We start from the raw sequence: 72,089 nt of genomic DNA on the forward strand, positions 1-72,089 counted from the left end.
CGCATCACACCTTTCATAGGCGATACCTTCAGGAATACCCAATCGCCTACCTGAAACTCTAACGGTCGACGCCGTTTATCCGCGTATGATTTCTGTCGACTCTGGGCTGCCAACAGTCGCTCTCGAATAAGTTTCACCTTGTCCACGGACTGCTGGACCATATCTGGGCCAATCAACTCTGACTCGCCAATATCAAACCATCCAATCGGCGATCTGCATTTCCTGCCATATAGAGCCTCGTACGGAGCCATCTGGATGCTGGAATGGTAGCTGTTATTATATGCAAACTCAATCAACGGCAGGTGATCATCCCAGCTGCCTCTGAAATCAATAACGCAGGCCCGCAACATATCCCCCAGCGTCTGCAACAACATTAGCCTTGCCCGGATGATACAGAATATCTACATCATAATCTTTCAGAAGCTCCAGCCACCTCCGCTGCCGTAAATTAAGCTCTCTCTGTCTGAAAATATACTGGAGACTCTTATGATCAGTATAGATATCCACATGAACGCCATATAAATAGTGTCTCCATATCTTCAGAGCATGAATTACCGCTGCGAGCTCCAGATCGTGGGTAGGATAATTCTTCTCATGCTTTTTGAGCTGCCGGGAAGCATACGCTATAACTCTGCCGTGCTGCATCAATACACAGCCTAACCCCATGCCAGAAGCGTCATAATAAATAACATACCCGTCCGGTCCCTCTGGAAGAGTCAGAACTGGGGCTGTAGTCAGCTTCTCCTTCAGCAACTGGAAGCTCCGTTCACAAGCGTCAGACCACTGGAACTTAGCTCCCTTCTGAGTCAGCCTTGTCAAAGGCGCTGAAATCGAAGCAAACTTCTCCACAAACCTCCTGTAATAACCTGCTAACCCCAGGAAACTGCGTACCTCTGTGGGCGTCGTAGGTCTGGGCCAATTCTTCACGGCCTCAATCTTCTGTGTGTCCACCCGGACACCATCAGCTGCAATAACATGCCCCAAGAAAGCCACTGAAGACAGCCAGAACTCACACTTAGAAAATTTCGCATATAACTTCTGATGCCGGAGTACCCCTAATACCGATCTCAGATGATCTGCGTGCTCCGCCTCAGACCGAGAATAAACCAGGATATCATCAATGAATACAATTACAAACATATCCAAGAATGGCCTGAATACTCGGTTCATCAAATCCATGAATACTGCGGGAGCATTTGTCAGCCCAAAAGACATAGCCCTAAACTCATAATGCCCATATCGGGTCCGGAAAGCTGTCTTAGGGATATCGACCTCTCGTACTCGCACCTGGTGGTAACCGGATCAAAGATCTATCTTCGAAAAACACTTAGCGCCCTGCAGCTGATCAAACAAATCATCAATCCTGGGGAGGAGGTATTTATTCTTTATAGTTACCTTATTCAGCTGCCGATAATCAATACACATACGCAGCGACCCGTCCTTCTTACGCACAAATAATACCGGGGCTCCCCAAGGCGAAGTACTGGGTCTGATGAAGCCCTTATCCAGCAAATCTTTCAGCTGTTCCTTCAACTCCTTTAACTCTGCAGGCGCCATTCTATACGGAGGAATAGAGATAGGTTGAGTGTCTGGGAGTAAGTCAATAGAGAAGTCTATCTCCCGCTCTGGAGGAAGACGTGGAAGCTCGTCGGGAAAAACATCTGGAAACTCATTAATCACGGGGACTGACTGAAGTGTCGGCGTCTCTGCGTCCAAGTCTTGTACCCGTACCAGATGATAGATATAACCCTTTCTAATCATTTTCTTTGCCTTAAGGTATGAAATAAACTTAACTTTCGGCGATGCTGTATTACCAGCCCAATTTATAACTGGCTCCCCGGGAAACTGGAAGCGAACTACCTTATTCTGGCAGTCAACATTAGCGTAACAGGAAGCTAGCCAGTCCATACCCATAATAACATCAAATTCAGTCATATCTAACTCTACCAGATCTGCCTTAGTATCACGGCCACATACAATCACAGAACAGTCTTTATAAACCTGTTTCGCTACAATAAAGTCCCCTATAGGTGTGGCTACCTCAAATGGCTCTATAGGTTCAGACATAATACCAATTTTACCGGCAACAAGAGGTGAAATATATGATAAAGTTGAACCTGGATCAATTAATGCATACACAGACCGAGAGAAGACCAATAAAGTACCTGTAACGACATTAGGAGATGCCTCCTGATCCTGGCGACTGGCCAAAGCATAAATGCGGTTCGAAGGACCGCTAATACCAGAAGCTCCACCACGGCCTCTGCCGCGACCCGCTGGTGCCGAAATACCCTGCCCCGTAGGGCGCATAGCCACTGACGAAGATGAAGACCCAGCGGCTGATCCGGTAGGCTGCGCTGCACCACCCGAACTACCCTTATACGGGCAATCTCTCACAGAATGGCCCTGACGGCCACAAGAAAAGCATGCACCGGTGGCTCTGTAGCACTCTCTCGTATGGTATCTGCCGCAAAAAGAACACTGAACCCTGGGTGGCCTCATCTTACCAGAACCCCTATCTGTCCGTGAACCTGAAGCCCTGGAGCTCTGGCCTGCTCCTGAATACCCTGGGCTATCAAATCTGCGACCGGTAGGCTGGGGAGGCGCGCTCTGCGCTGGCTGAGATGAAAATCTGCTAGGCTGCTGCGGCTGTTGGGGCTGTCTGCCCCGAAAATCTCCAGATGACCTGGCCCTCTTGGGCTGTCTCCGATCCTGGCCCCTGTCAGGCTGGTGTCCTCCTCTGCCCCGATCCTCCATACCCTGGGCATGGGCCTGGATACGGGCAATGTCCATACCGGGCTGAGCAGCCAATACTAAGCAGCTATCAACAAAATACCGATCCAGCCCCATAATATATCTGTGCATCCGGTCCGCCATAGTAGCCACCACAGTAGGTGCATATCGGGCCAAGGAATCAAACTCCAAACTATAGTCCCGAATACTGCGGCCCTTCTGCCTCAATAATAAGAATCTATCAGATCTGGCTCGTCGCAACTCTGGGGGCAGAAAGTGTCCAAGAAATGCCTGAGAAAAATCGCCCCAAACTGCTGGAGGAGCGCCGTCCCCCCTGGATAGCCCCCATGACTCGTACCAGTTTGCCGCCACATCATATAACCGGTACGAAGCTAACGCGACTGACTCTGTCTCGGAAGCATTAATCAAATCTAGAGTGCGTCGCATCTTCCTGATAAACTCCTCAGGATCCTCCTCGGGCTTTGTCCCGAAGAACTCTGGAGGGTTACAAGTCAAAAACTCACGGGCTCTCGAACTATCACGCCTGACTGCCCGGTCACCTCCCAGTCCATGCCCCTGAACCTGCCCTGCCACAAGTCTCGTCAGCAACTGGACTGCCTCCCTCATAGACTGATCCTCAGTGCCTGGCCGTGGAGCTGGAGGCTCAGGTACTGGAACTGCGGGAGCTGGCGGTGGAGCCGCCCCCCGATCTGCGGCTGCGGCCGCCCCAATCTCCTCCACGAGTGGCGGTGTAGACGAACCCTCTGTCTGGGGCAAAGTCCCCGGAGCAATATGTGCCTGGGCCCTGGTAATCCTCTGGACCCGGCTAGTCTCTCCCAAGGCTACTGACTTGGCCTTTTGGGCCGCTGTTGCCTTTTTTGGAGGCATATCTGTAAACATAGCCACTCGTCAGGGAGGGGTCATCCTGATAACACAGCTCTATCGCACGATCTAAGACAGAAAGAAGGGTAGTATCCTAAATGCCCTGTAGCCTCCTGTTTATAGGTGTGGTGCACAACACACCGATAAACAAGACTCTACTAGACACGGTCTGTGGACATTCCGAGGACGAACTGCTCTGATACCACTTTTGTCACGACCCAACCCCGTGGGCCGCGACCAGTGCCCTAGCTGGGCACCTATACGTACCCGATACCCAAATTAGCATATTATCAGAATAATAATATAATAATATTAGTGGATGCTACAGAATTTATCAGAAAAAGCAGACTTGGCACACATAGGCCGATAAGGCCATCATAGAACAAAGTATCCCAAACATGTGTACAGAACCCACACAGATGTATCCACAGACCTCTACAGAACATATCATAATCATAAGACGGGACAGGGCCCCGTCATACCCTGAACAAAGTACATATCCAGATAGCAGTGACAGACTGTACCAAAAGATGGGCTCTGAAGAAGAGAGCGCCCCAAAATAGCAGAAGTGGGATCCTAAACAGATGGATCAGCGAACCTGTCGTCTGTACCTGCGCGGCATGAAAACGCAGCCCCCGAAGAAAGGGGGTCAGTACGAAATATGTACTGAATATGTAAAGCGGAATCACAGAAGTCAAATCATAATGGTTACAGAAAATGAGTACAGAATCCAGAGTGTCAAATGCATATTTCCAAAACAGACAGAATGCGTACAGAAACATATGTCATATCATATCATATCCGGTCCCTGCCACGGGACTCGGCAGACAGAATGTGGCCACCCTCCCGACGCTGGTGCCACTATACAGAGGAATCAGAAAAAGGGGCGTGGCCCCGTATCATATAATGTCATATCAAAATGGCCATAACAGATCAGATCAGAATAGGCGGACATGGCACATCATACTCCACAGACCCATGTACGCGTATACCTGCCCCCTCACATCGGGACGCGGCGAACAATGCAGAGAATTACGCTTGACAACATATCCTGGCCCGGGCTCAGTGTGGGAAACATTGGGACATCCACGAATGGAGTAGTGAGAGACTAATGCAATTTAAAAATATCATAAATGTTTTCAAAGACTCGATGAAGCGTATCAAAGACAAACCAATCCAATGGAGTCGGACGGAATCATAATAAATGTATTTCGGATATCATAATAAATTACAGAAGTATAACTTTCCCGAAGTCATTCCGAGTGTCAAAATAATTTATAATATTTAACAGAATATTTAAAATAATATTCGTTAAGCGATTAGTAGGGTAATTAAAACATTTCTTTCAAAAATCGCTTAAAAAGGAAGCTTTAACACATTAGGGGCAAAAACGTAAATAGTGGGCCCGCCTCAGAACAAATAAGGCGGCGGGCTCAAATTGTGCCCTCTAAACATATAATATCATCTACGAAGGTTATACAGACATTCTATGACTTTCTGAGTAACTTAGAGCACAATTGCATAATTTCAGAAAAAGCGTATCAAAATGGTTCAATTCTACTGAAGGAAAAACTGAAATTTTGTCTTGCGGATTCCGAGGGCCAAGAGGTCCTTCGAGGCCCGGATCCGACCCTAATACACTAAGGGCATGCCAAGGGAAGAATTGGGTTTGCTTTACATACCTTTCACGCACCTTAAGCCTTTCCAAACTCACTTCCCGTTTCGTCGAAAAACTGCAATTGGTCAAGTTTACCAATTGTGAGTTATTAATGCCATTATTACAACTTTAAGCATATTTGGCTACCGAAATTTCGGCAGCACTTCCCCTATACATATGGCACCCTGAGAATTCAACTCGGCTAGAAATCATCAACAACAACCCAAACGACAACATCAATATCAACAATGAACATTAAAAACACAAATATCCTTCAACTAGTCATTTTTCTCACAAGTTGACATAATCTTCAATTCAACCCAAACTTTCACTAATATCAATAATTTCACATTCATCAACAATCAAGATCATCACCATATAGTTCTAGAAACATTTCATATCGTTTTCCTCAAGTTATACACTCGATATACATAATATACAATTTTCCGCCAAAGTCATAACTTATGCAAAACATCAAATCTTTGGCATACAACTTCATAACATGTTTCCAACTTCCAAATTCATCAATGATCATCACAACCAACAACCAAACAACTTCATTTCCTTAATGTCGGAAAATCATACTAAAACGACATAAGTTTCTACATTCCAATTCAATACAAACTTATATCATTCTAACTCCATTTACATACCAAGCATTACAACAACACTCCAATACACTAAACAACTTAATTCATTTCTATTCCAAATGCAATATACCACACGGCCATATGCTTATTTTTCCATATCAACTAAATTCATCCAACTTTCAATTCCCATATGCATTTCATCACAATCACAACTAGAATATAACATAAATTCAACACATTGTGGCTATACAATTGTGCATACCCACGGCTACACACCTACAACACACACCCACTTTGCAAACTTCCATTTTTCCATACAATCAACACATTTCTATATACTACAACACAATCAAAACTTCATAACACAATAAAAAGGTAGAAATTCTTACCTTTTCTTCAAGTCTTCTTCACTTGGAGATGTGATCACTTTGGTGATTCTAATGCTCCCCACTCCAATCCAACTATACCAAGTTACAAAGGAACCTTAACTTAGTAGGAAAACCACAAAAGAAAAAATTTTAGGAGCAAGATTTTTGGTGGTGAATTTTCCACACCAAACCCGAAATGGTCTTCTTTTTTTGCTCTTGTTTTGCTCTTCTTTCTCTTCTAAGTCTCTTGAACCTTCTAAGGGATATTGATCCCTTTATAATTAATTAGCACATGGAAATACTCATTAAAGCCATGGGTTGGGCCTCACTTGGCCGGCCACCCCTTAAACATTGGGCCTAAATTTTTATTTTATTTTTTTGGGCCAACTCGGTTGGTCCCGAGTTGGGCCTAGCCCATTGACCTTTCGACCTTAAAACGTTCATAACTTCTTGTACCGACGTCACCTGGAACCCGCGACCTATGGATTGAAAGCTAATTCAATTATCTACAACCTCTATTTCAAGGTATTTTCGAAATTCCAAACTTATAATACAGTTTTTGCCCCCCAAAGTCAGGTCACCCGAAAACGTTTTCTTAAAATTATTCGTTTGGAGGGTTTCCACTTTGATTTGGTCCAAAGGTACTTCATGAGTTGTGTTTAACTTTACATATGTGATTCATATGACTTTTCAGATGTTCCAAAAAAAATCTCGGTATGTGGGCCCCACCCCAGCAGATGCTCCGAGGTTAAAAAATACGAGATATAACACTTCTGGCCCCTCACGGTTTTCAAACGCGTATACGAAGGAGGAGGGCCACCAGGCACCATAGCTCACTTGTATAAACTGTCCGCTTTGGGAACTTCTGGCCCCTCACGGTTTTCAAACGCGTATACGAAGGAGGAGGGCCACCAGGCACCATAACTCACTTGTATAAACTGTCCGCTTTGAGAACTTCTGGCCCCTCACGGTTTTCATAACGCGTATACAAGTGGAGGGTCTTCTGGCCCCAGTCCACAACAGAGGTTTCGAGCATCGTGCTGATAACGTGTTGTAAACTGCTTGTACATATTGTCCGCTCACGGGGCTGAGGCTCCAAAGCGGACAATATCTACAAGCTGTTTATAACAGTATTTCAAATATAATGACCATACTACTATTTACAAAAAACACTTAATATTTTAATGCCCCAAAAGCCCACAAATATATTATTAAAAAAACTTAGGAATAAAAGGATGGATAATTTTTTTTCTTTTTCTTTTTCTTTTCTAGACAAGATAGACAGATTCTCTGACCAAGCCAACAATGTATACCTCATTTCTCTCACCACAAAAGCACAATCCGCACACTATCACAAAACACTCACTCTTCACCGTTGATCTCCTCTTAATCAACGACTTACACACACTCTCCGCTTCTTACCCGGATCTCCCTTAATACCCATCCGATCTTCCCCTTCACCTCCAACACACCAACGGCCACGATTTAAACCACCAGCTTTATATACCCACATAACTCTCACAACACAAAACATCACCCAAAAAAACAAATCTAAATCATTTCTCTTCATTTAAATTTCAAAATCCCTAATCTTTTCTCTATTTTTCTTCAAAAATGTCTGGTAGGGGTAAAGGAGGCAAAGGATTGGGAAAAGGAGGAGCAAAGAGGCACAGAAAAGTATTGCGTGACAACATTCAAGGAATTACTAAGCCTGCAATTAGACGTTTGGCACGTAGGGGTGGTGTGAAGCGTATTTCTGGATTGATTTATGAGGAGACACGTGGTGTGTTGAAGATATTCTTGGAAAATGTGATTCGTGATGCTGTGACTTATACTGAGCATGCTAGGAGAAAGACTGTTACGGCTATGGATGTTGTTTATGCTTTGAAAAGACAAGGAAGGACACTTTATGGATTTGGGGGTTAGGTTTTGTAAATTAGGGGGTTGTTGGCTAATGAATGTAGATTTGTTGTTTTCTTTTTTTCTTTTTTGGGCGTGGATTAAGATTTTTAGTTTTCTTTTGTGCTTGATTATGTAATTCTCTGTTACGTATTCAAGAAATAGAAATTTGCTTAGTCCTTATTTCTGTTACACTCTTTGTTTTAAAAGCTTTTTAATTTCTTATTTGCTTGGAAAAACTAACATATCTCAGTGCTCCAAAATTATTTGCTGTTCAATTAAAATTAAGAAGTTATGTAGAATCAATATTGCAAATATTAATGGCCATAGTAATATTTTGGGGGTTAGATTTTGTGAAATCAGGGTTCTTATGGGTAATGATGGTAGGTTTTTATCTTCCGTTGCTTTGTGCTTTTAGATTTGTTAAGGTTTCTTTCGAAATTGATGGTGTAATTCTCTATTACATATTCATGGAATAGAAATTGGTTAGTAGTTATTTCTGATTGTCTATTGTCATATACTTTCTTTGCTTTAATTTTGATTTTCTATTCACATTCTTGTAAAGTATACTATTATGAAGGTTATATTAACTGGCAATTTTGTCTTTACAGTTAAAAAGTATAGCTAAAGTTAGATTTGTGAAATTAGTGATCTAGATGGGCTTTTTGAACATTACCTTGTTGCTGCATAAGAATTTGTTTGAGGGCTTAGTTTATGTGTCGATTGATTTGTTGAAAGAATGTTGAATTTGTGGAAAAATGAATTGTTTATGGTTCCCTTGCCAAATTTATTCAGTTTTCTCTCTCTCTCTCTCTTTTTTTTTTTTTTTTTGAGCTTGATGGTGTGATTCGGTATTACATATTCAAAGACTAGAAATTTTCTTACTCCTAGTAAGATTCTCTCCGTCATCTATACTCTTTGCTTTAATTTTGCTTTTGCAATTTCCTTTCTTAGAAAGTATAATCAGTGGCGTATGTTATAAAAGGATTTAATCTTTTCAATTCCGGATGTTTCATTATAAGGATTGTTTGCGTGGTGCGGCACACGAGTGTCAAATATAGCTTAAAAGATGATGACCCGATGACGCACTCAATCGGTTCAAAATTTTATGGGTTGGGCTCAAGATAATTTTGCATTGAGCTGATTTTAGCCTAACTTAACATAATTCATTTTGAAGTGATCTTCAACTTAGTTCAATTCTAGCCCATTATTAAGATTTATTTGAATTTGAGTTTATTGCTTGAGATTTAATTTATTTTTTTCTATAAATTTTCTTTTCTTGTATCATGTATTTTATGAATTTGTGGTGTGTTGGAAAATTACCTTGGTGCTGCATAACGATTCATTCGAGGGCTTAATTATTGTGTCAATTGATTTTGTTGAAATATTGTTAAACTGTGAAAAGAAGAACCATTATTGGTGTTCCACTGCTTTTTTTTAATGTTTCGTATCAGCTAATTTTGTTGGGTTGTTTTCTTGCAGTTTTATTCAGTTCTTGTTACTGAGATTAACATATCAACAATCTGTGTTGTTCCGAATCAGTATTTCAAATGGTGTAATAAGCTTTTTATTGCTGGAAAATAATTGCTTTTGCTTTCAACAAAATAGTGCTCATTCCGTCTCAAATTATTTGTCTTGATTTTTAAAATTATTCTTTCAAATTATTTATCCTTTTAGAAGTTTATGACAAAATTAATTACTTTTGCTTATTTCACCCTTAGTAGTAATTGTATTTGAAGACTATAAACACCTTAATTATGGGGATGATATTATGATTGTTCAAGTACGAATCAAGAGTAAAATACTTAAAAATCCCTCCTAATTAATACTCCCCCTGTCTCATATTAATTGTTCTGTTTTGCTTTTTGAGATTCAAATTAACTAATCTTTGAAGCTAAATTGGATTAGATCAATTCAATATTTTGAAATTATAATTTAATTATTCAAAAACTATACTAAAAGTTGTAAAATGTAGGTCAAAGTTTATATAGTTTGACGGACAAGTAATATAGGAGGGAGATAAGAAGTATTTCTTAAAGGGCGTGTATTGAGATTCACCTTAGCTTGAATTAAAGATTGCTTCGCTGAACAGATTGACCCTCTGAATAGAAAAAAATGGAAATTCAATCAGTGTACAAGGCATGTCGACTTTGTTCATATGCATTTACCTCAGTCCAGTACTTTAGTTTGTATGTTCATATACGTTTTGCTTCTCACCAAATTTTGGTCTAGAATGGTGATGGACACCAAAAAATATTCATTGGATAATACAACATAACATAGTTTAGGTCTGCAGTTCACAAATCTAGCCAATTTTAGGCTTCTTTATAGGTTGAATATACATGAGGCCCTTTAAATTATTTAGATACATGAATTGAGAATTGTAGCCATTGAACATAAAAACTCGAGCCAGAGCCAAAGCGCGTTAAAATGATTATTTCACCCTTTAAATACATAGATTTGAATGTTGAGTGATTATCTCATTCAAGGGGAGAAATAGGTACATGAGTGAGACAACCTTTTCACTCATGGTACCTCTTCAAATCCATGACAATAGTATTCAAACAAGCTTGCTATAGTGAAACATGGAACAACTCGAGGGTATGCTGGAAGTCAAAGCTTTGAGAAGTGAAAATCAAATATAATGTATTGGAGTTTGAAAAATTTCTAGGAGCTTCAAATGCATTTCAAACTCTCTGATTTTTGAATTTCATGAAAAGATTTGTGGAGTTGCCGCTTTTTAAGGGGAAATAGCATATGGACAAATATATTCCTACTTAAAATACGAAATAACTCTAACACTCGGTGCTATAGTTTGAAAGTTCATGAAGTTTAAATTTCAAGGAACGATTCAAGGAATTTGAACTTATAAAAGTTCTAACTCCAGAAACAATTCATGGGGTTTAAATTTGTAAAAGTTCCAACTCCAGAATTTTTTACTCGAGTTTGCAGTGGTTACTATAAGTGAAATAATAATAAAATATAATATTAATATTAAAAGAGATATGATGAAATAATGTGAAAATGATTCCATATACCCTTTTTGAACTCAACGATAATCTATACAAAATAATGTGGAAACTGTATAGTCTTCCATGAATAATTCATCGAGTTTGATCCGATAAATATTTAACTTCAGCAGTTATTATGGAGCTTTTTCGTATTTTAGCTAGGGATAACTTTATTCATTTTTTTTCTTGAATTGTTGTCTACAGAGTAGCTAAATAAATAACTGTTGAAATAGTGACTGGTGTTTAAATACCGATGTTAAAAGTGGGGCAGTTTGCAGTAATGCCCTTATTTGGGGTGATCTTTAATTTTTACCCATCAAAATAAAAGTATTTAGCTTTTGTCCTTTTTTTAAAAGGATTTCGGGTTTGAACTCCTGCTCAGGCGAAAATTAAAAAAAAAAAAATCGCTAGACAGAGGTTGCCTATAAATTCTACCCCGTTGGGCATAGTTTGCCTTTAAAACTTTGCCTCATCGGGCATAATTTACCTGCACACTATGTCTTAAGGTAGAGTTTTGCAGGAAAGCTATGCCTTAGCAAACTCTACTCAATAGCACTAATGATCTTGTTTTACCTTATATCATACAAGTTGTGATAATGATTATGCATTGACGGGGGCAAATTGCAGGCTTATCAGCTTACACACTCGAAGTAGACCAACAACAACAACAACAAGCCCAGTATAATCCCACCATGTGGGGTCTGGGGAGGGTAAAGTGTACGCAGACCTAACCTCCACCTTGAAAGGTAGGACGGCTGTTTCCGAAAGACCCTCGGCTCAAGAGAGGAGAGGAGAGGAGAACAAGAGAGGAAAAACAAGGCAAACACAAAAAAACAATGTTGCTTGTTAACAAAGCAGATCTTTTACCCATTTCTATCAGGTCAGCATGTTGAAAATATAGTTGTTGTTTCCTATCAGATCTCTTATTTTTGGATGTGCAATTTATGGTTCTTGCTAGGGGTGTTAAATATGGCTCAAAAGATGATGGCGGCCAAAATTTTATGGGTTGGGCTCAAAATAATTTCATATTGAGCTAATTTTAGCCCAACCTAACATAGTCCACTTTAAAGTGATCTCCAACCTAGCTCAATAATGCCCGTTTTAATGATTTGCTTAAAGGGAAAACTACATATATATACATCTTAAGGAGAAATATTTACGAAACGTGACGATAGCTTTCCTTATTTACAAAACATAACGATATATTACAAAACATGACGGATTTTCATATATTTTTCGGTTTTTTTTTCCAGAAAACATATTTTTTTAAAAAAAATTATTTAAAAATTTTTATTTTTATTTTTATTTTTTTGCTCAAAGGCTTAAAAAATACCTCAAATTTTTGTATATGAAAGCTCTATGAAAAATGTATGAAATGTGTATGTATGAGCGAAATTTTTAATATAATTTTCATACACAAAATTGTGAGCGAAAACTTTAAGGCTTGAATATTGTATGAAAGTTGTTACAATTTTGTTGTAGTTGTATTAATTTTTCAGAAACCTAATATGAACATTATATTCGAAAAATGTGAATGAAATTCTAAGTCTTGAGCGAGATATACACATTTCATACCATTCTCATGCATAAAATTTTGAGTGTAATGTTTAAGCATTGATCGAGATATACACACTTCATACATAAATTTTGAGCAAACTTTTTAAGCCTTGAGTAAGATATACACATTTCATACACAAAAATTTGAGCGATTATTTTAAGTCTTGAATGTTATATCAAAGTGGTATACAATATTGTTGTAGTTGCATTAATTTACAGAAATCTCACATGATCTTTATACACAAAAATGTGAGCGAAATTTTAAGACTTGAGCGAGATACAAATTTCATATTGTTTTCATACACAGAATTTTGAGCAGATTTTTAAAGCCTTGAATGAGATATACACATTTCATACATTTTTCATACCGTTTTCATACATAAAATTTTGAGTGAACTTTTTAAGCCTTGAATGAGATATACACATTTCATACATAAAATTTTGAGCGAAAAAAATATATAATTTTTTTTTTTTTTTTTTTAAAATAAAAAAATAATTTTTATTTTTTATTTTTTTAAAAGAATGTTTTTATAGGGTTTGTAATGTTATGTTTTGTAAATATAAAACCATCATCACGTTTCATAAATATTTCTCCTTAAGATGTATATATACGTAGTTGTCCCTTACTTAAATTTGGTTTTATTGCTTGAGATTTGCCTTTTTTTTTTTAATCATGTATCTTATAAGTTTGTGGTGTGTTTGATATGAAGGAAAATATTTTTCACGAAAAATGTTTTTCTCGAATATATTTTCCACAAAAAATGTTTTCCACATAAAATCGATGAAAAATATTTTTAGCGAAAATGTATTTCTAGAAAATATTTTCCACGAAAAATGTTTTTCTAGAAAATAGATCCTTAAAAAAAATTGGGTCAAGTTAGGCGGGTCATGACCCAACCCATGTTTAGCCCATTTCAGCCCAAATAACTTTTGGATCAATGTTAGCCCAACCCATTTATTACCTTAGCCTATTTTGATTGGGCCAATTTCAGTCCAACCCGCCCATTTGACACGCCTAGTTCTTGCTTTATCTTCTGCAGAAAGAAATGGGCTGGATACTCCCATAAGTAAGGGATCATTTTTCTGTTCTGGTCAGCCTTCAAAGGCAGAATTTTGCGTTCAGGCAAATTCTGCCTTAAGGTAGAGTTTTGAAGGTAAAATTCTGTCTTGCGAATTTAAATCTTTGCCTTGCGATATTTTTTTACTGAGCTGAGATTTTAACCCCAAATCTCAGGGTATTAAGCGAAGGACAAAAATTAAAGACCACCAATTTGAGGGCTAAAAATTAAAGACCACCCCAAAGAAAGGACAATCCGCGCAAAAAAAATTAAAATGGCTCTTTACCAATTTTATTCTATAATAGCCAAGCCCAAAAAGATACATAAATGAATAAATAAAAAGAAAACTGAAAAATGTGACTACAAATAGGAAGAAATGTACTCCCTTCGTCTAATTTTACTTACCTAGTATATTAAAAATAGATATTCATTTTTATTTATTCAGTTTAAAAAATTAAGAGATAATTTATCATTCCTAATTTAGCTATATTATTAAATATTTGATTGAAAACTTCAAGGAATAATTAACGATTGCATAACTTTAATATATTTGATTGATTTTAATAATTAAGATGATATATAATAATTAGAATAATATGGTAAAATTCTCATTTTATTTATTACTCTTTAATCAAGTAAATGTGGACAAGTGAAAATGCAGGGACATAGTAGCATTTAATTTAACCTGATAAATATCTTGGTGTAGGTAGAGCTGTCAATATGGGCTTGACCCGCGAGGCCGGCCCAACTCAACTCTTTATTTAAGTAGGGTTGGACTAAGATTTCTTTGAGCCATATAGAAGTGAGAGTCAAAATCCCAGCCTCTCTTGGCCCGCTGGCCTCAAGGGTTGGGCTGAGGCCAGAAAAAAATAATAAATTAATTAACTTTTTTTTTTTTAAATATAAGTAAATTAAACCAAAAGATAAAAAATAAGGAGAAAAAAATACACTTACTACTAAGTAGTAATTAAAAACCGAAGTAATACTTTTTAGTCTTAGAATTTATATTATGTTTAATTTCTTTTGAACGTGATCTGAATTAGTGATTAAAAATAATAATAATTTATATTTCTTCTCTTGAGTTTTTTCTTCTATGATATGGATTTGCGCAAGAATGAGTGATAGAAAATTCTATTTCATATTGTAAAAGTTTCATGTTCAAATTGTACCAAAAATTATTTAAAAAATATTACTTTAAAAACTAAAAAACTTAACGGGCTGACCCGTCCTATCCCATAGCTCGCTTAAGGCTGAATTGGATTGTCATTTTATAGGCCCTTCAATCCCATTTAATTCTTTGATCGTTTGCGGTTGGGCTGGGTTGGGCTGGGCACCTCATTTTGACACCTAGGTGTAGGCCACTGGACCCAAAGTGAAGTTCCCTACAAGAAACCACAAGCTGTGCCTATATTTATTTATCCACTACAAAATCATCCATGTTGGTGTCTTGAAAAATCTAGGGTTTCATGGTTGTTTTCTCGAAAAATTATGCTTCTCCTAGCTGGGGTGTTGAAGAACTAATTAAAATCCTCAAGTTAAAGCAGATAATTTTGCGTATTTTCTACGATGTCGATCCTTCTCAAGTGCTAAAGCAAACTGGGTGTTTTGATGAAGATTTGGGTATACAGAAGGAACGGTTATTTGGGGATTTGCGAAATGTTGCTGACAGGTATAATCTCTTAACCTTGTAGTCATGGGTTCGAGCCCCACGGTGGGGCGCTTATTTGTTAAGTTTTCCTTGTGTGTATGTTGTTGTTGGGTATGGTCTCTTGGTGCTTTCTAATTTGTGCATATTTGAATGACTATAATGAATTGGTAATTCATAAGTATATTCTATAGCTTCAATTGTGCATAATTGAATGATTCTAATGCTTAAATAATTTAAGGCTGCTAAGAATGATAGTTAAGAGAGAAGGACCTAAAAGATTATGTAGGCGTTTGGCCATAGATTTCAAGTATTTTCACTTTATTTGGAATTTATGAAGTTGGAATTATATTTGGTTATAGGCTTTACAAAGGAGAGAATATAACACTTTATTTGAAATTTATGAAAATGGAGTTGAAAAACAGGTGCGGAGCACTTTTCCAGATTTGGAGTCCAACTCCAAGTTAGTTTTGGAAATTTTATAACCAAACACTGATCTTGAAAAGTGAAAACTATTCTGGAAAAAAGTGAATAATTTTCATGCGCAGACGGCTCTTAAGTGTTTTTTTCAATAGTTTTTTAAGTGTTTGGCTCTTATTGTTACGGTTCTTTTTTCCATAATTAGTTATTATTGTTGTTATAACGTTTCTTTTGTTGTTAACAATTTGTAGGCATGAATCTAAATTTATCGAGAATATTATAGAAGAAGTCCTACCAGAGGTGAACCAAACACCTCTAGATGTTGCTTGGTACCCAGTTGGAGTAGATATTTGTGTCAAAGATATAGAGTTGTTATCGAAAAATGAATGTGTTGATAAAGTTCACATGGTTGGTACATTTGGCATTGGTGGAATAGGAAAAACAGAGGGCATCAAGTTGTACTTTTAAGTACGGATTTGTTGAAGAAGCTATGTCACTCTTTAATAAGTTGGAAAGAAAGAGAACAAATATTATATTGTATCTTACAATATAATCATTAATGGCTTGTGCAAAAATGGTAAACTTGACAAATATTAGATGAAGCAAGAGGTATGTTAAGAAAATGGAGGACAACGGTTGTGTGCCGAACAATGTCACATACAATGTTATTGTGCAAGGTTTTCTCAGGTGTAGCAAAATTAGTGAAATGGCAACATTCATGAAGGAAATGGTTGGAAGGGGATTCTCATTTGACGCAACTATAACGGAGTTATTGATAAACTTTATAAGGAAGAATCCTTCTGTCCTTGACATGATACCAGAGCTTCAATTGATAAATAAGAAGTGAACATGTCTTTCACTTAATTTGTTGGGCTATCAAATTATCTGGGAAATAAGTTGGAAAGAAAGAGAGAAAATATTCGTATAGTATCTTACAATATAATCATTAATGGTTTGTGGAAAAATGGTAAACTCGACAAAGCTCGTGCTATATTTGAGAAGCTTTCTTTAATTGGATTGCTTCCAGATACAAGAACATATAATATAATGATAAATGGATTTTGTCTTGAAGGGTTGTTAGATGAAGGCATGAAGCAAGAGGTATGTTAAGAAAATGAATGTGTAGATGAAGTTCACATGGTTGGTATATATGGCATTGGTGGAATAGGAAAAACAATTTTGGCAAAAGTATCTCAAGAAGCCTGTGATGTTCTACAAGGAAAGAAGTCTTTATCTTGATTATAGTTTTTTTTAAACCTAATCTCATTTTTTATTTACTCCTCATTTCTGTGGACAACACAAGAGTTCAATACATTTGTGCTGCTTCTCTTGTTAGTAAATTAATTCTAGTTGTTTATAGAAATGAGCATTTGATAAAGTCAAACTCATACTATCAAGGGCAAAAATTATCAAATCAAAATTCACCTATTTAACAATTATCCAAATCAGTTCTTATTAAATTTAACGAGTAGTGTAGTGGTTATATAGACTATATTTCCGAGACTAGCTATTCAAATATGTTTAAGTCTTTTTTTTTTTCAAATCAATTCATCATTTTTTTTGTGTATTCTATTGTTTAGTTAGTTCTTATTAAAAATCAAATGATTTTTTTTTTCCGGAAATGATGAGTTCTTATTAACTCTCTATGCTTATATCCAATTGTAGAAATTAAGCTTGCTTGAAGAAATCAGGTATAAGAAGTAACAACTTTAGAAAAGTACTGCATAGTTATACATATTGAACAATCATGTAATTATTACGTGTACTATATATACGGAATATTCTATTATCAGGTTTCTGCATTCTCTTTTGCCCTCTTTGTTCACCTTCGTTCTAAAAAATATGTATTATTTCTTATTGAATGGTGTTAGCTAGTATCTGAAAGAATCTCATCTTAGCTCTTTGAGAAATTTTACATTTTTTGGTTTGCCAAAGAGGATAATGAAATTGGTAGAGGCTGTTTGCAGATCTTTCTTATGGTCTGGTACTGCAGAGAGTGCAAAAAAAAAAAGAAGCAAAAACCTGCCTCCCGAAGGCAGGAGGGCAAAATGTCATGAATATTTGTCTTAGGAACAGAGCTGCAGTAATCAAACAACTTTGGGCAATTGCTGACAAGAAGGACCGTACCGCCTCTAGATTAGGTGGGTGCATAGCTATTATTTGAAGAATGAATCAGTGGACTCTTGCAACATCCCTGGTAATGCTACTTGGGTTATAAGAAAGATAGTGAGACTAGAAAGTTCATCCTCCTATCAACTTCTCTTCAGGGAGCCTTTCATGCTAGGTTGGCATCTAAGTTGCGCGGACTCTTCACTTCCATTGCCTTACCCGTGTTGGATTCTCCAAAAATGCACTACTTTTGGAGTGTCTGACACGCACATGTCGATATTTTTGAAGAGTCCGAGCAACATAGGTTGGCATCTGATGTCAAGGGGAATAAATTGTCAATCAAGAGCATGTATGTCACCCTGCTTCCAATTGATCTCAAATTCCCATGGAAATCTCTCACACTACAACCAAGCATTCATCCAAGACATAAATTTACTTTGTGGTCAGCAGTGCAAAGAAGGCTAGCAACATGCTTAGATTTGGTATTCATGTGCCCCTGAATTGTGTCTTTTGCAACTCTCTAGCTGAATCATTTGACCACCTGTTCTTCTCTTGTTCCATCACCAAAGCAATATGGCAGAGATTACTACTGTGTTTGGGCCTTCAAAGAAGTATTGGTGACTAGCAAGAAAGGAAACTGGTAGAGATGAGATCATCTGCTGTGTATTTGCTATTGTGGTTGCATCTATCTGGAAAGAGAGGAATGGCATCAGGTTTCAAAGAAGTGTTTATCAGTGTAACAGGCTGCGCAGCGAGATTGCAATACATATCCACATACACGGCAGAATACATATCCAATCGTCAGGTTATTCTTATTCTCTCTGTAGCCTTGTGTTGAGAGGAACCGGTAGTCTTGGTCTTGTTATCTAGATATGTAGTTAGGCTCCTTGTAAGTTGAGTCTTGGTCTTCATTTTGAGAAACAGGTAGTCTGCCCTGTTTGGTTTTGTAACTATTACATTGGTATTAATAAAATCCTTTTATTTACTAAAAATAATAATGTATTTTCTTTGTTTGACCTTCAATTTGTATATGCCATTTTTCTCTATTATTTTCTGGGACTTAAACATGGTGTTATGGCACTACAGGGTTCCAAAAAAGGTAGAAGTACTGAAGGTATATCCCTGTGCATTAAAAGGTGAGAACTTGAGGGCCAAAGAATGTAAGAAAATGAAAAATCTTAGGGTGCTTAAAATCGACAAGTTTACATGTTAGTGGAAATCTTGAGCTGTTGTCTAAAATATGTACCATTGTATTTTCCACCCGAGAAACTTGTATTTCTAAATATGCAAGGGAGTAATGTCCAAGAACTTAGTTTAAATTTGTAGGTTTGTTACTCAATGTTACAATTTCATGTGTACCGTAATCGCAACTGACGAAAAGAAAATCTTACTTGAAACTATCTTTGGTTTACTTGTAGTGTAGCAAAAGTAAGTTTGAAGAAGTTGGATCTCTATGATTGCAAGCAACTCAGAAGAACTCCAAACTTCAATGGTTCACGAAGTCTAGAGACTGTGTTCAAGGGCGACAGAGGTCCACAAGTCAATAGGAATTTGGACAGAGTAATTGATTTATGGATCTTCCGAGCAACATATGCCAGCTAAAATCTGTTGATTCGTTGGACATTAGGAGCTACTCATCTAGACAAACGCTGCTAGTAGACCTGGGAGAGATGCGAAATCTACAATATCTTTTTGCACTTGATGGCCTGGATCTATTGAAATGCTAAGAGATCTTGAAGTTTTAGAGGAGGAAGGTCATTATTTCCATAGTCATAATCTTGCATCTTGGCCTAATGAATTGCATGAGTTAAATATTTATTCCAATGCGATGGGATTCCAGATTGGCACAACAATCAAGTAACGAGTTCATCTATCTGCTTCACTATGGAGACACATATGGGGTATGAATTTTTTGAAATGATTTGTCTCGTGTGTTCGTAAGTTTGTCAACATATGTTTTCTAGTGGTGTGCAAGGCTTCTGCTGTTGTACTATTGCCGAAAAAGAGACAATGGTGTACTATGCCTGCCGCACAAGTAGAACTTGTGTGTTCTCTACTGATGTTACTTACAAGAACCTTTTGATGGCCAGATGAATTCGCTATGTTGTGCCGTAACTCAACACAAGGAATTGGGATCCCCTGTTCATTTCTAAGAGTCAATTCTGCAGATGACTTGTCATGTTATTTATCTTATGATACAAAGTTCGTATCTGAAGCTTTTTATATTTATTCTCTTTAGCGTCTTAAAGGAGATATGAGTAATTTTCTGTTGAACTGGGGATTTCTTGAGTATTTTCCTATTGTTGAAGGGTTGTGACTATTATGAGTTATGACTGAGGTGGGGATAGGGCTATACAAGTTTAAACTTGTTTTTTTGGCTACTGTTCATTTGGCTAAAGCGTAGACCATTCAACTCTGATTTTTAGTTGTAGTCTTAATCACTCTTTGGCGTTGAGGGACGTCGGTGATCATAAGCTTGATATTTTACTAATATTTCTTCATTCTTGTTCTGGTATTTCTTTTGTGCAACTTCTTGATCAACCAAGGAAATGACTCATCGTATATGTAATTTGATTGTTGGCTATGGCTTCTTTACTTTTTCTTTTACGTTTTTCATTCATTTGTTGGAGATTCATTTAGTGATCAGTTGTATATCTGTTTTCCTATTCTTTAGGACAAGCATCAAATTGAATCTTATTTCAATACTATGAATACCTTCCAACGAGTTCCTAAAGGGCAAATGCAGATATATATATATATATATATATCGCTTGGAGGACCCTATTTTAAGAATATTTAAAGTTTATAAATGTTTTTAAGTTTAGCAGCTTCAAAAATTAACTTTATACTAGCAGTTGACAGGGGTGCTTATCGGGCGGTTCGGTTGGATATTAGCGTTTAACGGTTCGGCTTATCGGCTATCGGTTTTTAAATATACCAATCCATTAACTAACCTATAAGATAGCGGTTGGTTCGGTTTGGATTTAACGGTTATCGGACAGTTATCGGTTGGCTTATTGGTTAATCAACAAAGTCAATTAAAAATAAAAAAGGCAAGCGGTGATTTAAACCTAGTTTAATGGAAGAAATTTCAACAGATTAAGGATGGGAAAGAACAATTGCAAGGGGAAAAAATGAGCCAGAAAGGATTGTCATTGTGAGACAACTAACAACAAAGTTTATAATTTACCTTAAAAAAGGAAATTCACATAAGAAAGAAATCATCTCAGCATGTGATCCAAATATTATGGAAATTAATGTGACATAGAAATATGTAATCAAGTGCAAGTCTTTCAAACTCAGCAGAAAGAACCGCAAACCTTTTTATTGCACCATGAGTCCCTCACCCAGAGCTAGAGATTTTAAAAGTGTTGATCATTCTTAACGGGTTAACGGTTTACCCAATAAGGAAATCGAGTAATCCGTACCCCGCACCGTTAAGCCATTAATGATAAAATTTCAATCAGTTCTTCAACCATTAACCCGATAACCCCATACCAATAAGCCGATAAACCTATTTTGCGGTTGGGTTTTCGGTTACGGTTTGGTTTTGAACAGCTCTAGCAGTTGTGGTTGCAAGAACTTTAGATATACGGTTCTGAAATCGAACTTGTCAAAATTATTTAGTCAAATGAGTTAACAATAGACCTTTGTGGTCCGGCCCTTCCCCGGACCCTGCGCATAGCGGAAACTTAGTGCACCAAGCTGCCTTTTTTTTTTAGTTAACATAATGTAATCCCCGAGTCAAAATGCAACTCAAACTCAAATATACAAAATAAATTATTTAGTCAAATGAGTCAACATAATGTAATTCCCGAGTCAAAATGCAACTCAAACTCAATATGCAAAATAAATTGAGTAATTAAAAATTATGCAGATTGGAAGAACCTAAGTTAATAATTTAAAAGAATACTTTTGTCTCCAACTTTTTTCAACCAAATGAAAAAAGGATGGAACTTTGGATTATGTTGGGTAAATTGATATGATCTATTATTTAACTTATTTTGAAGCAGCACAAAATAGGGACAGAAGTGCATATGACCCATAACTGTTAGTCCTTCTGTTTCAAAATGTTTATCTTGCTTTTCTGTTGGGAAAATGACCTAATAATACTACTTAAGATACTATATTACAAAACACAAGATTACTTTTCATTATTTACAAAATCTAACAACTTAATTACAAAATATACTAGATCTGAAAAAATTAAAAAGCCCAACCCTTCCCTCCCGTTCTGTTCACGCAAGGAAAATACAGAGAGAACAATTTCAACACTCGGAGTGAGAAGAAATAGAGAGCAACGTGTTTTCTTTTTGCTAGCTCACCCGAACCGCTACAACACCACCATAGATCTCCATTAACACCGCCGTTGATCTCCGATCTTGAGTCGAACTCAATCAGTGTGCAAACAGAATCGACATCAAGCGACATCAATTTGGCATTTGTAACTTATGACTTAGATTCGAATTTCATGTAATTATGCTTTTTTTTCCTGTTGAGCTACACTTATGTTCTTCCTGGCTATTTGATGTAATTTGTTATTAAAGATTATCAATTTGACATCTAGGTCTATGTTTTGTTTGTCACTATTCCTAGATACTGTAGATCTAGCATTTTGAACTCAGCGGTAAAAGAAGTAGAATGAATTGATGTTGTTTTTTATTTGATTAATTTTGTATCCTTTATTGATATCATGTTGTAGGTTGGTGAGATTGTTGAAAGATTTGAGAAGGGTTTCTATTTGAAAGGCTTAATAATTTCAAATTTTGAAGTGAGATTCAAAATTGTATTAATGTTGTATGATACTTGTATGTTGAGTTTGTATGAACATTGAATTTTAAGTTTTGTATGTTCTATTATTTATATTAAATTTGTATGAATATTGTAAGAAAGTTGTATACAATGAAGTTGTATTAAATTTTCAGAAATCTAACATGAACTTTATACAAGTATTATACAGTTGTATACATATTTTATACGATTTTATACACGAAATTGTGACGGAAATTCTGTGCCTTGAGCGATACAATAAAAATGTAAGAATTCTAAGCCTTGAGCGAGATATACATATTTCATAGAGTTTTCATACACAAAATATTGAACGAAATTTTCAAGCCTTGAGCCAAATATACATATTTTATACAATTTCCATAGAGTTTTCGTACACAAAAAATTGAGCGAAATTTGTAAGCCTTGAGGGAAATTTTTTGTATATGTTTTATAAGAAATCTGTTGTTATATTTTGTGATGTGATTCTTCGAGTTAACAAAGAACCAATCGACCAGGATCTTGTTCTTGAAGCGGTTTGATGGGCAGATTCAAGAAACGGACGTAAATCGGTCTATAGTTCTCGAAATTATATGTTTTCAAGACGAGGAGAAAGATGACGTTTTGAACTATAAAAATAACTATTGAATCGTTTAAATCAAGTAAGTATTAAAGGCGGAATGATGGAAAGAAAATTAGGGTTCTGGATATGAACTAGAACGAATTTTAATCAAGAAACGCGTTCTTGAATGATCAAGAACAAATAAAGTTCCCAAGTCACCACTTGAAATCAACTTACGTGATAAAGAAACACCACACGCTATTGAAAACAAGATAAAGACTATCACCACCTTGCTTGGAACCAAAAACAAGGATAAAGAAGACCAAATAGAGAAAATAACTCTATTGCAAACTAGGGTTTATGCTAAAAAACGTGAATAGTGTTTAACAAAGAATAAGAACCCTTTATATAAGCCTAGGGTCTCTTCTTTGATGACTACAAATCTCTATTCCACTCTAGAAAAGAAGTAGCTAAAAACAAGGAAAGTAAAATCCCTATTCTACAAAGAAAAGGGAAAGTAAAACCTACTAGAAAAAGGAAACCAACTAATCCTAATTTAAGAAGGAAATAATTTTAACTTGGCTTCTTGGGCTTGAAATCATCCTTGGGCTTCTTGAATTTGAAGACAAGTCCACATACCAATTCTTGGGTTCACAAGAGCTTATTGTTGACGCCCTAAATAACAAAAGCCCAATATAGCTTCTTGATTTTCATCATTCTCCCCTAGTTGAGAAAAACTCGTCCTCGAGTCTGAAGGCTCAATAAATGGTGCTAGATCAGCTATATTAAATATCGGGGATACCCCATACTCTTCTGGTAGCTCCACTCTATAAGCATTATTACCTAACTTTTGAACAATACGAAAGGGACCATCAGCTCTTGCTTGCAACTTTGGATACTTTTGTTTAGGAAGCCTTTCCTTCCTCAAGTATACCCACACTAAGTCTCCCACTTTAAAGAGTTGTTTCTTTCTCTTCTTATCAGCTTGTTTTTTGTATATTTTTGTTTGCCTCTCAATCTCTTGTAAAAATTTCTCATGAATTTTCTTTAACTCTTTAACTCTCTCATCAGCATCTCCACTAAAAGAGTGATTTTAATGAGAGGAGATAATTCTAAGGGACCAAGAGGATTCTTACCATATACCACTTCAAAAGGACTCTTTCCGGTTGTTTGATTCACGGACTTGTTGAAAGCAAATTCAGCCTGCGGCAGCAATGACTCCCACTCTCTTATGTTCTTCTTAACCCGACTTCTTAATAGGGAACCCAAACTCCGATTGACTACCTCTGTTTGTCCATCCGTCTGAGGGTGATAAGACGAACTATACTTCAACTCTGTACCAAGCTTATCCCATAAAGTACGCCAAAAGTGACTTAGAAACTTAGTGTCACAATCTGAAACAATGCTTCTAGGAATACCATGCAACTTGACAATATGGTTAAAGAACAAAACAGCCACATGTGTTGCATCACTTGTCTTTTTGCATGAGATAAAGTGGGCCATCTTAGAGAACCTATCTACCACGACAAAGATAGAATCCTTACCTTCTTGAGTTCTTGGTAATCCAAGCACGAAATCCATGCTGATATGTTCCCAAAGTGATGTGGGAATTGGCAAAGGTTCGTATAACCCCTTATTGCTACCATGCATCTTTGCCCTTTTACAAGTTTCACAACGTTCAATCAACCTCAAAACATCTCGATTCAACTTGGGCCAATAGAAGTTTTCTTGAATCATCTTTAATGTCTTAGAATGGCCAAAGTGACCAGCTAATCCCCCCTCATGTGCTTCTCTAACAATGGACTCTCTTAAAGAGCCTTGTGGTATGCAAAGTTGCTTGCCATAGTAAAGAAAACCATCTCTTATCAAGAACATTCTTTGTGGACCTTCCAAGCATCTCGTCCAAATGACTCCAAAGTCTGGATCAGCCTCATAAAGTTCCTTAATATGGTCGAATCTGAATACATTTGTTTGCATGATGGAAAGCACACGTGGTCTTCTACTAAGAGCATCAGCAACTTGATTTAGTTTTCCAGCCTTGTGCTTGATCACAAATTGAAAATTCTGAAGGAACTCTACCCATTTTGCATGCCTCGCGTTGAGTTTTTGTTGATGATTAAGATACTTTAGTGCCTCATGATCAGAATATAAAACAAACTCTCTGGGCAGCAAGTAATGACTCCAATGTTGCAAAACTCGAATAATAGCATAAAACTCTTTCTCATAGGTGGAATACCTCAGCTTAGGTCCACCCAACTTCTCACTAAAGTATGCAATGGGTTTACCTTCTTGACTAAGGACTCCTCCAATGCCAACACCTGAAGCATCACATTCTACTTCAAATAGATTAAAGTTTGGTAACTGAAGGATAGGAGCTTGTGTCATCTTATTCTTGATCAATTCAAAACTCTTTTGGGCAGCTTTATTCCACTTGAATATGCCTCCCTTCAAACACTCAGTTATAGGAGCAACCAATGTGCTGGAATCTTTAATAAACCGTCTATAGCAGGACACTATTCCATGAAAGCTCCTTATGTCTGAAATTGACCTAGGAGTTGGCCAACTTAAGATTGCCTCTATCTTGCTTGGATCAGCTTGAATACCAGCACTAGTTACTATGTAACCAAGGAAGCAAACGCTATCAACATAAAAGATGCACTTCTTGAGTTGTGCATGCAACTTCTCCCTTCTTAAGGTTTCAAAAACCTTCTCCAAATATTTCTCATGTTCGACTTCCTCCTTGCTAAAAACCAAGATATCATCAAAGTAAACAACAACAAACTTCCCCATGAATGGTCTAAACACATGATTCATAAGTCTCATGAATGTGCTCGGAGCATTAGACAAACCAAAAGGCATTACCAACCATTCGTACAAGCCTTGGGTAGTCTTGAAGGCAGTCTTCCATTCATCACCTTCTCTCATACGAATCTAGTGATATCCACTCTTCAAATCAATCTTGGAAAAGATTTTAGCACCATGCAATTGATCAAATAGATCGTCTAACCTAGGGATTGGAAAGCGATACTTGATGGTGATTTTGTTGATTGCCCGGCTATCAACACACATCCTCCAGGTGCCATTTTTCTTAGGAACAAGCAAAGCGGGTACAGCACAAGGGCTAAGGCTCTCTCTTATTAAGCCCCTCTCTAATAACTCTTCAACTTGCCTTTGGAGTTCAGCTTGTTGTGTAGGATTCATCCTATAAGCAGCTTTGTTCGGCAAAGAAGCCCCAGGTACAAGGTCAATTTGATGTTGAATATCACATATAGGTGGAAGTTCTAATGGGACATCCTCAGAGATCACATCATCAAACTTAGTATGTAGCTTTTTGGCTCGTACATCTAACTCTTTCTCCTCCTCTTGTGAGTTTTCTATAGCTACTGCAATATACAATGGCTCTCCTTTATTAACGTGGCCAACAACTTGTGATCTGGTCAATAGGGCATCACCCATGGGTTTGGTCTTCTTATTAAGCTCTCTTGGGTGCAATGGCTTCAAAGTTATCTTACGTCCATCAACAATAAATGACTAGGTGTTAAGCTAGCCATCATGATGAGCACGCCTGTCATATTGCCATGGTCTGCCAAGTAATAAGTGGCAAGCATCCATACTCATTACATCACACCAAATCTGCTCTTTATAGATTTTACCGATTGAAAAAGAGACCAAACATATTTTTGTGACCTTCATACCTCCACCATCTTGTAACCACTTAATGTTGCAAGGCTTGGGATGTTTCTCGGTCTTCAAACCCAATTTAGTCACCATCTCTTCCGACACAGCATTAGTGCAACTTCCACCATCAATAATCACAGAACATACCTTGCCATGTGAAGTACACCTAGTGTGGAAAAGTGTTTCTCTATGACATGGCTCTTCATCTTTATGCCCAACATGTAAGCTTCTCTGAATAACTAAACAAGCACCTTCATCGGCTTCAATTTCGGCATCCTCACGTTCCTCATCATCTTGATCAGATTCTTGGTTGTTTTCATGATCAGCCCTATCTTCTTCCTCAACTATCATAATAGGCTTTCGATTGGGACAATCAGCTTGTAGATGGCCAAAACCGTGGCACTTAAAACACTTTTTTCTAGTTGAATCCCCTTGAGGTTTCTTCTCATCACTCTTAGCATTAGTTGAATTAGAAGAATTACCTCTATGAATTGCCTCGGAATTCCCAGCACCAATATTATTACTTCCCTGGTTAGAATAGTTCTTCTTGGGGTAAGTTCTTTTCGGCTCCTTTTGTTGCTGTTCAACATTGATAGCAAGTTTTCGCACATCATTAAATGTCCAATAAGGTTGCAGTCAAATAGCATCTGCGATGGAAAGCCGCAACCCACCAATGTACCTTGCTATAGTTTGCTCCTCATGTTCTCGAGTATCACACTTAATCATGAGATATTCAAACTCCCGAGTATAGTTTTCCACGGTCAGGTCTCCTTGACGAAGATTATGAAACTTCAGATAGTTTTCTTGCTTGTATGTATCAGGAATAAAACGTCTACGTAGTTCTCTTTTCATCTTCTCCCACGTTCGAATCTTTCCACGACCTTCTCTTTCTCTTTCTCGTTTAAGATTCTCCCACCAAAGTGATGCATATCCTCTAAGCTTGATGGCAGCAATCTTAACCTTTTTCTCCTCAGAATAGTCCTTGAACTCAAAGATTCGTTCAACAGTGAGTAACCAATCCATAAACGCATCCCCTTGGGCTTTTCCATCAAAATCGGGAACATTAACCTTCACATCATCTCTTTTCTCCCTTATATTATTCCTCTTTCTTCTTGGATGATCAAATTCATCATCTTGTCGTCTCCTAGTAAAATCAGAATTATCACTAGAGTCATCTTCATCAACATCATGAAAGGAATTAATATCAGACCCTTCATCATCATCCGTAGGAATCCTTCGCCGTTCTTGCCTTTGGTAATGTCGAAGTTGTGTTTGTAATTGTTGTATGGTCCTTTTCATCTCTTCCATCTCCATGTCACGATCCGCTGCTCTTCCATCATCTTCTTGAACCCAACGTCCTCTTCTTGCTTGTATATAATATATTATCCATGGTACTCCTCAACTGAGCTCTGATACCAAATTGATGTGATTCTTCGAGTTAACAAAGAACCAATCGACCAGGATCTTGTTCTTGAAGCGGTTTGATGGGCAGATTCAAGAAACGGACGTAAATCGGTCTATAGTTCTCGGAATTATGTGTTTTCAAGACGAGGAGAAAGATGACGTTTTGAACTATAAAAATAACTATTGAATCGTTTAAATCAAGTAAGTATCAAAGACGGAATGATGGAAAGAAAATTAGGGTTCTGGATATGAACTAGAATGAATTTTAATCAAGAAACGCGTTCTTGAATGATCAAGAACAAATAAAGTTCCCAAGTCACCACTTGAAATCAACTTACGTGATAAAGAAACACCACACGCTATTGAAAACAAGATAAAGACTATCACCACCTTGCTTGGAACCAAAAACAAGGATAAAGAAGACCAAATAAAGAAAATAACTCTATTGCAAACTAGGGTTTATGCTAAAAAACGTGAATAGTGTTTAACAAAGAATAAGAACCCTTTATATAGGCCTAGGGTCTCTTCTTTGATGACTACAAATCCCTATTCCACTCTAGAAAGGAAGTAGCTAAAAACAAGGAAAGTAAAATCCCTATTCTACAAGGAAAAGGGAAAGTAAAACCTACTAGAAAAAGGAAACCAACTAATCCTAATTTAAGAAGGAAATAATTTTAACTTGGCTTCTTGGGCTTGAAATCATCCTTGGGCTTCTTGAATTTGAAGACAAGTCCACATACCAATTCTTGGGTTCACAAGACCTTATTGTTGACGCCCTAAATAACAAAAGCCCAATATAGCTTCTTGATTTTCATCATTTTGTAAACTGAAAAATATCGTCATATTTTGTAAATATACTCTCTCTTATGTATATATACGCCATTCTCCCTTTTTCTTTTTAGTGTGTTTTAAAAAATGTTTCTTTTCTTTTCTGACAACTCTTTAAGTTTAATTTTCCACATGACATGTTTATAACTACAAGATTGAGGACATTTTGATATTTTCGACACATCTTTAATTTAAAACCAAATTCAAAAGTCTTTGACCCCATTTGGATTATGAATTTAAATAGCTTTTAAGAAGTGTTGAAATTTAATTTATAAATAAACAGTTACGTGTTTGGATGAAAGTGCTGAAACTGAAAATAAGCAGTTAATTTGTTTGGTAGGAAAGTGATTGACAAGCACTTCTTCTGTTAAAATGACTGAAATGCCATTAAGCTGCTAATAATAAGAATGAGCTTATTATTTTAATTTTTAACTCAATTCACTTCTTATAAATGGATTTTATTAAATTAATCTTGATTAATATAAATTATTGATTTAAATATTTAATATTTGTGGTCCAAATCTGTTAATTATATTTAACAAAAGAAAATGCATTAATCAACAAAAAGTAAGTTCTAATAATAAAAAAACTAGTATTCAAAATAAGTTCTAATAATAAAAAAAACTAGTATTCAACAAAATTACGTTTTTCCTAAAAAAGATCAGTAAATAAATAATAGACATAGTGGAAGATAAATGCCATCCATATGTATCCTGAAATTGTGAATATGTCGTTCAAATATAACAACCAACATTAGTGACAATTCTATAAAATAATTAGAATAGGCCATCATGATTCAAATTAATCTTTAAGTCTAGTTGAATCAGTTGGGCAGGAATCTTTGCGGATTTGGGGGTTAGATTTGTGAATTTGGGTTTTTCGTGGAATGATTTTGTAGATTTATCTTTTGTTGCTGTTGCGCTTTTTTTTTTTTTTTTTTAATAATGTAATTCTCCATTACATAGAAATTGCTTAGTCCGTATTTTGATTCTCCGTCATCTACACTTTAATTTTGCTTTTCTAATTTCCTTTATTAGTAAGTAAGGGTATGTTATGGAAGTTATATTAACTTGCAATTTAATCTTTTCAGTGTTGGAAGTTTCATTATAAGGATTGTTTGAACATCACCTTATTGCTGCATAAGGATTTGTCTGAGGGCTTAGCTTTTGTGTCGATTGATTTGTTGAAATATTGTTAAACTGTTTGAAAAGAAGAACCATCATTTGTGTTTCACTGCTTTTTAGGGTGTGTTTGGTATGAAAGGTTTTTCAATTTTCTCAGTTCGTTTGGTCAAAATTTCTGATTTTTTTTTTTTTTTGAAAACAAATCCCTTAAAAGTGGAGAAAATGATTCTTAATCAAAATAGGAAAAATAAGTCCACAAATGTCATTTTACCAACCACCTTATCACTACTCAACACACCCCAACAACCCCACGCACCACTCCCACACCCCACCTCCCCGCTCCAAAAAAAAATGCTTAAAAAAGTTTTTAGATTTTTTTTTTTGGGGTTTTCTGCAACCCCCCCACCCCCCCCCCCCGAACCTCACCACCTATTCAAAAAAATTATTTTCTTCAAAAAATAGTTTTGAGAAGTTCTTTTTTTTGGGTTTTCTACGACACCCCACCCACCCAACCCCCTAACCCCTCCCGAATTTTCTACTTTCATATTTAATTTTACCTTTATAAAAATGAAAAATTTATGTGGTTAAATTTGGTGTGAGGGTGGGGGTGGGCAAGAAATATTTTTCCATTTTTATAAAAGTAAAATAAAATATATGAAATAGAAAATGTGGGAGGGTTGGATGGAGCGGTGGTGTGGGGTTGGGGTGGGTGGTGGTGTGGGGTTGGGGTGGGTGAAGATGACATGCGTTCGAGGGTGGTGGTTGGGTAGGGGTGAGATTTGGCTGGGAGGTGGGTGGGGTCGATGGAGGGTGTGAGGGTTGGTGTGGCATGGGGTGATGGGGCTTGGGTGGGTATTTTCCGAGAAACATTTCTACCAACCAATTGAACATAAGAAAATTAATAAGAAATTCACTTATTTTTCACTACCAAACGAACATGAGAAAAAAAAGTAGAAATTCACTTATTTTTCAAGAATACATTTTCCAGGAAAACATTTTCAGCGGAAAACATTTTCCTTCATACTGAACGCAACCTTAATGTCTAGTGTCACCTAATTTTGTTGGGTTTGTTTTCCTACAAATTTATTCAATTCTTTTTTCTCCATGAGTTCTCTGTTTTTGCTACTAGTAATATGGACATGGATTTTGCAGGTGATTCATTGTTTGAATGGATAATTCATTCAGATTTATCTTTAAATCCAGTTGAATTAGTTATGTATTGAGTGTCACCAACTTTAGGCTTCTTTTTGGGTTGAATGCACTTGTGGCCCTTCAAATTATTTAGATACGTGAATTGAACACTTAAACTCGAGCCAAAATGTGTTAAAATGATTATTTTACACTTTAAATATATATATTTTAATGTTGAATGATTATTTCATTCAAGGAGAGAAATAGGTACATGAGTGAGATAATCTTTTCATCATGGTACCACTTCAACTCCATGACAATAGAGATCCAACAAGCTTGTATAAAAAAATTAATTTTATAGTGAAATATGGAACAATTCGAGGGTGTGCTAGAGTTCAAAACTTTGACAAGTAAAAATCAAGTATAATGTGTTGGAGTTTGACAAAGTCCTAGGAGCTTCAAATGCATTTCAAACTCTCTGATTTTGTGAATTTCATGAAATGTTTTTGAAGTTGCTGCTTTATAAGGGGAAATAACATACGGAGAAAAATATTCCTACTTAAAATACGAAATGACTCTCAACACTTGGTGATGGAGTTTGACTTTAACAAAAAACACAATGTGCTGGAGTTCGAAAGTTCATGGATTTTGAAATACAAAACGATTCAAGGACTTTGAACTTATAAAGGTTCTAACTCTAGGAATAATTCATGGGGTTTAAACTTATAAATGTTCGAACTTCAGGAGTTTTTTATGGAGTTTGAAATGGTTACCGGGGGGGCTCTAGGATTCGGAACCGAACACTTTCAACAAAATTTTACTACGTATGTATAAGGTATTTTTTATTTTTTTATGTACATAATTAGATTTTGAGTACCCTCAACACAAAAGAGGAGGTTCGTTCAATGGTTTAGGTGATTCAAAATTCACCTTGAGGTTCTAAGTTCAAATTCCAATCATTATCCGCCACTGATGGTTACCATGAGTGAAATAATAATAAAATATAATATTAGGTATTACCAAATAATATACAAATGAATATTCCATCCATGATACCTCTTTCGGACCCAAGGATAGTGTCTTGGTTGAAACTCCATGACAGTGTCCTCGATTACGATCAAGCCTTGCTGCTACAAGTTGAAATTCTAGGCGCTATACCTTTTTTGAACTCAACGATAATCTACACAAAATAATGTGAAAACCGTATAGTCTTAGAACTACACATTTTAAACTCCACAAATAATTCATAGGATTTGAACCGATAAATATTCAAACTTCAATAATTGTATGGAGCTTTTCTGTATTTTAGCGAGGGATAACTTCACCCATATTTTTTTCTTGTTTAAAGAGTAGCTAAATAAATACTGCTGAAATAGTGACTAAAGTTTGATTACCGAGGTTTACAATGGCCATCTACCAATTTTACTCTATAATAAGTAGAGCCAAGCCCAAAAAGATACATAAATGAATGGGCAATTTGCAGTATTGCTCTCCATACGGACTTGGTCTTTTTAACTTTTTCCCCTCAATTCGCCGGACTTTAATTTTTATACTTCACTTAAAAAGGTAACCAAAAATATCCTGAGGTTCTGGATTCAAAATCCAGCAGAATTGAAAATAATAATAATTTCGCAAGGCATAGAACATATGCCTATTCAGGTGAAATTACATAGAACCTATGCCGGAGACGGCAGATTTTGCCTTGTGAGGCAAACTCTCCGACAGACTTTTAGTTATGCCTTAAGGCAAAGTCTGCCGCATAAGGCAGACTCTTTGCAAAAATATTACCTTGCGAAATTATTATTTTTTGACTGAGCGGAGGTTCGAACCCAGAATCTCAAGGTATTTTCAACCACCTTTTTAAGTGAAAGACAAACACTAAAGACCACCCCAAAAGAAGGGCAATCCGCTCAAGAAAACATAAATGAACAAATAAAAATAAAATTGAAAATTGAAAATTGTGACTACAAATCGGAAGAAATGTACTCCCTCTGTTTATTGTTACTTACCTAGTATAAAAATAGATATTCATTTTTATTTGTCCAATTTGAAAATCAAGAGATTATCATTTCATACCTATTTATTTTTATCATTAAGTTGAAAACTTCAAGGAATAGTTAGTGATTGCTCAACTTTTAAAGTATGTTTGATTGATATTAATATTTAGATGATTTATAATAATTAAAGTGATATTAAATTGTTATTTATTTAATTGCTCGTTAAGTAAAACATGGACAAGTAGAATTGGAAGGAGGGACTAGCATTTACTCCCTCCGTCCATTTTTACTACACGAGCTAAGTAACCTAATGATTGAAATCAATAAAATACACTTTAAAAGTTGTGCATCCACTAAAAAATTTATTGAACTTGTAAATTCAATAATTAATAATAAGAGTAAAATATGTATTCAATGTAAATATTTCTTGATTTTCAAAACTGAACAAATAAAAATGGATAATCATATTTAGGCCTCATTTATTTGCACTTAATGGAGGTCTGAATCTGAATGGTTTAGACCTTAAACTATTAAGTGGATTTGTCTACGTCTAGATATAACCACTTATTTGGTCTAAATAGGTCTTAATCACTGAGATCTTGAATAAAATCTAAGTATCATTAAGAGATATTTTGTATGGATAATTTTTACCACTGGCTCCACCCTACCCCACTACCACGGATCCAGAATTTTAACTCAGGGGGTTCGAAAAAAATAACAAAAACTAAATATAAAAAATAATGTTGTTGATGAGAATCAAACCTATAGCACTAGAGACAATTTTGAATACCCTAAACCACTTGAGCTAACCTTTTACATTTATTGAGGGTGTTCAAAAGCTAATATATATACATAAACACAAAAAATATACCCGATATATACACTGTAAATTTTTGCCGAGGGTGTTCGGGTGAACACTCTCGGTTGGCTGTGCATTCGCCCCTGCTCTACCACCCACCCCCAACCTTGCCCCTCCCCCTCTCAACACCAACACCCAACCCCACCTACCCACCACCACCCAACTCCTACCCTAGCCCCACTATCCACCCACCTTACCCCTAACCACCCCCTCACCACCACGCACCCCCACACTAACCCCAGACCCACACACCACCACCACTCACACCCACCACCACCCCCACAACCCTCCCTCCCCTGGAGAACATAAATGTTTCATTTTTTTGTCAAATAATATTTCTATTTTATTAAATTTGTATTTATTTTTTAATATTTTGTTACTTTTTTATTTAAATTATATATTTATTATTTTTAAAAAATATATTATGCACATTTAGATGTTGAAAAATAAATAGTCGTAATTATTCAATATTTAGATCTAGAGATAAAATTATAATCATTCAGATGTGCATTCAGATTCAGACGCCTTAATCTTAATGAAAACAAATGAGGCCGACACGATAAGTCAAAATGTAAGGAGGGAGTAGCATTTATTTAGTTGGCGTTTGGCCATAAGAATTATTCACTTTATTTCGGAATTTTTTTCACTTTTTTCACTTTTCAATGTTTGGCCATAAGAATTCCGAATACAACTTGAAATTGTATTTCGGAATACCAAAAACTCTAAAAACTTATTTTTCAAATCTTTTTATTTTTTTCACTTTTTTACAACTATATTTCACCAAAAATTATAATTTTAAAAATTATGACTAAACACAACTCCAACTCTAACTCCAATTCCAACTCTAATTCTAAAATTCCAAAAAAAAAACGTTTTTTTTTTTTTTTTTTGATATCTATGAACAAACGGGCCTTTAACCTGATAAATATCTTGGTGTAGGCCTTACAAATGACTGGACCCAAAGCGAAGTTTCCTACAAGAAACCACAAGCTGTGCCTATATTTATCCACTACAAAAGGGAAAAGGGCCTGATTTACCCCTCTACTTTGGGAAAAGGTTCATATTTACCCCTCGTTATACTATCAGGCCATTTATACCCCTACCGTTACAATAGTTGAAATATTTGCCCCTATTTTTAACGGAGGGGTAAATATGAACCTTTTCCAAAGTAGAGGGGTAAATCAGGCCCTAAAAAATAAAACACCCTAAAGTTTCCAAACAAAACTTACTTCGGGTACCTTTTCAACCCCTAAAATGACTATCCGAACGTCTACATATCCTTGATGTATTGAGCCTACATTATTGTACGCAGAAAAAATATCAGGTTCTATATAAAATATTGACGTTTCGGAGTCTTGACACACCACTAATCATTGGTCAAAGTATGAAAAAAAAAACTAATTTTTTTCAACCAAAACTTACTTCGGGTACCTTTTCAACCCCTAAAATGACGATCCGAACGTCTACGAATCCTTGATGTATTGAGCCTACATTATTGTACGCAGAAAAAAATATCAGGTTCTATATAAAATATTGACGTTTCGGAGTCTTGACACACCACTAATCATTGGTCAAAGTATGAATAAAAAACAAAAATTGGCCAACTTTATTTTTTGCAACACTTAGTGTTATTTTCCATACTTTGACTAATAATTAGTCGTGTGTCAAGGCTCCGAAACGTCAATATTTTATATAGAACCTGATATTTTTTTCTGCGTACAATAATGTAGGCTCAATACATCAAGGATTCGTAGACGTTCGGATCGTCATTTTAGGGGTTGAAAAGGTACCCGAAGTAAGTTTTGGTTGAAAAAATTTAGTTTTTTTTTCATACTTTGACCAATGATTAGTGGTGTGTCAAGACTCCGAAACGTCAATATTTTATATAGAACCTGATATTTTTTCTGCGTACAATAATGTAGGCTCAATACATCAAGGATATGTAGACGTTCGGATAGTCATTTTAGGGGTTGAAAAGGTACCCGAAGTAAGTTTTGTTTGGAAACTTTAGGGTGTTTTATTTTTTAGGGCCTGATTTACCCCTCTACTTTGGAAAAGGTTCATATTTACCCCTCCGTTAAAAATAGGGGCAAATATTTCAACTATTGTAACGGTAGGGGTATAAATGACCTGATAGTATAACGAGGGGTAAATATGAACCTTTTCCTAAAGTAGAGGGGTAAATCAGGCCCTTTTCCCACTACAAAATTATCTACATTCCACTTCTCTTTCTGCTACCAAATTGACTAAAAATCATCCAACTTGGAAGTTGGAACCAATATCTTTTATAGATGTTATTTGAAGGGATCTAGAGAAAGCAATTGAAAAATTAGGGTTTCCATGGTTGTTTTCTCGAAAAATTATGCTTCTTCTAGCTGGTTTCTTGAAGAACTAGTCAAAATTCTCGATTGCAAAGAGAAGTTAAAGCAGATAATCGATCCTTCTCAAGTGCGAAAGAAAATTGGGTGTTTTGGTGAAGATTTGGGTATACAAAAGGAACGATTCTTTGGTGATTTGCAAAATGTTGCTGACATGTATGATTTATTAACCTTGTGGTCGTGGGTTCGAGCCCCACAGTGGGGCGCTTATTTGTTAAGTTTTTTCAGACCCCACTTGTGGGATCACACTGTGTGTAATTTGTTGTTGTTGTTGGGTATGATCTGTTGGTCCTTTCTAATTTGTGAAGCAAATGCATAAAAAACTCCTCTAAATGTAGTGGTAATTCGTATATTCTATAGCTTCAAATGTGCATATTTGAATGATTATAATGCTTAAATAATTTAAGGTTGTTAATAATGATAGTTAAGAGAGCAGGACCTAAAATTTTATGTAGGCGTTTGGCCACAGATTTCAATTATTTTCACTTTATTTGAAATTTATGAAGTTGGAGTTATATTTGGTTATACGTTTTGCAAAGGAGAAAATATAACAATTCATTTGAAATTTATGAGGATGGAGTTGGAAAACAGGTTCGGAGCAATTTTCCAAGTTGGAATCCTACTCCAAGTTGGATTTGGAAATTTTATAACCAAACACTAATTTTGAAAAGTGAAAATTATTTTGGAAAAAAGTGAATAATATCATGGCCAAACGAGTCCTAAGTGTTTTTTTCTATAGTTTGTTAAGTGTTTGGCTCTTATTGTTAAGGTTCTTTTTTTCAAAATTAGTTATTATTGTTGTTATAATGTTTCTTTTATTGTTAACAATTTGTAGGCATGGATCTGAATTTATCGGGAATATTATAGAACAAGTCCTACTAGAGGTGAACCAAACACCTTTAGATATTGCTTGGTACCCAGTTGGAGTAGATACTCATGTCAAAGATATAGAGTTGTTATCGCAAAACGAAGGTGTTGATGAAGTTCACATGGTTGGTAAATTTGGCATTGGTGGAATAGGAAAAATAGCTTTGGCAAAGAGCATCAAATTATTCAAAGCAAGACTCGGGCCAAAGAAGGTTCTAATTGTTCTTGATGACGTGGACCATAGAAGGCAATTAGAATCCTTAACAAGAGAAAGAAGTTGGTTCGGTTCGGGTAGTTTAATAATAATTACAACCCGAGACGAGTATTTGATGTACGGGCTTAGAGCAGATGATGCCAATTCGAGGCTAGAAGAAGACCTAGGATCTAAAGAAATGTGAGATTTGAAGGTAAGAAGAGCTACTTCTAGTCTGGGGTGCACAGTACCTCTCAAGGGACCTGACCAAGATGGATAGAGCAATTGATGGGATGTTCGAGTTTGGTCGATAGGGTATTTCACCAATATCTCAACTTTCTTCGCGTGAAATTTCTCCGAAGGTGTTTTCACATTGTCAGAAAGGAGAGAGGGCAATGCTGGAGGTATATTAGTTCTTGGTAAGATTTTGAATCCGGCATCGCTCAATAAATACCTTTTTCCTCCCAATTCATCTCAGAGCTTCTTGGCTATTATATCCTTGGTTTGAAACTCAACTTTCCTCTTTGTCAATGATTCGAGGATCAGTTCAAAAAAGCTCTTAGTTTCGGACATTTCAGGTAGACACAAACAAACTCTCTTTTCAAAGTGTTGCCTGATCTGTTCATCATTGAAAATTTTCTTAGCTATGGGAACGGTGCAAATTGGGTTGTTATCCAACCTCTCCGCAATCGTATCGGACACCCGCACCCGAATCCAAGCAATTTAGGTTGTTATTGGAAAATGAATGTGTAGATGAAGTTCACATGGCATTGGTGGAATAGGAAAAACAACTTTGGCAAAAGGTATCTCTAGAATTCTGTGATGTTCTACAAGGAAATAAGGTCTGTAAATTCTTTATCTTTATCTTGATTTTTTTTTTTAAAAAAAACGAATTTCATTTTTTATTTACTCCTCATTTCTGTTGTCACCACAAGAGTTCAATACATTTGTGCTTCTTCTCTCGTTAGTAAATTTTTTCTTATGGTCTGGTACTGCAGAGATGACAAAAAATGTGATTTTGCCTTTGGAACAGAACTGCAGTAATCAAACAACTTTGGGCAATTGCTGACAAGAAGGACTGCACCGCCTGTAGATTAGGTGGGTGCATAGCTATTATTTGAAGAACGAATCAGTGGGACTCTTGCAACATCCCTGGTAATGCTACCTGGGTTATGAGAAAGATAATTGAGACTAGAAAGTTCATCCTCCAATCAACTTCTCTTCAGGGAGGCTTTCATGCTAGGTTGGCATCTGCTGTCAAGGGGAATAAATTTTTAATCAAGAGTCTGTATGTCTCCCTGATTCCAATTCATCCAAGGTCCTATGGAAGTCCCTCACACTACAACCAAGCATTCATCCAAGACATAATTTACTTGGTGGTTAGCAGTGCAGAGAAGGCTGGCAACAGGGGATAGATTGCTTAGATTTGGTATTCATGTGCCCCCGAATTGTGTCTTTTGCAACTCTCCAGTTGAATCATTTGACCACCTATTCTTCTCATGTTCCGTCACTAAAGCACTATGGCAGAGACTACTACTGTGGTTGGGCTTTCAAAGACGTATTGGTGACTGGCAAGAGGAAATACGAGGGGGGGGGGGGGGGGGGGGGGGGGAGAAAACTGGTAGAGGTGAGATCATCTGCTGTGTATTTGCTATTGTGATTTCATCTAGCTGGAAAAAGAGAGGAATGGCATCAGGAGGGACCTGTTTACCCTCCATTGCTTTTGATAGGTGTAGTATTGATATCTAGATATGTAGTTAGGCTCCTTGTAAGAGAAACAGGTGGTCTGCCCTGTTTAGTTTTGCAACTGTTACTTTGGTATTAATAAAATCCTTTTATTTACCAAAAATTTAATGTATTCTCTTTGTTGACCTTCAATTTGTATATAACATTTTTTTCTCTTATTTTCTGGGACTTAAACATGGTCTTAAGGCACTTTTCATTTCGCTGAATTACAGGGTTTCAAAAAAGATAGAATTACTGAAGGTAGATCCCTGGGCATTAAAAGGTGCGAACATGAGGGGCAATGGATTTAGGAAAATGAAGAATCTTAGGGTGCTCAAAATCGACGAGTTACATATTAATGGAGATCTTGAGCTGTTGTCTAAAAGTATGTACCGCCGTATTTTCCACTTGAGAAACTTTTAATTCTACATATGCAAGGGAGTATATTTATCCAAGAACTTGGTTTTAATTTGCCGGTTTGTTACTTAATGTTACAATTTCATGCGTACTGTTATTGCAACTGACGGAAAGAAAATCTTACTATAAACTATATTTGGTTCACTTGTGGTGTTGCAAAAGTTTGAAGAAGTTGGATCTCTCTTGATTGCGAGCAACTCAGAAGAATGCCAAATCTTCAATGGTTCACGAAGTCTAGACTTTGTTGTTCAAGGCTGATGGAGATCCACAAGTCAATAGAAAATTTGGGCAGACTAATTGATTTATGGATCTTCCGAGCAACATATGCCAGTTAAAATCCCTTGAATCCCTGGACATTAGGAGCTGCTCATCTGTACAAATGCTGCCAGCTGACCTTGGAGACATGCGAAATCTACATAATCTTTTTGCACCTGATACGGGTATAAAACAATGGCCTGGATCATTCGAAATGCTAAGGGATCTTGAAGTTTTGGAGGTGCAAGATCATTATTTCGATAGTAATAATCTTACATCTTGATCTGATGAATTGCAGATGTTAAGTATTTATCTCCAAAGCAATGGGAATCCAGATTGATGAAACAATCAAGTAACAACTTCATCTCTCTCTGCTTCACTATGGAGACACATAAGGAGTATCAAGTTTTTAGAAATGATTATCTCGTGTTTGCAAGTTTGTCAATGTTCACTTTTCTAGTGGCGGGCAAGGCTTCTGCTGCTGTGCTATTGTCGATAAAGAGACAATTGTGTAATACCTGCTGCAAAAGTAGAACTGTCATGTGTAATCTACAGATTACTTACAAGAACCTTTTGATGGCCTGATGAATTCGCTATGTGCCCGTAACTCAAACACAAGGATTGTGATCCTCTGTCTTCATTTCATTTTTAAAGTATCAATTTTGCAGATGACTTAGTCATGTATAACATATTTTCTAGAGTGTATTCCTATTGTTTAAGGGTAGTAGCTATTATGAGTTATGACTGAGGTACTTGTTCTTTGGCTACTTGACAGCTTGAAAAATGTATTGGGAAGGACATTTAGGTTCTTGATTAGATCGAGGAGCTCTCTCTTAGACATCCTCTGCTGCTAATTTGTAGTATAATCCTTCAGTCACGTACTTTGTATTTTCTATCAAAGCTAGAAAACTGTGTACTAAAACAATATGTGGTTCTACTATCCAGTTTATAATTTAGTAGATTCCTCCATTTATTTACAGGTTTCAGCAAACACAGTAGCCCACAAATTATGTTATAAACGTCTGGTCACTCACACTAATGATGGTTCTAATACGAATAGCCACCTGCAAAATTAGCACAAATCTAAAATTAGCTTAAGCTCAGCTTATTCAAGAATTCAAACAAAAATCGCCAAATCCGATCTTGACAACACAATCTGCAAACCTAATTTCAAGAAAACACATTACAAGTTTACACCCCCTTAAAAAATTTCTTACCACTAGTTTTCGACACGTGCACATGTATCCCCAATATTTAATAAATAACAACATAAAATTATTGAAACATGTGTTAAGAGTAACAAAAAATAATAAAAACCTAATTGAGATTGTGTTGTCATGTTTATTTACCAAGCTTACTATTAAATTTTTTTAAGAAGTAACAACTTCTTTCGGTAAAAAGAAAATGAAAGGTGTATCAATACACAATTATATAAAGTAAAAGACTAAAGTATAAGTACAATTTTTTAATGAAAAAAGTAAAAGACTATATTCTAGGTAATGAGATAGTGTAAACTTCCAATGTCAGTGATATATAAAGATCTTTTGTCTCAAAACTAATATTGTGCTGCACTTCTTAAGCTCTAGCAAGAAAAATAAAAAATATGTGCCTTGAGCATCTTCTTCAACTGTAGAACTAATGCTCCTTTGCACTAAAAAGAAAATCCTGCAAAAATCCAGTAGCTTGTTTCAATAGCTAATCTTATTAACTTTGACGTTGAGAAATAATGGATTAGTATTTGAAAATCTGGATGAAGCTTTAGATCCCATATGAATGGAGAGGGAGACTTGAGCGAAATGGAAACTCTTTCTTGGCTTTACATAGTACCTTCATGGTCAGTCTCTCTCTGACTTCTTTTAACACATTTATCAACGGCAATAATCTACATTTAACTATGGGATTCAATGCATTGAAATATGCAACTCTTTGTATTCTAGCAAGAAGGCTATAATGCTACTAAATTTTGGTTGATGTTACTGTTCATCTCTTTTATCCATTAGCGTTTTTATTATGGAACTTTTTCTACATTAGCAGTATTTGTGCTCAAGCTAGAAATTAATACAAAGAATACCAAATGCATAAGCATTATATATGATATATTCAAGAGACTTTATGGTGGCTGATTCAGCGTACAATACTCAAAAAATATCTTATGAAGCACAACAAACAGACAAATAGCTATATTAAATAAGTTGATTGGTTGGTTTGATAAATTCTTGGCACCGGTTTATTTGCCCAAAATAATTAGCAAATGGAGAAAAGCACTTCAATTTCTAGAGGGAAGATGAAAGATAGAATTAATTAGTATAATTAAGGGAATTTACAATGCCATAATTAAAGAATTAAAGCGGACCTGTACCTCTAAGCCTGCCTTGTGTAATATTATTTAATTAGATACTAAATTAAATTTTGATTTAGTGTAAGGGTAAAATGGTAATCTAACTTTAAAAGTAGGAGCTTCTTACTTTTAGTATAATATGATATGATATTGTGAGCAACGGAATACATGCGAACTCGAACAGGGTAAGCACAACAGAGAAGGGCAATAACCAAAGCAAGCTAGAAAGTAATGAAGATGGAGAAAATGAAGATTAAAAAAATCTAGAACATTTGAGCGGAGCAAGATAAAAGAGAGTGAACAGATAATGAGCTGGTTGTTCAATTACACAGTGAAAGGACACGTTGATGGGGTTATTGATAGATTAGCAACAATTAGGATTAGAATCATAGTTACCTCTAATACACTCAATAAAAGCACCTAAACTAGTAGAATCTAACCTCTTGTAAATCCTAGGGCAAAGTTCAAAGACAACAATAAACTCATAAATATTCATCAACATAATCTACCAAAAATAAGCTATGTAATAAAGTATTTATACTAGGGCTAAATAATACATCAAATGTTCAAAAATACCCTTTAAGTAGGCATAAATATGTAATATGCCCTCCAAGGTGCCTCCATCCTTCAAATCTTGATCTCCTTTCCATTGTATGATATTACAATATTTGATATCTGTCTCCACGAATTCTTCAAGGTATCTATGACGGTGTGGTTGTCATCAGTTATGCAGTCAAAGTCAATTATGCCCTCAAAATGAAATTAATACCGTAAAGCAGCCATGTCGATCTTGATTCTCAACTCACGTTTCTATATAGTAGAAAACTCTTCGTCCTTGTACTGGTGTTGTTGTTACTAGTATTTCCTTTGTGCAACATCTTGTTCAGATAATGGATAATCAGATATGTAATTTGATCGTTGGTTATGTTGGGTTTTTTGGAGTGTGAATGGGAAATGAGAAAAGGTATCTCTTGGAGTGCACCCAAAAGGCACATTTTGGATTGCACCTCTCCATCTCACACTTTCATGTCTATAAACTAAAAGGCTTTGCTTTAAATGTTTTCTCCCCTCTAAACTATTCTCTGCATTTGTTTTCCCAACAAAATTATAGTGGAGTCGTGTGATTTGTTGCCGAATTTGCATTTGACGAAGTTGGTGGGGTTTGAGGTACCGCTACGTCATCAACAGGTATATCCGTTTTATCCTGGGAGGAAGTAATCCATAACCTCGGGTACAGTGAGGGGATTAAATTCCTTAAGGACACATAGTGAATTCTGTGGAATTGGATATTTAGTTTCTGCATTTTTTTAATCGTTTTTTCAGTTTCTGGTTTTTCGTTTTCAGTTTTTGGTTTTTGTTTTTTTATTTTGAACACAGGTTTACTAACAATCTTAAGGAATTTAATGTCTTTATTATTTATTTACTGTGTTCATCGTGACACCTGTTTGTTGGGGACAAAACAGAAAGTTGGATGCTAAGATGAATCTTCACAATATTGAAATATAGAACATCGCAGGTCTGCCCGACACAGTCTCAGTTGTTGATTTGCATTTGTGTTGTCTTATTTTGGGTTTGGAAGATCCATAATCTTCTAAAAAAAAAGTGAAAAAAAAACCCGAAATGATCTTTGGCGACATCTACATTAAGAATGCATTTTTAAGTTTTTACCTCCATCAGAAATGGAAGTTTTGGCAAAGCCAAGTGATAAGGGATGACACGGTAGTGGGTTTTTTGGGTTAATTTAGATATAATTCTACTCACTTGTAATTTATGTGAAATTTGGTTCCATAAATGTTAGGGTAGATGACTCACTTTATGACGATGATATAAATAAATTTAGGTACAACAGATTTGATATGCTTATAGGTGCCGTTTTGAAAAATTGTGTCTGTGACGTTTGGCCATGTCCATGTCGGGACATGGAAATGGAGATCTGAAATATATTCAATGTTGCCACAATTTTTTAATGTAGAAGTGTGCATTTATTTTCTGTATATATATGTTATAGAAGAATTGTGCATAACACAAAATAAGTACACATTATTTTGGATATATTAAAAAGGGAAAAAGGATGATTAAATGGTCACAATGTTTTGGTGGTTGTGATTTGTGAATAAGTCTGCATGGACTTTTATCTCCACAGTACTTTTTCCATGACTCGACGCATGAAACTGCTTTTCTTGGCAAATATTTTCTTAAAGTAAAATGCTTTGATGTTAGCATTTACTATTTCTCTTGATGTTTAATATTTAGTCTTTCACCAAGACATGTGTGACTTTGAAAAGGATATTGTAAAACAAATTTTTTGGATGGATTTGTTTTGACGAATTCCTTTTGAAGTGTTGGTTGTAAACGCAACACGAAGGAGAGAATTTTCTACTCTTTAGATATTTATAATTCTGTTTTGGAGCCTGAATATAGCAGGAACAAAAGGACTTGGCTAAAACGTTGTCAGTTGACGTCCCAAACCTATTTGGTGTTGTTTGAGAGTTGAAAGTATCCAACAATGAGAGACTTCCTCCTAAAGTATTATTTCAAATAAGTCTACGGTATGATAACCAACTGTATTGGATAATTCCTATATTCCATATGTTATGACAGATTGAGACTTTGAACAGTGGTAATATTACATAGCAAAGTGCTGAAAAATTTGTCTCAACAACTTAACTTGAAATCTCATTCATTGAGATTATCAGTTATAATTTCAGAAAGGCTGGAATCAACGGTGCAAATGTTTTCTTTTTTGATGCTAAGTTCATGGAGAAGAAAGTTATTCTTTTCGAAGAGAAGAAAGTTACTTTTTTCAGAAGGAAAAAAAATAATAATATTTTTTTAGAAATAGAAAGTCGTTCTTTCTTGTAATAACCCATATTGTTTTTAGGCTTAGTTGGTAATTTAAATAAAAGAAGGAAAAAAAAATATGTATATATATAGAAGAATTAAGTGGTACAAAATAAAAAGAAAAGGAGGATTAAAGGGTCCTTTAAAAAAAAAAGGGAAAAAGAGATGTGGGCCAAGCCCACAAAAAGAAGAAAAAGAAAATAAAGAGAAAAAGGAATAAAAGTCTGATGCATCAGACGTGAAAACAGAAAACAGAAACGATAGAAGCAGAAACAAGAAAAAAAAAACGCAGTAGAAGGAAGAGAAGAAAAAGAGGGGAGAAAAATAAGGATTTTCAACCCAAATCATCAAGGTAATGCCTCTGATCTTCTATCTAAGTTTATTACATAATTATGGGTGAATCTTTATGGTGAAAACATAGGGATATTTTGAGTAATTGAGAAAGTTTAGTTCTAGGGTTCTTCAACTAAAATCATTGATTTGAAAGGGCAAATAGTGTCGGATTTTAGACTTCTATATATCGTTGGAATCCTCTCGTTAAGGCCTTTCCGAAAACATAAGTCTTGTCGGATTTTGAACACATTGACCAGAGGGCGTTTTCGTCCTTTAAAATTTGACTTTAACCGTTTAAGCCTCTAAAAATATAGAAGTGGTTTATCCTAAGGGTTTTGACCATTCTAAATCTGTTTTTGTGTAGTTTGAGGCAATCCAGAGACCCGAGAACGCAGTTTTGATTTTTTTTTTTTGGGAAGTGTGCTTGAATTGTGAATTTGAGGTAAGTGAGACTTTAAGCTTTGGGTACTTGCTTTTCAAAATCCGTTTTAAAAATATGTTTTGTCTGCCTGGTCCATGTGTTGGGGCAAGCGTGTGCTTGGCAGAATCGGTGGTTCTTAAGGCCAGCCGCATATACTTTATTTTCAAATACTCTAAAACTCTATTTATAAGTTGTTTCGTAATGTGATACGGCTGTGAGCCATGATATTGGGGCATTGTGTATGCTTCCCTTAGCATTGTGTATGCTTCTTGATTATATTGAGGCATTGTGTATGCTTCCCTAAGCATTGTGTATGCTTCTTGATGATATTGGGGCATTGTGTATGCTTCCCTTAGCATTGTGTATGCTTCTTGATGATATTGGGGCATTGTGTATGCTTCATGACATATTTGGCACATTGTGTATGTTGTCGTGGATTCATAGTGTTGACTAATTCTTTAACTGCCACTTATGACGGTTCGTAGTGTAAATGGTGTGGAGATATATAATATATTCGATAAGCAGTGGTTTGGACCTTGGTTGCTATTATATAATGATATATTCATGTGCATAATATTTTTGTGCTTGTTGTGTGTTTGTATTTTCTAACACTTGTTCCAGGGGTATTTGAAGTGGCGGGTCGAGGATCTTACTGGGTTATATTTATGTATAACTCACTCCTTACCTGCATGCCCATGTAGATACTGTCGTTGAGAACGAGGCTGGTAATTGAAGACTTCGTGAGTGGATTCTGTTGCTGAGGTGAGCCACCGCATTGTTCGTGGAGGCAGCCATTTCAGCTTTATCTGGTTTATTTCTAGTTATTTCTTTTATTTTGGGTTTACATGCCCGACACTCAAACTCATGTAACTCTGTTAGATGCTCCATGGTCTTAGCGTGGGATGTGGGCTAGAGATTCTTTTTATCTTAGCGTTGGTTGATTTTCATAAATCGATTATAGATTTGGTTGGCGACTATTTCGCATTTTTATCATTAATAACGTTGTTGGACCTGCACTTATTTTCTTTTAGTGCTTTTGTAAATGATTAAGAGTATGATATATGGTTCGCCTGGCGGGTGGTGTTTGCTGGGTGCCAGTCACGTCTAGGGGGTATTTTGGGACGTGACAAAGTTGGTATCAGAGCTTAGGCTTTAAGTCCCGGGTCATGGAGCAGTGTTTAGTAGAGTCTTGTTCATGGCTATGTAGGCGCCCATACTTATGACCTTGAGGCTACTGGACATCTAGGAAGTTTTCTCTTCTTTCATTCCGTGTTCGTGCGTGAGTCGAATCAAGTTTAACCTTGTAATATTTATTTCGCAGATGGCTAAGAAATGCGCATCTTCATCTGCAAAACGTGGTGCTGGACAGAGTGCTACCCGCGGTGTAGCCAAGCTAGTGCTCATCAGACTAGAGCTCAAACTAGGACTCAGGCCACTCCTCAGCCTGAAGTTGTGAATGGGGGTCAGCCCCGAGTTGCGTCAAAGCAAGTGCAGGAACAAGTGGTTCAGAACAATCCACCGGCACCAGCTGCCGCCCCTACTATTGCTATGCCCGCAGAGGTGGTGACCAGATTATTGAATGTGTTGGAGGCATTGGCGCCTAATCATGGTGGAATTCCAGGTCCTCAGGCCACTTCACAAGCACAAGCTTAAGTTCAGTTGAATGTTGCAGCTAATCAGACACCTCAGTTGGCCCCTCAACAGGTTGTCCAGTCTGCAGGGCAATCTAAGGAGTTTAAGAATTTCATGGATCTTAAGCCACCAGAGTTTGATGCTTCACCTACTTCTATTGAACCTCAGAAGTTCATTGATCGTTGTGAAAAGATATTGACTACGTTGGGGCTGAAGGAGACTCGTGGTGTGGAATTTGCCACTTTCTTATTCTTAGGGTCTGCAGAGTCTTGGTGGATTTCGATTCAGAGAGGTAGACAAGCAGGGTTACCACCTATTACTTGGTCAGAATTTTTAGCGCTATTTAAGGACAGGTTTATTCCATTAAGCAAGCAAGATGACATGAGACGTCAGTTTAATAATCTGCGGCAGGGAACTATGACCGTTACAGAATATGAGGCCAAGTTTACAGATTTATCCAGGTATGTACCTTATTTGGTAGAGGATCCGAGAGATAAGGTGAGACGATTTGTGGATGGACTTGAGTATCGCTATCGTGGTCCTGTGGTACGAGATGTGCGATATGGTACTTATTCAGATGTAGTTGACACTGCTCTCCGTTACGAGTCCTATCTAGAGATGGACAAAGTTGAGCGTGAAAGCAAAAAGCCACGTAACACATGTGGGTTTAGTGGTGCTCCATCTGGGGGCAAGAGTGGTTTTTATCGTGGGCAATCCAGATCTACTCAGTCAGAATCAGTGGTGCAGTCTTCTGGTGGTTATTCCGCTAGACAGGGCCAGCAGCAGATGCAGCGGAAGGGTAATAGCTCATATCAGTCAGGTTATCATCCGAGGTGTTCTAACTGTGGTAGAAATCACAGTGGTCGTTGCTTTGGGGCAGATGGGGCTTGCTTTACTTGTGGTGAAAAGGGGCATATTGCTAAATACTGTCCTAAAGGAAATTCTGGTGCTAGTCGAGCTACTACACAGCCGCAGGGAACTACTACAGCTACACAGGGTCAGATTCAGCCAGCTAGGACCGCTCCACAGGGTGCTCGTGGACAGGGTCGACAGGGTGCACAGGTTGCTCAGGGAGGGGGTGGACCGCCGAGATTCTTTGCTATGACCAGACAGGATGTCGAGGCATCTAATGCAGTAGTCACAGGTATTATTACTATTGGGTCTCATGGTGCATATGCTCTTATTGATCCTGGTTCTACGTATTCGTATGTATCTCCTTCTTTTGCTATATTCTTAGAACGGGGAGTTGAGTCTATTAATGTGCCGTATGTGGTAGAAACCCCAGTGGGGGGGGGGGGGGGAGTATATTAGTGGATAGAGTTTATAGAGATTGTGTGATATCTGTTCAGGGCAGGGACACCGTAGTTGATCTATGTGTGTTACCGATGTCCGCTTTCGATGTGATTATGGGCATGGATTGGTTGGCATCATGTTATGCATCGGTTGATTGCTATGCTAAGCTTATACGTTTTAATTTTCCTGGAGAAACTTTAGTGTGGAAAGGCATGACTCCTGTGACTCAAGGAAAAATAATATCTTATGTAAAGGCACGACGAATGATTAATCATGGGTGTTTGGGTTTTATTGCCACCGTTCATGATACTCGAGCGGAGAATGTTACTATTGATAGTGTTCCTGTTGTTCGCGAATTTGCGGATGTTTTTCCTGAAGATTTACCCGGCCTACCCCCGATGAGAGAAATCGAGTTCAGCATTGATTTAGTTCCAGGGACTCAACCTATCTCTATTCCTCCATATCGTATGGCTCCAGCCGAGTTGAGAGAACTGAAGGTTCAACTCCAAGAGCTACTTGATAAGGGGTTCATTAGGCCTAGTGTATCGCCTTGGGGTGCACCTGTGTTATTTGTGACGAAGAAAGATGGCACGATGAGAATGTGCATTGACTACAGGCAACTGAACAAGGCGACTATCAAGAATAAGTATCCATTACCTCGTATTGATGATTTGTTTGATCAACTGCAGGGTGCTACTCATTTTTCCAAAATCGACTTGAGATCAGGTTATCATCAGCTGAGAATCAAGACTGAGGATATCTCCAAGACAGCTTTTCGGACAAGATATGGGCACTTCGAATTTTTAGTGATGTCATTCGGGGCTGACTAATGCCCCTGCAGCATTTATGGACCTCATGAACAGGGTATTCAAGCCATACTTAGACCATTTTGTGATTGTGTTCATTGATGATATTTTGGTCTACTCTCGGAGTGAGGCTGAGCATGGACAACACTTGAGAATTGTGCTACAGACACTTAAGGAACGAAAGATTTATGCCAAGTTCTCAAAATGTGAGTTCTGGTTGAGCACAGTTTCATTTTTAGGACACGTGGTGTCTCGAGATGGGATTCAAGTTGATCCAAAGAAAATTGAAGCAGTTCGAGATTGGCCTCAACCCACTACTCCCACAGAGATACGCAGCTTCATGGGACTAGCTGGATATTACAGAAGGTTTGTGGAGGGTTTCTCGAAGATAGCTGCTCCATTGACACGTTTAACTAAGAAAGGTGTGGTATTCCAGTGGTCAGATGAATATTCAGAAAGCTTTCAGAAATTAAAGACTGCGTAGACTACGGCTCCGATTTTGACCTTACCTACTGATGAGGGTGGTTTCACCATTTATTGTGATGCATCTCGAGTCGGGTTGGGTTGTGTCTTGATGCAGAATGGTAAAGTGGTAGCTTATGCGTCTCGACAGCTAAAGAAACATGAGAAGAATTATCCAACTCATGACTTAGAATTGGCCGCAGTTGTATTTGCACTCAATATCTGGCGTCACTATCTTTATGGTGAGCCGTGTGAAATCTATACTGATCACAAGAGTTTGCAATACATATTCAAGCAAAAAGATCTGAATTTGAGACAGCGACGGTGGTTAGAGTTACTTAAAGATTATGATCTTACTATTTTGTATCATCCTGGTAAGGCGAATGTGGTGGCAGACGCCTTGAGTAGAAAGTCTATGGGCAGCTTGGCCTGATTTACTGCTGAAGAACGACCTATGGCTAAGGATATTCAGGCATTAGCCAACCGCGGGGTTCGGATTGATCATACAGTACAAGGCAGGTTACTTGCAGTTATGGTGGCACAATCGTCCTTAGTGGGGCAGGTCAAAGCTTGCCAATATGAAGATCCCCGTCTTGCTAGATTGCGAGATCGAGTGCAAAATGGGGGCGTTAAGTCATTCTCTATTGATGACGAAGGCGTGTTACGTTGTCATGGTAGACTGTGTATTCCTATGGTAGGTAATGTGAAGCAACTAATTCTTTAAGAGGCTCATAGCTCGCGGTACTCCATCCACCCAGGTGCTACGAAGATGTACCAAGACTTGCGTGGATTATATTGGTGGAAAGGTATGAAGGCTGACATTTTGAAGCATGTGACAAGTTGCTTAAATTGTCAGCAGGTCAAATATGAACATTAAAAACCCGGCGGAGTAATGCAAAACTTGATTATCCCAGAGTGGAAGTGGGAAAGGATTACGATGGATTTTGTAGTTGGTTTGCCGAATACTTTCAAGAAACATGACTCAGTCTAGGTGATTGTGGATAGACTCACCAAATCCGCTCATTTTATACCAGTTCGGGTTACTCATACCGCAGAGCAGTTAGCAAATATTTACCTCCGTGAGATAGTACGACTTCATGGTGTGCCTATTTCTATAATATCTGATCGAGGTGCACAATTTACTGCTGAGTTTTGGAAGTCCTTTCAGAAGTCGTTGGGTTCACAGGTCGAGTTGAGTACAGCTTTTCATCCACAAACTGATGGACAGTCTGAGCGAGTTATTCAGATTTTAGAGGACATGCTTAGAGCTTGCGCGATTGATTTTGGTGGTCAGTGGGATGATCAGTTACCTTTGGCAGAGTTTGCTTATAATAACAGCTACCAATCGAGTATACAGATGGCACCGTTTGAGGCTCTATATGGTCGCAGGTGTCGTTCACCAATTGGATGGTTCGAACCGGGCGAAGCACAACTATTAGGTCCAGATCTGGTTCAGCAAGCCTTGGAAAAAGTTGTATTGATACAAGAACGGCTTCGGACAGCACAAAGTAGACAAAAGTCCTATGCAGATAAGAAAGTACGTGATACGGAGTTCATGAAGGGGGAAAAAGTCTTTTTAAAAGTATCCCCTATGAAAGGAGTTATGAGATTCGGTCGGAAAGGCAAGCTAAGTCCTAGGTACATTGGTCCTTATGAGATTTTGGATCGAATTGGGTTGGTGGCATATAGACTTGCTTTACCTCCGAGATTGTCTACTGTTCATCCTGTATTTCACGTGTCTATGCTAAGACGATATGTCGGTGATGATAGCCATAAGATTCAACCAGAGGATGTGGAGCTCGATGAAAATTTGACTTATGAAGAGGGTCCGATATCTATTCTTGATAGGCAAGTGCGACAATTGAGGTCGAAGAAGGTAGCTTCAGTCAAAGTGTTGTGGCGTAATCATCCAACCGAGGAGGCTACTTGGGAGTCTGAGACGGATATGCGAGATAAATATCCTCATTTATTTGACGCGACAGGTATGATCTAGATCCGTTCGAGGACGAACGTCATTTTAAGTGGTGGAGAATGTAATAACCCATATTTTTTTTTAGGCTTAGTTGGTAATTTAAATAAAAGAAGGAAAAAAAAAATATATATATAGAAGAATTAAGTGGTACAAAATAAAAAGAAAAGGAGGATTAAAGGGTCCTTTAAAAAAAAAAGGGAAAAAGAGATGTGGGCCAAGCCCACAAAAAGAAGAAAAAGAAAATAAAGAGAAAAAGGAATAAAAGTCTGATGCATCAGACGTGAAAACAGAAAACAGAAACGATAGAAGCAGAAACAAGAAAAAAAAAACGCAGTAGAAGGAAGAGAAGAAAAAGAGGGGAGAAAAATAAGGATTTTCAACCCAAATCATCAAGGTAATGCCTCTGATCTTCTATCTAAGTTTATTACATAATTATGGGTGAATCTTTATGGTGAAAACATGGGGATATTTTGAGGAATTGAGAAAGTTTAGTTCTAGGGTTCTTCAACTAAAATCATTGATTTGAAAGGGCAAATAGCGTCGGATTTTAGACTTCTATATATCGTTGGAATCCTCTCGTTAAGGCCTTTCCGAAAACATAAGTCTTGTCGGATTTTGAACACATTGACCATAGGGCGTTTTCGTCCTTTAAAATTTGACTTTAACCGTTTAAGCCTCTAAAAATATAGAAGTGGTTTATCCTAAGGGTTTTGACCATTCTAAATCCGTTTTTGTGTAGTTTGAGGCAATCCGGAGACCCGAGAATGCAGTTTTGATTTTTTTTTGGGAAGTGTGCTTGAATTGTGAATTTGAGGTAAGTGAGACTTTAAGCTTTGGGTACTTGCTTTTCAAAATCCGTTTTAAAAATATGTTTTGTCTGCCTGGTCCATGTGTTGGGGCAAGCGTGTGCTTGGCAGAATCGGTGGTTCTTAAGGCCAGCCGCATATACTTTATTTTCAAATACTCTAAAACTCTATTTATAAGTTGTTTCGTAATGTGATACGGCTGTGAGCCATGATATTGGGGCATTGTGTATGCTTCCCTTAGCATTGTGTATGCTTCTTGATTATATTGAGGCATTGTGTATGCTTCCCTAAGCATTGTGTATGCTTCTTGATGATATTGGGGCATTGTGTATGCTTCCCTTAGCATTGTATATGCTTCTTGATGATATTGGGGCATTGTGTATGCTTCCATTAGCATTGTGTATGCTTCCTGACATATTTGGCACATTGTGTATGTTGCCGTGGATTCATAGTGTTGACTAATTCTTTAACTGCCACTTATGACGGTTCGTAGTGTAAATGGTGTGGAGATATATAATATATTCGATAAGCAGTGGTTTGGACCTTGGTTGCTATTATATAATGATATATTCATGTGCATAATATTTTTGTGCTTGTTGTGTGTTTGTATTTTCTAACACTTGTTCCAGGGGTATTTGAAGTGGCGGGTCGAGGATCTTACTGGGTTATATTTATGTATAACTCACTCCTTACCTGCATGTCCATGCAGATACTGTCGTTGAGAAAGAGGCAGGTAATTGAAGACTTCGTGAGTGGATTCTGTTGCTGAGGTGAGCCACCGCATTGTTCGTGGAGGCAGCCATTTCAGCTTTATCTGGTTTATGTCTAGTTATTTCTTTTATTTTGGGTTTACATGTCCGACACTCAAACTCATGTAACTCTGTTAGATGCTCCATGGTCTTAGCGTGGGATGTGGGCTAGAGATTCTTTTTATCTTAGCGTTGGTTGATTTTCATAAATCGATTATGGATTTGGTTGACGACTATTTCGCATTTTTATCATTAATAACGTTGTTGGACCTGCACTTATTTTCTTTTAGTGCTTTTGTAAATGATTAAGAGTATGATATATGGTTCGCCTGGCGGGTGGTGTTTGCTGGGTGCCAGTCACGTCTAGGGGGTGTTGACACCCAATTTTGTCCCGCCTCTCCTCCGAAATACCTATTTGCGCTTCTAATATTTTTTTTAGAAAATTAAAAATACATATATTTATTTTTGTACTAAATTATTAGCCTCTTATCAATACCGGCACTTCATTATTCTATTACAGTTACTATCATTATTATTATTATTACTATCATTATTATTATTATTATTATTATTATTATTATTACTATTATTATTATTATAGTTCACAACTTTTATCATTTCATTATTTTACCAGCTTACGCACACACATTTCATTTATCTTTGCATAATTGAATAAGAGTATTTATTTCACTGAGGATTTTCGGAATATTATTGCACGGCTATTACAACGCCATTTTTTTTATCTGAGCATTAATGATTGGATATTTCGTATTGAGCAATATTTTAATACAAGTTATTTAAACAGGTCCGTCGTTTAAATTTAGAAGCCAAACTATTTCGTGCACTCAATCCGTATTTTTTGACTTATCAGATCCCAAATCAAAGTCCAATCAATTCATAAATATTTTTAACCAGCCTATATTTTTTACCTTAATTTTTAGACCAGTCCGTGTTTTAATTCGTTAGCCCATTCTTTTAATACCCGGTCTAAAAAATCAACCCAGTCCATAAATGGACTGGGTCCGACCCGTAGCAAAGAAAATAAGGGAAACCCTTAGGTTTCCCCTCATTTTTTTCCTCCACCGCCGCATCTCCTTCACTCTTTCCCCCTTTCCTCTTCCTCTCCGCCGTCTTCTCAACCTCCGCACCACCACCTCCACCTTCCACTCCGTCGCACCATCTTCCTCACCCCACTGCTTCATCGTCCACACCCATACCCCCACTTCACCACGTGATCCCCACTTCACCACCGACATCCCACTCGCCTCCGACACCTCTGTCACACCCATCACTCCACTACACCACGCGTCTGACGCCACTCCCACCACTCCTCTGACACCCTCCCCTACACCACGACACCCACACCACTGTCATCCCCACTCAATTTTGTTCCCCACGCCGCTCTCTCTTTCCTTCAAGAAACCCTAGATCTCCCCTATAAATATTGATTTCTATGATCGTTGAGGGGAGGGTTTTTGGATTTGAAAAACCCCTACAAGATAAACTCTTTCAATACCTGAAACCCCTTACTAAAACTCGGTCTTGGATCCCCAAAATCCCTTCAAGAAACAGGGGAAAATTCGAACCAAGGAAGAGAGGGGAAACCCCCAGAATCTTTTTTTTTTTGTGTTCAAGAAACCCCTTGCAAAATATTTTCTTTTGATTGTGACAGTATCACGAAACATCGAGTCAAAAAATATATTCAAATAATTTCTCGTCTGCTCTGCGTTCGTCGCGAATGCGAGTATCGCGACATCGAATTTGAAGTGTTCGAGCAGAGATTCGAAAACCCCGTACCCACTTCGCTGCACCCGAAGAAGGTCAGTAAACCTTCTTCCTTTAATTTATTTTAGTATTTTGCGTGTTTTGGTTTAATCTGTGTTTGTGTGTTAGTTCATATCTGTGTTAGTGTTTATTTAGTTTAGTTGAGCTTAGTCTTAGTTAACGTAGCATAGCATCAATTAATCTCGTAGTTAGTTTAAGAATCATACATGTTAGATTTGTTCATTTATTAACTTGTTCTATGTGTTAGTATAGCCTCAAATCTAGTCAGTAACTCCCTCTTTTTGTTTCTGGCATTGTGTTCTGTTTTAGCCGTCTGTGGTCGATTATATGTTAGCTTAGTTTATGCTATGGGTACGCATGTTTCATATATCACCTTAGTTAAACAAGTTGATTAGTGTAGTGTTTGCCGCAAGGTTAAAGTGTTGTGGGTTTTAAATTTTATTGTTAGTATGTGTTGGTCTATTTTTATGTGATTCACCCCTGTATCGTTTAGAGTTAGTCCTTAGTTTGTCTAAACAGAATAATGACACTAGATGTATGCCTAAATGTATCAGTATTAAATGTCCGAACCTGTGTGGAGTCATGTCATTTGCTTTGCCAAGTTATTCGTGTTTTAAAAATGCATAATTTCTGCCTTATGGCACTACCTGCTTGATCTGAATCTATCTGATTAGAGTATGATAAAAACCAATTTCATACCCATTTTGTTTCTCTTATGTATTGTTCAAAAATGATGATATTTAATCCTGGCATCTTGATTAAAATTTCAATTCGTTTGACTCATTACTAGAGTGTGTCTAATCCATGTTTTGTTTAGTTTTGATCTGGGAACCTGATAAGCATGGCTAATGTAAATTAAGTTCCCTGTGGTGGGCTGTCTTGTTGGCTATTCATACTTAATCTTCATTAATATGTGTGGGGATTACAATCTGATTTAAACATGCTAGGCAGTACATAAATCCATATATTTGCTTAAACCTTTTCTTTGATTTAGATTAATGTGAATCGATATTGATACCTGAAGCACGCTTATACTTGTCTAAGTTAAGTTCAGGGTCATTCATGACCTACGTGGTGGATATACTAGAATATTTTTTTTTCTTCTGCAGTGTGCTGTTTGGATTTAACTTCAATATCTGCAAACCTGTACTGATGCCTTATTAAGTCCTATAATGTTGTTTAAAGTCCTTTGTTGATAAAATTGCTAGCTGTGTGCTATATAATCATTTCTATTCAAAATTTGAACCTGATTAGGCTCACTTAAGAAGACTGGGAATTAGAAGGGTATGCATTCTTGTATGATGTTGTTTAAACTTGTAAGAATGTTGAGATTGCCCTGTCCAGTTAACAGTTTTTTTTAAAGAAAGGGGAAATGCCAAAGAAGCTTGTTTGTATAGTTAAATCCTGTGATGCTGTCTGAATATTTATTTGAAGATCCAAGGGTGATATGAACCCCTTTTATGGATTGAATGTACTTCAGCTCTTTTTTTTTTTTTTTTTTTGTTGTTGAGAATCTGTTTTGGGAGGGGGTTGTCGGTCATCTCTTATGCATTCAAACACATGCAAAATCTCGAACCTGTTTGTAAAATAAAAGGGGGTTCCACGGTTTGATACTTTCTGTTTCAGGAGTTATCCAGATATGCATACATATATTTTTTAGATTTGTTTGTTTTGCTCAAGATGAAAATCTGGAAAACAGTCCTCATTTTATTCGTAAGTCAAAGAAATGGAACAACTTCTTATCCTATAAACAACACATGCTGAAATTGCTACTTATGAACTTGAGAGTGAGATCCGACAAAGTATCTCGTGCATATCAGCGTAGTTAGTTGAAAATATTTCATAACATGGGTTGATTCTGTGTTTTCTTATTGGCTGTTATACGATGATTATTTGGGAATATCCCCGACATATGTTCATAAATGTTTTTCAATTCGGTCAGGGCAAGGAGGTATACTTAAAGTATACATGAAATATACACAATTCGTTGGTTTATTTGGGTTTATATTCTAAGTGTCCAATATAACGCATTGACCGTGTACTAATCCGTTCCTTTTTACTTTTTTTGCATGAGCCTCACATACGAGTCTGAGGGACTTGTTCATCTTCCACATTCGACGTCGGGTTAAAAGCCCAACGAAATCCGTTTGAATCATTCTCCATCAGCCCATCCACCGCAAATATAAAAAGGAGTTCTGGGCCGAGGCCCATAACAATAGACAGTAACAGCAGCAGCCTAACAAATGAATAAAAAACTGTCGGGCCGAAGCCCAACAACAGCCCAAATACGCAGCAAAATAAGGGTTGTTGGGCCGCAGCCCAACAGCAATACCCGCAGCAGCTCATTTTAAAATAGGGCTGAGCCCATTTGTTTTAATTATCTCCTCCTTTATTTATTTTTTTGTGAATTTAATTTGTTATGCCACTAACCCTTTTTTTTGTTTTGTTTCATTAGTTAGATAAATCCCAATTAATTCGTAGGTTTAATTTTGACAATGGGTAGTTAATTAAAAAAAATCTAATAACCGATCCCATAAGTCTTATTTTCTTTCTTTTACATTAAAGTTATTTATAATACCTATAATATTTACATTTAGAATCATTGATTTTTTTTTTCAATAGCTTAAATTCCTATTTTTGAGTTAAAGGAATCATGTTCTATTCTTGTCATCTTGAAAATTTTAAACGCCTCTAACACGCGAATAGGAATTAAAGAATATTTTTGTAAACACCTTTTTAGATCATCTAAATTATACATATTTCTAGCTGAATTAATAAAAACATAATTTTATTTATACTTCTAAAAAACGCAAAGTCAATTAATACCTCATCGTTTAGTTTTGTTTCAAATATTTATTAAAACATCGCACTAACTCGTATTTTCTTCCATTTATACGCAAACTATCATATTTCGTAAAAACTAATTTTGAATAGCATTATTCCACTTCCATTTAAACCATTAGCATTTTAGAATATCCTTTTATACAAATCGTTAGTCTCGTTTTAAGTAGCGTCATTATTTGAAACCTTTTACAAGTCCTATTATAAATAGCATTTGAAACCCCTTTTTACGCAAAACATTATATTTCGTAAGTCTTATTTTCAGATAACATTACTATTCTCATGCAAAGTTTTAACAGTATTTATAAGTCTCATTTTTAAAGCATTTCCTTTATGCAAGTTATTATGTTTTCTTACCAGTCAGTTCAAATGGCACTACTATATTTTATAAATTATTTTCTTAAAATTCAAACACTATATTCAATCTGGATTAATTAACCTAAGTTTGGTCGGATAACCGTAAGTTAACGGATTCTAAAGGATGCCTAACCCCTTCCCTTTAGGATAATATAGAGTCCTTACCTAGAATCACACTGGTTAAGCAGACTATTAATTAAGGTTTAGTTTTAACTTTGCCTTAGTTAACATTCTGGTGTCCTAATTCACCGTTAAATTAATTAGGTGGCGACTCCTTAAATAAATCAAATAGGAATCACCAATACGTCATACTCCTAAATTCAACCCGGTTAAAATGGGGTGTGACAGGGGGTATTTTGGGACTTGACATTTCTGGAGACTAAAACCTTTGTGGTTTCCTACTCCACTGTTTGGAGATTAAAATCGATGTGATTTTCTACTCCATGTCACTACTCAGTTTAAAGAATATAAAAACTTTACTGAGTTAGTAGCTTTTGTTGGTGTAAAGATATAATTTTTTTGCTGGTTCTCCTTGTTGTATATTCGGTTTGACAATATAAAAACTTCACCGTTTTATTGAATTTAATTTTATACTCGGTTTGAAGATATAAAAACTTTGCCGTTTTATTAATCTGTCTGTATAAGGAGAATAAAAGAACGGCAGGCTGATCAATAAAGGAAAAAAAAATTCTTTGTTGATGTTGGAGAAGACATTATTGGGACTTGTATTCGTTGATATGTGTAATTCAGATTTGTGCCTAGTTAAACTTTGTGTCATAGGCATAGAGGGACGTGTCCCTTCTCCAAATGTTACCATGTAAAATGGTGTTGGAATAGTCAAATTAGTGTCATTTGATAACAATTGTAGTTGCAACAAATGCCACTGCTTTCTGAAAAATTAAATCCAAAGTTGTCAAACAAAGAAATCATAAACAAATATGTTTGTTTTACTTTGGTTTGAAGAGGAAAAGAAAGAAGAGAAGTAGCCATGATTAGTTCTCTCTTCATTTATGGTTCACCTCACATGTATTTGCTGCACAAATTGGGAAAAGCCAATCGTATCATGGAACATGTCTTTCTGTTGGCTTGTAGGAATATTAATTCCTATTATTTTCAATTGGATGTTGGTGGCACAGATTGGTTGAGTCCCCAACTTTTACATAAATTACTACTAGTGGCCTCAACGGAGATGATGCTTTGCAGCGGTTCTTGGCTACAATATTGTCGTACAAAGGACGCCCATTCTCTTTGAGGAATGGAAATCTAATGATGAATAATGGTGAAAGGCTACCACATGTTGGTCGATAAATATGACGATCAATTAATTAATGATGAGCGTCTTATTGACAAGTTCTGGCCCCAGAACTTGTAGGGGAAGCTATCCTAACGGCTAGCCGAATACTTAATCGAGTGCCCCATAGCAAAGCACAATCTATTCCATATGGAAAGTGGAAAGAAAGGACGCCCGATTTGAAATACTTCAAAGTGTGGGGGTGTTTTGGCCAAAGTGCAAGTTCCTAAACCCAAAAGGGTAAAAATATGACCTAAAACCGTTGATTGTGTTTTCATAGGATATGCCACAAATAGTAAAGCATATCAATTTCTGGTTCATAAATCAGAAAATCCTGACATTCATGTGAATACGGTAATTGAATCTGAGAATGCTGACTTCTTTGAAAACATAAATCCGTATAAAAGGGAATGTGAGTCGAGAGTGAAGGATCTAAACGACCTCGGGAAGAAACAAAGGAAAATGTTTCTGATGAGGATAATCCAAGACGGAGCAAACGTCAAAGAACATCTACTTCCTTTGGACCAGAATTTCTAACATTTTTGTTGGAAAATGAGCCTCGAACTTTCAACGAAGCTATGTCTTCACCGGAAGCTCAATTTTGGAAAGAGGAGATCAATAGTGAGATAGAATCCATATTGAACAACCATACTTGGGAATTGGTTGATCTTCCTCCAGGGAACAAACCTTTAGGTTCCAAATGGATTTTCAAACGGAAAATGAGAGCTGATGGCATTATTGATAAATATAAGGCAAGAATAGTCGTTAAAGGGTTTAGACAACGAGAAGGTCTTGATTACTTTGATACATACTCGTCGGTAATGAGGATTACATCTATTTGGGTGCTAGTATCGTTAGCAGCCGTGTACGATCTTGAAATCCATCAAATGGATGTGAAAACAGCCTTCTTAAATGGAGATTTGGAGGAAGAAATTTACTTGGAACAACCCGAAGGGTTTGTAGTTTTCGGGAAAGATAAAAAGGTGTTTCGACTTGTTAAGTCTCTTTACAGACTAAAATAAGCACCCAAACAGTGGCATGCAAAATTTGACCATACGATGCTGTCAAATGGATTTAAGATAAATGAGTGTGATAAATGTGTCTACATTAAGAACACTCCGAACCACATCGTCATTGTTTGTTTATTCGTGGATGACATGTTGATAATGATAACGACATTGCTAACATAAATGCTACAAAATGCATGCTTGCTAGTAAGTTTGATATGAAAGACTTAGAAGTTGTCGATCTAATTTTGGGAATTAAAATCCATAAGACTCCTCAAGGTCTAGCATTGTCCCAATCTCATTATATTGAAAAGGTACTTGAAAAGTTCAAGTATTTGGACTTTAAAGTTGCAAAGACACCAATTGATGTAAACCTTGCTCTTGCTAAGAATAAAGGTGAAAGTCATTCTCAATTGGATTATGCCAGAGTGTTGGGAAGTTTGATAAATGTCATGAATTGTAAGCGACCTGATATTGCATATGCTATAAGTAAACTAAGTCGCTATACTAGTAATCCCGACCAAAATCATTGGCTGGCAATGAAACGAGTTTTTGGGGTATTTGAAACATATTGAAAACTTTTCTTTGCATTATAACAGGTATCCTGCAGTTATTGAAGGATACAGTGATGCAAATTGGATCACTGGATCAACTGAAACAAAATCCACAAGTGGATACGTGTTTACCATGGGTAGAGGAGCAGTGTCTTAGAAGTCATCCAAACAGATATGTATCGCCCGCTCTATAATGGAGTCTGAGTTCATAGCTTTAGACAAAGCTAATGAAGAAGCTGAATGGCTCCGAAATTTCTTAGAAGACATTCCGTTTTGGCCCAAATTGTTGGCTCTTATATGCATACATTGCGATAGCCAAGCGGCAATAGGAAGAACCGGGAGCATTATGTATAACGGAAAGTCTCGTCACATACGGCGAAGACATAATACTGTTAGACAACTACTCTCTAGTGGAATTATCACAATTGACTATGTTAAGTCAAAAGATAATGTATCGGATCCACTAACTAAAGGCCTAACTAGAGAGGTGGTTGAAAGATCATCGAGGGGAATGGGACTATGGCTGAAGGCAAGTCACCGTGGCGGTAACTCTACCTAGAAGACTGGAGATCCCAAGATCTAGGTTCAAAGAGATCAAACAAAGTCATTGATGACGGTTCAACATTGTCAAAATAAACTTTTTTTTGGTCCATTCTCGTGATGAGACAATGTTCAGTACCAGGATAAAGCATTAAGGCTTTTTAATGGTTTCTAAGTTTGATACGGAGTATATCAAATAGTGTATCTACGGGATGACACATTTAGGAATCACCTATGTAAGTGTGAAGTGTAAGCCGCTTCAAGGAGAATTCTGTAAGGCCAATTCACTACGCACTTATGAACTAGGCAGTGTTCATGGCTGAAACGAACAAAACAATGAGAACCAAAGATGGTTAAAGGGTTAATTGTGTGACATGTGGTTGTCTAGGTATACACCAAATCTCGACGGTTCAAAGATATCAAATCTATCGATTGACCGAGTATATCCGACATATGTTCATTACGGAAAGTTCAAAGAGAAATCTATTTATCCAGATGCGGTTAATCCTTGCTTACGAATCACACAGTTTTTAATGCATGTTTTTCATAATATAGTCATTCCCCATTCATGTGGGGGATTGTTGGGTGTTTTGGAGTGTGAATGGGAAATGAGAAAAGGTACCTCTTGGAGTGCACCCAAAAGGCACCTTTTGGATTGCACCTCTCCATCTCACCCTTTCATGTCTATAAACTAAAAGGCTTTGCTTTGAATTTTTTCTCCCCTCTAAACTGTTCTCTGCATTTGTTTTCCCAACAAAACTATAGTAGAGTCGTGTGATTTGTTGCCGAATTTGCGTTCGACGAAGTTGGTGGGGTTTGAGGTACCGCTACGCCATCAACAGATATATCCGTTTTATCCTGGGAGGAAGTAATCCATAACCTCGGGTACAGTGAGGGGATTAAATTCCTTAAGGACACATAGTGAATTTCGTGGAATCGGATATTTAGTTTCTGCATTTTTTTTTTTAATTGTTTTTTCAGTTTCTGGTTTTTCGTTTCCAGTTTTTAGTTTTTGTTTTCTGATTTTGAACATAGGTTTACTAACAAGTTATGCCTTCTTCGCTTTTTCTTTTACATTTTTCATTCTTTTGTTGGAGACTCATTTAGTGATTAGGTGTATTTATCCTTCTTCCTGTTCTTTACTAAATCCATCAAATTGAATCTTATTTCAATGTTGTGAAGGGGCAAGTGCAGATATACCACTTGGAGAACCTATTTAAAGAATATCCAAAGTTTATAAATGTTTTTATGTTTAGCCGCTTCAAAAACAACTTTATACTAGCCGGTTTGGTTTAAAAAAATTTAGACATACGAGTCTGAAGTTGGACTTGCCAGAAATTTTTGGTCAAAATAACGTAATTCACGAGTCAAAATGCAACTCAAACTTAAATATACAAAATTAATTGAGAGATTAAAAATTATGTAGATTGGAAGAACGTAAGTAAATGACTTAAAAGAATACTTTAGTCTCCAATTTTTTAAACAAAATAACAAGGACGATAGACCTTTGGGTTATGTCGGGTAAACTGAATTATGACCGATTATTTAACTTATTTTCAACCAAACAAACCTCCAATTATTTGATCTGATTTTACCAATATAGGATTGTTGGGCAAGAATGGTTAGGGTTTTTCAAAATCGAACCATAGCTGATAATTCAATAACAAAATAGGTTCATTAATTTAATATATTAGTTTATCAGATATCGATGGGAGAAGAATTTGAAATTTTATGTAGTTAACAGCTTAATGGTGCGTTTTATTCATTATCCTTGTTGGTTTAGCCGTTAACTCTTAAGAATTACTTATTAAATTACAAATATTACCTTATTCTATGTATAAAAACGTTATTTTTGTGATTTTACCCTTATGGAATATCAAGTCTTATGCCTGCTTGTGCTTGGTGTCTCCTGAAGCGTTGACGTGGTGCTTCTGTTCGGTGTTTATTCTCTCACGTCAACACATCTATATAAGTTAGTTGGTGGGTATTTTTACCCTCTCGTTATTCTTTCATGTCAGTTGTTTTATGTGTTATACCCCATTTTAATCAGAGTCAAAATGATTTACAACATTCCGGTAATTTCGGGGTTAACTAAAGTTAAGAAGTCGACACCTAATTATTTCTGGTGAATTAGGACACCTAATGTAATTAAAGTGATTGTCTAAAGTTAAACTCCATTTATGGTCTACTAAACTTATAAGATTCTAGGTAAGGGTTCAATTAATATAAAGGAAAAGGTATTAAGCATCCTTTAAGATCCATTAAAAATGGTTAACCGACCGGACTTAAAGTTAATTAAAAAGGCTAAGATAAAACATAAACATTTTTTGGAGTCCAAGTATTGAGAGGAAAATAGTTAACTGAAACTACATATGACTGTAAGTGTTAAAGCATATACGTAGATGATAAAATACTAAAATCAAAAAGTGCAATAGTTGAGCAAAATTAAATTAGGAAAAACATTTACACATTTCAAAAAGCAATAGTTGGCTTGACTTAAGGACTTGAAAAATTAGGCAGCAGTTCATTACATTCCAACTTGTAGGAAAACTTTTGGGCCTTCATAAAATCCAAATGTACAGATTTTCTGAAATTACTTCTTCTGAAAGCTTAGCTGATTTTGAAAATGTGTCTTAACTTGTAAAACTTCCAGTTGATCAACTGATTTTAAATGTCCAAGTTATTGAATGCATGAGATCGGCTTCTTGATTAAAAGGGATCTAGATTCAATTATGCGCTTCTCTAGACGACGAGACCAAATATCAGTTTACTTTGGGACACTTCAAACTTCAAACAAAGTCACCAAAAACAAACACACCTAGTCATGGATGGTAAAACAACTGAAAGAAAAGCTTGATGTTTGGAATAAGTAACTAAAGGAAGAGTATAGTAGGATGTTTGTCACTTCATCTCGCTTCTCTTCGATTTTCTATTCAGATGAGTTTCGAGAGAGTGAGAGGTGTGAATGATAGAATATATGCACGTTCAGGTCTTGTGATGACATCGAGTCCCGAAGGGAAACTCTTCGGCTCCGGTGTTCATGCAAAGAAAGAAAAGTAATAGGGGAATTAGTATAGGAAATTAACCATCCTTAACAATGTCTAAAGGGAAATAATAAACAACCATGAGAATACATTAACATTCAGTTTACGACCAAGATATCATAAGAATGGTTTATATATCAAACATCATGTACGTTGTTTTTAAATAGACTAGACTCTAATTATCTGTACCTTCTGAACAAACTAGAATATTTCATGTACTTGGGATAACAAGTGGGATTTGCGCAGATAAAATTTACACCAAACATACTCCATAGATTTGACTTTCAAGGACAATGGAAAAGAGAGTGAGCAGGGATCAATAGTTCACTGTTATTATATCAAAACATATTCCATATTCCTTAATTGAGCATCTGCTAAATAATAATTTCTCTAAATAGTATATCTAATTCTAAATCATAGTAGTCAATTTGTCATTGTAGAAAATCAGTTCAAAAAGATTGTGTCTAGCCAAATTTAGAAAGGTACACAAATTAAGTTTTAAATCTAGCGGAATTTTAAGGGCAATTTGCAGGATTGCCCTTTGCTGGGGGTGGTCTTTAATTTTTGGCCCTCAAATTGGTGTCTTTAATTTTGCCCTCTGCCTTTGCAAATTTTGCCTCCATGCAATTCTACCTTAAGGCAGATTTTGCAATTCTATCCATGCAAAATCTGTTTTAAGGCAGAATTTTCAAAGGCAGAGGATAAAAATTAAAGACCACCAATTTGAAGGGCAAAAACTAAAGACCACATAAATGAAGGACTATCCGTGCAAAAAAAAAAGGGGGGAATTTTAATTCAAGACGGCCATTTAGCTGAGAATGGGCTGGTGCTTATGACTCTCAGTTGGTGGGCTCGGATTAAATTAGCAGATAACCCTTTTGGGCCTATTTGTTCGGCTGAGTTAAATGGCTTGTTTCCCTATTCTCTTCTAATTGGGGTCATTTGCACGATTGTCCTGTAGAGGCACTGGTCTTTAATTTTTGGAAAATTTACATCTCATAACTAGTTCTAACACTTATTTATTAGTAATAGCTACCCTTATTTTTAATTATATTTGGTAGCTTAATTATTTATCAAATTACCATCCATAGCTTGTTTTTGTAACTGCAGTGTATTTCCCTAAAAATAAGGTATCTCTCTCCTATTTACCCACAATCTTTTTTTTCAAATATTTTCTCTAACCTATCAAATCTTTTTTCTTCCTCACCCCTCTTTCTCTCTCCTATCCATCTCCTAGTCCTTTAAATTAATTTTCTTTCACCTACCAAATTTATTTTCTCCCTCACCCCTCTTTCTCTCTCTGTTCCATCACCTACCCTAGATCTCATTTTCTCTTACAAATCACAAGAATCCTATAGTAGTAGCAGCAACCATGGTCGACGATGAAGTGAAGCCATGGTCGACGTTTGGGTATATTTCAGTGTATTTCAGCATATTATTTCGCTGTATTTCAATGTATTTATCTTTTTGTTGTTGTAAATATGGTGAATGTTCCAAATATAGAGCCTATTTTTACTACACTTTGTTTTCACGACTTTTGTATTTCAATGTATTTATGCATTTTGTATTTCTAATTTATGAACAATTTCTGATATATTTTATTGTATTCCGTTGTATGTACGCACACTATAACTTTATATTTCTTAAACAATTAACCATATTTCGTTATATTTCAGTGTATATTTTTCTGTATTTGGAAGTTTTTAGATCTTTAGTGATTTTTGAATTCAAAAAGTTTTGATTATGATAAAAGTTTAGAGAGATTCGTGAGATTTCATGGAAGAATAACCGTTTTGCGTGATTTATGAGAAATTTTAAATTGAATTCCATAATTTTTTTAATAAAAAACTGTTCCATAAATAGGGCTTGATTTTACTCTTCAGTGATTTATGTGAAATATGGTTGATTTAATTTGCTTACTATTTAAAAAGGAAAAGAATATTATGTTCCAAAAATATAGCTTATTTTTTCTCTTAGATTTTTTTTTAAAAATATGTTCTAAAAATAGAGTCTAAATTTACTCTAACGTGTTTTGTATTTCTCTGTATTTCGATATATTTCGCTGTATTTCAAAAATGCGAAATACAACTGAAATACAACAAAAAACAGCTATGAATTGTAAATCTTCAACTTGTAGCTATAACTAGTTAGAAGCTATTAAAAGGCAGCTATTTGTGTAAGTTTCACTTAATTTTTGGCCTTCACTTAATACCCCAAGGTCCTGGGTTCGAACCCCGACTTAGTCAAAAATAAATAAATTGCAAGACAGAGTTTATAGCAAAATTAGGCCTATTTGGGCGAAAGTTAGGTCTTATGGCAAACTTTTACCCAAAATTAGGTCTACTGGGGCAAAAGCTAGGCCTTAAGCCAGAGGTTTACAAAATTCTAGCTAAGTAAATGTTTTTTTTTTAAGACAGAGTTTGAAACTCTGGCTTAAGCCCGAGTTTGAAACTCAACTTATGCCTTGCGAATCCAAACACTACCTTGCGATTTTTTTTAATATTTGACTGAGCGGGTGTTCGAACCCGTAACCAAGAGGTTTTTAGCGAACGGCAATAATTAAAGACCACCGATTTGAGGGGCAAAAATTAAAGACCAGCGATTCAAGGAGTAAAAATTAAAGACCAGTGTTTTGAAGGGCATTCAACACAAAAAAAAAATCTAATTTATTATTTGGGCTTCTTCGCATTAACAAAATACTCTATATATGTGTGTGTTGGTGGGTGGGGGGGGGGGGGGGGGGGGTTGTAATAATAGTTTAGCAATTAGCATTAACAAGGTATAATTTTGACATGATAATCTTATTATTAGTAGATAAAATATGAGTAAGGTATATAGAGTAAAAATATTATCTAGGATATATCTTATGGTTAATACGTAATAGGTAAGTAGCGGATAAAGTAACAATACTTAACAATAATAATATAACAATAGCAATAGTAATAAAGTAAGGATGAAAATTAGATATTTAGTTTGTTAATAGTTTAAAAGCTCAAGTAAATAAATTAGAAAAAAGAACGGACGAAATTGGGTGTCACATTATGGACTTGTGGCCATCTTCTTATTGTACAATAACCTTTTGTTTTTTTGTTAGTTTTGTACTGATGCAAGTGAAATAGTTTGAACAATAGAAGAAAAACTATTACATATATCTTGTTGATTAATCGGTTAACCACCGATTATATCTTATTGTCAGTGTTGACACCCAATTTTGTCCCGCCTCTCTTCCAAAATACCTATTTATGTTTCTAACATTTTTATGGAAAATTAAAAAAAATATATATTATATTTTAACTATTAGCCTTTTATCAAAGCTGGTGTTTCATTATTATATTACAGTTACTAATAATAATAATAATTATTATTATTATTATTATTATTATTATTATTATTATTATTATAGTTCACAATTTTTATCATTTCAGTATTTTACCAGCTTACGCACACGCATCGCATTTATCTTTGCATAATTAAATAATAGTATTTATTTTACTGTGGATTTTTCGCAATATTATTGCACTGCTGTTACAACGCCATTTTTTATCTAAGCATTAATGACGACATATTCCATATTGAGCAATATTTTAACAGAAGTTATTTAAACAAGTCTTTTATCCAAATTTAGAAGCCAAACTATTTTTTGCACTCAGTCCGTATTTTGATTATTCGGATTTCAAATCAAAGTCCAATCAACTCATAAATATTTTTTGACCAGCCTATATTTTTTTACCCTAATTTGTAGACCAGTCCGTGTTTAATTCGCTAGCTATTCTTTTAATACCTGGTCTAAAAATTGACCCAGTCCGCAAATGGACTGGGTCCGACTCGTTTTACTCAAAATAAGGGAAACCCTTTTAGGGTTTCCCCTCATTTTCTTCTTCCGCCTCATCACCTCCTCTGCTCCGCCTCCTTCACACCTCCATCTCCTCCATCACTCCGACGCCCCATACCCCACGTTACCTCACCTACACCCATACCTCCATCTTCACCACGTGATCCCCATCACCGCCACCTCTGACACACCCCACGCCGCACCACACCTGTCTCCACCATCATCATCTCCACTCGCTACTGTCACTCCCACCCATACCTCTGACACACCACGGCTCCACCACACCCTGTCCCCACGTTCCTTTGTCCGCTCCTCTCAAACACAAAACCCTAATCCATCTTATAAATAATCCCATCTTTAGTCGTCTAGAGGGGGGATCGGCAAGAATCCACTCGCAAAAATAAGTTCTTAAACCCCTATTTTTTGGATCGAAAACATTCTCGAAGAACAGTTAGTTCTGTCGAAAACCCCTACCCTATTCCGTTCAAGATACGAAATCTGACACCCCCCCCCCCCCCTCTGAAATAAGAGTTCTGAGTCACCCTTAAAATTTCCAAAATATCGAGTTTTATAGTGGTTTAAATCATTCAAAAACACCGAGTCCAAATATTCGGATGTTTGTTTTTCCTGTTTCGATCTGCTTGTGCCTGTTGTTGTGAATTCAAACGGCTTTGTTTCAATAGTCTTCGAGTGTAGATCTGAGGCTTTGCACCCATTTCGTTGCACCCGAAGAAGGTAAACTTTCCCTCTTTTTAGTATAATTCCTTCAAGTTGCGGTTTATATCTGTACGTTTAATATTTGATTGCGTTTATTCAAGATTAGTCTAGAATTGGTCTTAATAAGTTTGCTTTAGGTTTAATTATTATTGTTAAGTCGTTGGTTGTTGACCATATGCGGATTAATTAGTTTATTTGATGTTGATGTTGGTTCACACGAGTATGCCTAGCTAATTTTGGCAAATAGATATAAGTTTGGAACCCCTGGAAATCGCTAATTACTAGCAATATCTACTCAGTCATGATTAGTTTGGTCATTTGCCATTTATTGAAGTAGTTGGTCAATCCGTTAGTTTTTTTTTTCTCATGAAATCAGTCTGTCTATGCCAAATGCGTGTCATATATTGGTTTGCTCTAGTTAGTCATGATTTATATGTTGTCTCGTTGGAACTGATTAGTTAGGAAGATTCACATGTTGTTGGGTCAAACGAGTTAGTAATAGTTTCACATGATAATATTAAGGTTTAAACATGATGCGATTCTGCTTGGTTAAACATGATAGTGCAATCAACCAACTTTTTATCTGGTTGCTTATCTGAGTTAAAAAATGAATGAGTCATGATTCAGTTTAATACACATTTGGTCAACTGTGCTATTTAATTCCCTGTGTATTAAGTTTCACACTAACATTTGGCCTAAGTTGAGGTCTGGATAGTGAGTTTATCTCAGGAAGGTGCCAAATCTAAATCACTGGCTTTGTTTAAAGACCTCGTATTACCCCCTTCCTCAAATTGTGGCTGAAACTGCATGTCATAATTGTTTCCTTCGTTCCCTTTCATTCATCTGAATTATAATACAAATATGTCCTGCATGTCTCTTGTATACTGGTCTTATGCTACAAAGCTTGTCTAAGATTAAGGATCGGTTATGAATTATCACTGAATATTTAAGTTCATTTGCATCCCTTCTTGCTGGTGTTGTATTTTTCTGCTTAAATTGCAAGCTTTACACTTTCGCATCTTGTTTGCGTTGACATGGTGAACCCCTGCACATGGCCCTTCTTGTTTGTCTTTCTTATATTTGGTTCTCCGTATGAATATAATATCTCTCTCTATCATTGTTATGAAATAGTCGATATGTTTAATTGAACATTCCTGTGTATTGTTATGCAAACTGGTAGTGCTCGAGGACCTGATGCTTAATTGGTTAGCCTAAGTGTGCCTTAATTCTGGACTGCTGTCATTTTAATTGGGATTGCATCTATTTATTTGACTGTTTTGTTCGGTATCTCGGTTTCACTGCCCATTTCATTCGTTTCAAGTGTTATCAGTTCGATGGCCAGCTCTCTGTTTTTTTTTTGGGGGTTGAATGTTTCATTTGTACATGAATACTTTGTCTTTAAGTTTCCCATGTGTGATGATCGTGCACTAATCCTTTTCCTTTTCATTTGTTGCATGATCATCGCATACGAGTCCGAGAGACTCGTCCACTTCCGCATTCGATGTTGGGCTAAAGCCCAACGAAATCCCCTCTCCGTGTCAGCCCAATCCGTGGCCTGCAGAAGAAGAAAAAAAAGAACTGAGCCGAAGCCCACAGCAACAGCAGTCTCAAAAAATGGGCTGGGCCCATTTGATATAATTTGCTCTTTTTTTTTATGTGTTTAAAATGTATCATGCGACTAACCTTTTATTTTGTTTTTATCCTGTCGACTTAGATGAACCTTAGTGGGTTAGTTCAATATAATGAGTAGTTAACTTTAGGAAAACTAACTATTAATTTCGTAGGTTTCGTGCTCGTTTCTTTTGTTTTATTCGTTTTACGTCAAGACTATCTAAATACTCATAATATTTATTTTAAGAATAATTGATTTTTCAAAATAGCCTGACCATATATTTTGAATCAACAAATCATACTTTATTATACTAGGCGTTTTAAACGCTATTAACACGCAAAAAATAGAAAATTAAAGGATATTTCACAAATATGTCTTTAAGTTTTGTTCGAATTATGCACACCTTTAGCCTTTAGCCGAATGTAGTTAATAAAACATAATCTCGTTTATACACTTCAAATGCAAAGTCAATTAATACTCCATTGTTTAGTTCGTTCAAATATTTATCGTGTAAGTTCGCATCTTCTTCTATTTTTAGGTAAATCATCATATTTTGCAAACTTCATCTTAATGCCACTTCCTTTGAAACTATTATTAACGATTATAAATTTTATTCAAAAACAGCATCCTAAGATTCCCCTTTATACAAATATTAATCTTGTTTTCAATAGTCTCTCATATTAAGTCTTAATAACCTTTATAAGTCTTATTCTAAAAAGGCATTTAAAGTTTCTTTATACAA

The 72,089-nt window shown here is 36.4% G+C and overlaps 3 protein-coding genes across 7 annotated transcripts; all 3 read left to right on the forward strand.

Annotated features, from left to right (window-relative positions):
* The first annotated feature begins 7,743 nt into the window (after window positions 1-7,743).
* Window positions 7,744-8,321, forward strand: LOC132605880 (histone H4). The gene has a single exon (XM_060319144.1). The coding sequence runs from the start codon at window positions 7,845-7,847 to the stop codon at window positions 8,154-8,156; it is 312 nt and encodes a 103-aa protein (XP_060175127.1). The 5' UTR covers window positions 7,744-7,844; the 3' UTR covers window positions 8,157-8,321.
* Window positions 8,322-15,107: 6,786 nt separating this feature from the next.
* On the forward strand, window positions 15,108-20,444 carry LOC132605881 (disease resistance protein RML1A-like). 5 transcript variants are annotated; one of them, XM_060319147.1, is made up of 4 exons: window positions 15,111-15,424; window positions 17,788-18,734; window positions 19,016-19,065; window positions 19,348-20,444. In XM_060319147.1, the coding sequence occupies exons 2-4, from the start codon at window positions 18,576-18,578 to the stop codon at window positions 19,529-19,531; spliced, it is 393 nt and encodes a 130-aa protein (XP_060175130.1). In that variant the 5' UTR covers window positions 15,111-15,424; window positions 17,788-18,575; the 3' UTR covers window positions 19,532-20,444. The 5 variants fall into 5 exon arrangements, 2 of the variants coding, with proteins under 2 accessions (XP_060175130.1, XP_060175129.1); XR_009569486.1 differs by lacking the exon at window positions 19,016-19,065 and adding an exon at window positions 16,072-16,921 and having other exon boundaries at window positions 15,115-15,424; XR_009569485.1 differs by lacking the exon at window positions 19,016-19,065 and having other exon boundaries at window positions 15,108-15,424; window positions 16,072-18,734; window positions 19,353-20,444.
* Window positions 20,445-36,477: 16,033 nt separating this feature from the next.
* LOC132605882 (TMV resistance protein N-like) lies at window positions 36,478-38,590 on the forward strand. The gene is made up of 2 exons (XM_060319148.1): window positions 36,478-36,813; window positions 37,493-38,590. The coding sequence occupies exons 1-2, from the start codon at window positions 36,620-36,622 to the stop codon at window positions 37,920-37,922; spliced, it is 624 nt and encodes a 207-aa protein (XP_060175131.1). The 5' UTR covers window positions 36,478-36,619; the 3' UTR covers window positions 37,923-38,590.
* Window positions 38,591-72,089: the final 33,499 nt, after the last annotated feature.

Source organism: Lycium barbarum, chromosome 8 (genome assembly GCF_019175385.1).
Source record: "Lycium barbarum isolate Lr01 chromosome 8, ASM1917538v2, whole genome shotgun sequence".
Taxonomy (NCBI): Eukaryota; Viridiplantae; Streptophyta; class Magnoliopsida; order Solanales; family Solanaceae; genus Lycium; species Lycium barbarum.

Coding starts and splice junctions, on each gene's coding strand:
- LOC132605882 (XM_060319148.1), top strand. CDS start 36,620: ATGGTTGTTTTCTCGAAAAATTATGCTTCTTCTAGCTGGTTTCTTGAA. Junction 36,814..37,492: donor TTGCAAAATGTTGCTGACAT/GTATGATTTATT, acceptor AACAATTTGTAG/GCATGGATCTGAATTTATCG.
- LOC132605880 (XM_060319144.1), top strand. CDS start 7,845: ATGTCTGGTAGGGGTAAAGGAGGCAAAGGATTGGGAAAAGGAGGAGCA.
- LOC132605881 (XM_060319146.1), top strand. CDS start 15,222: ATGGTTGTTTTCTCGAAAAATTATGCTTCTCCTAGCTGGGGTGTTGAA. Junction 15,425..16,071: donor TTGCGAAATGTTGCTGACAG/GTATAATCTCTT, acceptor AACAATTTGTAG/GCATGAATCTAAATTTATCG.